Below are 72,089 nucleotides of genomic sequence, written 5' to 3'. Positions count from 1 at the left end.
TTAGAATGAGGTGGAATTACTTCTTCCCTTTTATCTGCAGCCCAGTAAACCTTCGAAAAAGGAAGACATTATCACTTTTTCCCATCTTGCATGACCGTTAAATAAAAGGGACATCATAGCTCTACACGCAGATACACACAGACCAAAAGTGACTATTACAATCTCAAAAAGAATTCCTTAGAAGTATCATTTATCATTCAATTAATCAAAAATACTTACTGAGTACTCACTGTGTGCAAGCGTTTGTGCGAGGAGGAGCACATGTGAATGAGGGAGCCTCTTCCTTTTAGATGCCCAACACGAGGAGAAAATATTTTCTCCAGGTTCTTAATCTCACATTCCTTTCAAAGAGCTGGCACTTCATATACCACTTTGCATTCTAATCCCCACTGCTGGTAACATAGATGGTGGCACATATGGACCACAGGAGAAGGCCAGGACCTAGGGAAAATATATGTTAAATTATATTTTAAATACTTCTCCAATTTCTCCAGTCAGGGACCGATTATGACCAGAAACAACACAAAAGGTATCTGTCTTACTTGGTGGAACCTTCCAGAACTGTTCCTGGGAGCAAGTACAAGGCACAGGGCAAACTGTCCTCTGTGTATTACTGCAAGGTGTAGTCACCGTAGCTGACAGTTACACTGTTAGTGCTATGCTGGATGACCTTGCCATAGCCAAGGGGCAGATTTAGTCTGGAAGGAAAGGGTGCACTTCCTGGGACAAGACTATGGTTCTATTTCCTAAAAAGACTATTTCTGCAGATTTTGTGAGATATTCTCAAGTCATGGTTGTTAAAGAGAACCAAATTTCAGGAACTGGCAATGCAGATGGGCTAACACAAGAGGGAATGCCCTGATTTCAACTGAATTCTGGTAGATGTCTTATTGATTCTGAGCTGCTTCCACACAGTATGGGTAGTCTGAGTGGCAAACGCTGTCTTCTTAATTTGAAAAGTAGTATATGCACATGGTAGAACAAATAGAAACCCCAAAATATACCCACAAATATACAGAGTTAAAAAAATCTAAAACTCGGTTCTACTACCCAGAGATAACTGCTCTTAACATTTGGTATATTTTTCCTTTGTATTTTCTAAATTGGAATCATATTGTATATTCAGTTTTGCGGCCTGCTTTTATTCATTTAGGAACATATTGAACACATTTTCCCATGTAATTAAATATTCTTTGAAAACATTATTTTAAATTACTGCCCGGTTCCCCTCTTATTGGGCATTAAGATTGTTTCCTAGTTTCCCCTCTACAGAAATAAGACTTCATTGAATATTCTTATTTGTAATATCCGTTGCCTATTACTTCTTTAGATTCTTAGAAGTGACATTACTGGCTCAAAGGGTATAATTTTTCAAGGCTTTTGATATGTTTTGTCAGATTGTTTTCTGGAAAGATTGTACTATTTTATACTCCCATCTATCTGCAGGCCTTTTAGGGTACTGTTTGATGACTAATGCTGGGTTCAAGAGCTCTGAGCCCAGACAAAAAAATCACACGATTCACTAAAACTTGGGTTGTTCTGGTTTTTAGTATAGACAGAGCTCTTTCCTTTTTCAGAATGAATTGGACTTTACAATGTTGTGTAGAAGAGAGTTTTGACTCTCATGGTCCCAATTGTATGGATAATTGTACATTTTGTATTTCTACTACCAGTTAGAAGTGATAAACATGTAAAATTTTAAACACACACACATATGCATACTTTAAGCAGAAAAGTTTTACATCTAAAGATATATTCTTTGTATGTTTTTCTTAGTCTGAGTAGGATGAAAATACCTTCTATACATCCACACTCACTACTTCTGTATGTATTTGTTGACATATATTAAAACTTGGCATAAAGCTCATCCATATATTATGGATGAGCCACCATACTAATATTTTGTACCTGGTTTCAACTCAACATATTAAGAATGTTCTTCTAATTTTGACAAGTTATTTTTAAACTAATTTTTAATGACTGCATAGTATGTTGCTTGAGATCATGCCACAATCTATTCAAATAACCACCAATGTGGTTTGAGAGTCTATTCTCAATTGTAGGCCATTACTGAAGATTTCATCTATTCTCAATTTTAGGATATTATACACACACTTGTAAATAATCATTCCATACACCTTTAGTTATTTTATTAAATTCCCAGAAGCACAATTTCTAGGTCAAAGATCATTTATAGTTTAAAGTTTTTGAGAACTATTAAAAGACAACCAGAAACAAATAGAAAGTTTATACCAAACTATCTTTCTGTGGGCAATGATAAGAGTACATAAAAAATTTGTAATATAGAATTTTAAAATTTATTTCTTGTTTTATCTTTTTGTAGCTTGTCTCTATTAGTTTTCTATTGCTACTCTAACAAATTATTATAAATATAAGGGCTTTAGACAATACATATTTATTATCTTAGGTCAGAAGTCTCATGTGGGTCTTACTGGGCTAAAACCAAGGTGTCTGCAGGCTATATTCTTTTCTGTAGGCTCTCCATTTCCTTGCCCTTTTCACCTTCTGGAGGTCACCTGCATTCCTTGGCTTGTGGCCCCTTTCCTCTATCCTTAAAGTTTGCAAAGGCAAGTCAAGTCCTTCCATTGCATCACTCTGATCTTTTCTGTCTCCCTTTTTACTTTAAGAACGCTTGTGATTACTTTGGACCCACCTGAGTAATCCAAGATACTCTCCCCAGTTCAACATGTGGAACTTAATCGCATCTCTGAAGTCCTTTTTGCCATGTAAGGTAACAAATTCCCAGTTAGGGGGATGAGAGTGTGGACGTTTTGGGGAACCATTATTTTGTTAACCATGTTGTCCTTGTTCCTTTTATTACTCATATTCCTGATGGAACTTCAATTTCTTTTTCCTTGTAGATTCTAATGTGGATCCAAATATAGACATCTTGCTTCAGATACTAGTATTTATTAATTTAGGTATCAACCCTTAATGTGGTTCTCCCTTGATCATTTGCTAAGCAGCATGGTATTTTAAGATGGACAAAGACCATTATTTTATTTGTTCCTTAACTTTCAAGCTTCTTCCCTCCAAGGGTACATTTTTCATTCCAAAGCCACAGGAACTGGTGTCACTTTTTCTCTGTACTGATAACACAGGATTAAAATTGTTGCACCAAATAGTCTTTTATTTTTCCCTCTCCTTCTAATTTATCACAAGCAGATATTCTACCAGAAGTTGGGAAAAAAGATTTCCAGCTGATGGGCAGCACCTCTACCTTGTGGAAGATTCATTGCTCTGCACATTTTGAATCTGCTGACAAGAAACTTGGAGCAGAAGTAATCAGAGCCCTCGCAAGATTGATTTTTGTCCCCTGCTGGCATATGGCATAGAGGGTGGAAAGGCGCTCATCTCTCAAACTAATCTTAACTATTTAGAAGCCATTATTGCAGGATTACAAATCATCAGAATACCCCCTTTTTTTTCGAACAACGTTATTTATTAGCAAGACCTTCAAATTAGTCTTGTGTCTTGGCTTTACACTACTCTTAAAATCAACCCTGATGTAAGTTTTGTCTAAAAAGCGTTGCACTTAGCACTATCACTTTAATTGCACACACGTTAAACCAAATTCCATTTCCAGTTCACATTTTAAAAATAATTCAAACCAAAATGCAAATTGATTCTTGTCTTCAGTTTGTAAGAAATGCTTAAAGTCAACTTGTCATGAAGGAGAAATTGAATCTATTACCTGTACTCTTCCAGGAAGGAAGATGTATGGAAAGGAGAATAGCGAGATTTATCTGATGTTTGGCTGATATATGGGTATATAAAATCTTAAGTAATACTGATAATGTCACACAATATTGCAACATATATTTTCAGTTGAACATTATAAGACAATAAGGCATAAATGGAAATTAAAGGGAAAAATCTGAATGGTTGTCAGGGAACACTTTTTCATTCAGAGAATCATAAACATATGGAATGGTGTGTCAGGCAAAGTTTCCAAGATGAGAATATTAGAGTAATTACAAAATGGATTTATATTCTGAGGATTGAAGTGCACACAATGAGAAAGAGCTTTGAGTCAAATGATTTTTAACCACCACTCCCCCCAAAAGCACTTCATGAAAATGCATTCACAAGTATTATTTAAAACTATGAGCTATCAGAAAGACAGAAGTGTTTAATGCCTTAAGAAATATCTATTTCAAAAAACAAAAAGAAAAGAAAAAGAAGGTAAGAAAAAAGAAAGGAGAGATAAAACAAAGATTGGAAGGGGAAGAACCAAGTGGTGTGAGGGAAGACTTAATAGAAATCTATTTAAATGAAATGGATGTATTAATTCAACTTCACAAATCCTGATTAAAGACTGGAAACTTGGTCAAAGTCACCTTAAAGATTTTTTGAGACTTGGTGGGTGATATTTTTTTTTTTAGCATAGTTGCCTTAGGTGTTTCACAAGTCTTGTATCAAGAATTATTATTCTTTATATCTGAATCCATTCATCCCCATCTTCTGCCTCCTTATTCAAAACAAATATTCTATGATCACAAAACACTAGACTTTTATAAACATATCACAGACTGCTCCCCCTTCAACTTATTGCTATGGATCCACTAAGCAGAGATTCTGTATTTAATGTTGCAGCCAGGGGCTCTAAGAATTTGGATGGTTGGATGAAACATAGGTGCCTCAGAGTAACTAAGCCGAAAATGCTGACCTGCCTGGGTTTGCTGTGGAGGAAAGAATTCAAAAGACTTAGGGAGAAACCTTAGAGAGGATTTGTCATTTAAGACCAACATATCTGCCCTGGGAAGAATAAAAGACACACCTTCTACCACAGCTGGGAGAAATAAATTTGTAAGGAGAGTACCAGTATCCTTTTTTTTTTAATGTTTATTTATTTTTGAGAGAGAGTGAGAGAGAAAGCACAAGTGAAGGAAGGGCAGACAGAGTGGGGAACAGAGGATCTGAAGCAGGCTCTGTGCTGACAGCAGTGAGCCCCATGCAGGGCTCAAACTCATGAACCCAGAGATCATGACCTAAGCTGAAGTCCAAAGCTCAACCGACTGAGCCACCCAAGCACCCCATATCCTTAAAGAGCTCTGTGATCACTCTTCTTTGTAGGCCATACCTTACAGTGGGAGCTATGGCCACTGACTGGGAAACGTAAAAGCGACAAGAGTGATTGCAGCTGCTGTTCAAAATGTGATGTCACTGTTTGAGTAAATCAACATATCCTTTGATACCTAGCTAGTATGCAGCTGTTGATCTGGCCATTGTTCCCTCCCCTTCCCCAGTACCTGTTAGTAAAGGCTGCCAGAAACTGTTTTCTTTCAGCTGGCAAGTCCAACAATACTCCTTCACTGTCCTACCTCAAGCATAAAACCTCTCCAGCCCTCTGTCACAATTTAGTCTACAGGCATCCTGATCACCTCTCCCTTCTGCGGTCCATTATATTGATGACGTTATGCTGATTAGACCTAGTGAGCAAGAAGTAGCAACTACTCTAGACTTGTCAGGCATTTGTGTATCAGAGGGTGAGGAATAAATCCAACAAGAATTCAGGGACCTTCTAGATTCCACATATAAGGGATTCTACCATGATGTGCCCTTTAGATATCTTACAATTTTATTTGCCAATTATACCTCAATAAAGCTGAACAACAACAACAAACAGCAAGAGCCCTCTACCTGAATTTCTAGAGGTCCAGTGGTATGGGCTATGTTGAGATATCTCCTCTAAGGTGAAGGATAAATTGTTGCATCTGGCTCCTCCCACAACCAAAGAAGAGGCACAATGCCTAGTGGGTCTGTTTGGATTTTGGAGGCAATATATCCCTCCTAAGGATGTGCTACTCTGACCATTTATGGGTGAGTGATATGAAAAACTACTTGTGTTGAGTACAGCCGAGAGCAAGAGAAGGCTCTGCAACAGGTCTAGGCTGTTGCGCAAGCTGCTCTTCCACTTGTGTCTTATGGTCCAGCAGATCCAATGGTGCTTGAAGTGGCAGTGGCAGACAGGGTGAGGTGAATTTCTGTAAGTGCAGGCTCTTAGGATTCTGAAGCAAACCTCTGAGAGTCTCTGTAGGAAACTACTCTTCTTTTGAGAAACAAAATGTTTCACCATAGCCACCACGTTATGCTGTTCATCATGACTTATTTGATGCACCAGGCCACCAAGTTGAGCATGCACAGCGGCACTCCATCATCAAATGGAAGTGGCAGATAAACATTGGGCCTGAGCATATCCTAGATAAATAACAAGTCATTTACATGATGGAGCTTAAATGGCTATGCCCACTCCTGCCACACCACCTTCTTTCCCCCAGTATGCACCTATAGCTCCATAGAGAGTTCTGTATGACAGTTGACAGAGGAAGAGAAGACTCAAGCCTGGTTTATAGAATGAAATGCAGGCAACATTTGGAAGTAAACAGTTGCAACACTACAGCCACTTTCTGGGACATCCCTGAAGGACAGTGGTGAAGGGAAATCTTCCCAGTGGGAGGAAGAACTTCAAGCAGTGCCCTGGTTGTTCACTTTGTTTGGAAGGAGAAATGTCCAGATACACAATTATGTACTAATTCATAGGCTGTGACTAATGGTTCAACTGGATGGTCAGGCACTTAAAAGAAACATATTGTAAAATTGGTGACAAGGATGCCTGGGTAAGAGGTATGTGGATAAACTTCTCTGAATTGGAGAAAAAAAACTGAATACACCTGTGAATGCTGAACAAAGAGTAAACATCTAAATAATAAAGTGGATGGAATGACTTATCATGTGGAGAGCAGTCAGGCCCTTTCCCCAGTCACCCCTATCATCACCCAGTAGGCACATAAACAAGGTGGCCATGGTGGCACAGATGGAGTCAGACATGGCTCAGCAACATAGACTTCCACTCACCTGGGCTGACCTGGCTATTGCTACTACTGAGTGCCCAATCTTCCAGCAACACCAGACCAACACAAAGTCCCTAATATGGTACTATTCCCCTGGGTAATCAGCCAGCTACCTGTGACAGACTGATTATATTGGACTATTTCCATCATGGAAGAGGCAGAATTTTGTTCTTACTGGAACACTTTGGATGTAGCTCTGTCTTCCCAGCACACACTATTTCTGCCATCTGTGGATTTGCTAAATGTCTTACCTACCATCACAGTATTACACACAGCATTGCTTCTGATCAAGAAATTCATGTCATAGCAAAATAAGAACATGAATGGGCCTATGCTTGTGGAATTCACTTGTCTTTCCATGTTTCCTCACAATGCTGAAGCAGCTGGTTTGATAGAGTGGTGGAATCGCCTTTTGAAGACTTAGTTACAGTTCCAGCTACAGTTCATGCCAGTAGCCTTGCAGGACAGAGGTAAGGTACTCCAGAAGGCTATATATGCCCTGAATCAGTATCAAATATATCGTGTTATTTCTCTAACAGCCAGGATTCATGGGTCTAGGACCCAAGGCATGGAAATCAGAGTGGCATTACTCACTATTACCTCTTGTGATCCACTAGCAGAATTTTTGCTTCCTATATCTGCAACCTTACACTTTGTTGGTTTTGAGGTCTTAGTTCCAAAGGGAGAACCGTTTCCCCTAGAAGACACAATAATGATTCCATTGAACTGGAAGTTAAGATTGTTATCTAACTATTCTGGATTCCTCATGACTCCAGATCAACAGGCAAAGAAGGGAGATATGGTGTTGACCAACTGGGCTGATTGATACTGACTACCAATGGGAAATTGGACTGGAACTCCACAATGGAGGTAAGGAATAACATGTCTAGAATATAGAGATCCCTTATGGCATTTCATAGGATTACCATGCTCTGTGATGGAAAGCCAATAGAAAACTACAACAATCCAGTTCAGTAAGGAGAACTAATGAGACCCTTCAGGAATAAAGATTTGGCCCACTCCAACAGGTAAAACAAAAACAAAAACAAAAAACATAACACATGACCATTTGAGATTCTTGTTTCAGGCAAAGGTAATATGGAATGGGTAGCGGAAGATAGTTATGAATACCAGCTCGGACCATATGACTAGTTACAGAAATGAGGACTGTAACTGTCATTTTGTTATGAATGTTTGTCTTTGTGTTTGTATGTGTATATATCATTGTTTTATTCCCTTTCTAGTCCCTTTATCATGTAACATAAGATATATTTTCTTTATAACAAAGAATTTAAGGATTGTTAACTTTATATCATGGTGTTTAAGCTGTGAGATATCAAGGAGAAGAGTAAACATCAATTCAAACCTTTGCATCCTTTAATGGGAAAAGGTTAGTGTGTTTTCAGTTGTATATGGAACAGTTGTACCATTTTAGGCAGTTATTTTCTTTATTAGGAGATTAAGTATGGTTAAAAGATCTGTATGGGTATCAAATCAATAAAGGGTGGGCTTGTGATGGTTAATTTTATGTGTCAACTGGGAGGGTATTTTTGGATGAGATTAACATTTAAATTGGTGAACCGTGAGTAAAGCAGATTTTTCCCATAATGTGGGTGAGCCTCATTCAGTCAGTTGAAATTCTGAATAGAATAAAAAGACTGACCTTCCTGAGTAAGAGGTAGTACTCTAGGAGACTGCCTTTAGACGTCATCTACACCACTGGGAGATGAATGGGTAACTCTATCTGGCAAAAGAGACTTTTCGTATATATATATATATATATATATATATATGTGTGTGTGTGTGTGTGTGTGTGTGTGTGTGTATACACATATATATTTTTTTTCTATATATATATATATTTTCTATATATATATTTTCTATATATATATATATATTTTCAATATATATATATAACTTATTGACAAATTGGTTCCATACAACACCCAGTGCTCATTCCAACAAGTGCCCTCCTCAATGCCCATCACCCACTTTCTCCCTCTCCCCCACCCCCCATCAACCCAAAAGATACTCTTCATATGTGGTTACAAAACATGAGAAGATTATTTTGAATTATCTACTAAATCTAACGTAATGTAAAGGGATCATACAAAAAGGAGGAAGGTAAGTCAGTCTCCAGCCTGTTGGCCTTCAAACTGGATCATATCATCAGCTTTCCTGGGTTTCTACCACGACAGCCCAGACTGCAGAGTTTGGACTTGGCAGCTTCAATAATCACATGAATCAACTCCTTACAATAAAATTCTTTCTAAATATGTACACATCCATTGGTTTTGTTTCTCTGGAGAACCGTGACTAATACATATTCTAATATTTTACTTCATTTTTGATTTGAGTACTTGTAATAAAAATAATTGTCTTCTGACACAATGGTTTCATTTTGTATTCATTATATTTTTAAAAAGTGAGATGAAAATGCTTAAAGAATTCCTGTAGAATTAAAGCATTATTTTAAAGAAATTATATCACCTTGTGATTGATTGAGTGAAGGAATTTACATACTTTCTAAATGGAGAGTTTCTATTAAAAGTTTTGTTTTTTAATGTTGAATGGAAATATGTAAAGATAAATACAAGCCTATTTAGGAGACTTATGTGATAGAAATGGTTTCAAGATAATCAAAAGCAGAACCAAACCCATAAATACAGAGAACAAACTGATGGTTCCCAGAAGGGAGGGGATAGGGGAGTGGGAAAAACGGGTGAAGGAGAGTGGGGAATCCAGGCTTCCATTTATGGAATGAGTAAGTCATGAGAATAAAAGGCACAGCATAAGTTGTATAGTAAAAAGTATTATAATAATGGTGGATGGGGACAGATGGTAACTACACTTGTGGTGAGCACAGCATAATGTATAAACTTGTCGAATCGCTATGCTGTACACCTGAAACTAAGATAACATTGTATGTTAACTATACTGAAATTAAAAAAAAAAATTAATTAAGCAAAAATAGTTTTACGAACCAGGAAAATAGTTGCTTACTTTTTAAGGGTGAATATTTTATAGCTCTTTGTATTTGGTACTGTGTTAATCATATTTCACAAAAGCATTGGGGTCTTTGAGCTGTTCTTTTTTTTTTTAATTTTTTTAAGATCTTCATTTATTTTTGAGAGAGAGAGCATGAGCAGGGGAGGAGCAGAGAGAGAGGGAGACACAGAATCTGAAGCAGGCTCTAGGCTCTGAGCTGTCAGCACAGAGCCCGACGTGGGGATTGAACCCACGGACCGTGAGATCATGACCTGAGCTGAAGTTGGACGCTCAACCGACTGAGCCACCCAGGAGCCCCTGAGTTGTTCTTTAATAAAATAACTTTATGTGTGAGTTTAGCAGTTCTACCAACAACACTGTAAGCTTTGGAGAGGTAGAGAACTTAGCCCTCATAGCAACGAAAATAGTGGAATATTATGGTAAATATAGCATAGCATAGCATTGGCTATGTAGTGTAATACATAAATATAACAAGTGCTCACCAAATACTCTACTTGTGGTTTTACTATTGACCACTATGTCTTGCCTTTCTGGATCAATCACCTGGATAAACTGACTTAACTAAAGTAAGATTAAAAATAGAAAACCAAAATGGGCCTATGGAAAGGGATTATTGCTAGAGATAATTATTGCTAGAGATTATTGCTAGAGAGATCAACAACACAAATATAAATTGTATTCATTTTCTATAGTTGCTGTAACAAGTTACCAAATACTCAGTGGTTTAAAACAACATCAGTGATCTTTTTTTTTTTTCTTAAAATTTTTTTTTCAACGTTTATTTTTTTTTTGGGACAGAGAGAGACAGAGCATGAACGGGGGAGGGGCAGAGAGAGAGGGAGACACAGAATCAGAAACAGGCTCCAGGCTCTGAGCCATCAGCCCAGAGCCTGACGCGGGGCTCGAACTCACGGACCACGAGATCGTGACCTGGCTGAAGTCGGACGCTTAACCGACTACGCCACCCAGGCGCCCCATAACATCAGTGATCTTATTCTGTAGGTCAGAAGTCTGAAAATGGGTCTTACAGGGCTAAAATAGGTATTGGCAGGGTTGTGTTACTTCTGGAGCCTCTAGGGGAACATCCCTTCTTTGTCTTTCTCTGCTTCTGTAGCCTTGCTCCGTATCTGCATTCACTGGCTGGTGGCTCCTTTCCAACAATGGCATTTCTCTCACTTTTGTTTCCATTGTCACTTCTACTTCTCTGATTCCCTGCCTCCCTCTTATAAGGACCTTTTTGACTACCTTAGAGTCACCGAGATCATTTGGGACATTTTTCCCAGTTAAGAGCCTTAACTTACATATGAAAGGTCTCCTTTGGGGTGCCTCAGTGGTTCAGTGAGTTAAACAAGGCTCAGGTCATGATCTCACAGTTTGTGGGACTGAGCCCTACATTGGACTTTGTACTGACTACATGGAGCCTGCTTGAAATTCTCTCTTTCCTTCTCTCTCCCTAAAATAAATAAATAAACTTTAAAAAAGAGAAAAGTCCCTTTTGCCATGTAAGGTAACATATTCATATTTTTAGAGATTAAAACATCGACATTGTCTACCACATAAGTCAATATTTACTAAAAGAGTTTCGCACTCTTTTTCTTAATAATATGAAGTATGTATGTCTTTTCATTTTGCCAAATAAACTTAAAATCTAAGAAATTTGGATTAAGTATGTGTGGAAGATTCTACAATGAAATGTGTTTTGATGTTTCAACAGCAGATGTATCACCCAGGGACACTCTCCTTAGGAAACAGCAGGAATCTCCTGCCTACTCTCTCTTCTGGCTTGGAATTCATCTCTTTGCCAGCTGCCAACTTTAAACTGTAGTGAGCCTCTCAGTTTATGGTCCTTTCAAGCTAAAATCTGTTACACTGGTAGGGAAATCGTAATGTTTACATAAATCAATAATTGCAAAGTATATGATTCCATAAATTCATAGTCTACCCGAGTGTTATTAGCTGCAACATTTGCATTTAGCATGCTTAGCCTATCAAACAACACATACAATTGAACTCATTTACATACCTACCTAGGTTTATAAAAATACAACTTTTGATTCAGGAATTTTTTTTTAATTAGGAGAATTCTATATTCAAATAATTCAAATTGTGTTGTAAATACCCTGGGAGATTCTTTAGGTTTTCAACATGGTGACACTTTTGAGTGAGGCTGGAAAGCTCTTACTAGAAATTTACTCCCCTCTCCATCACAGATATGAATACAAGTTCTAATTAGAAACTGGAAGTGGACTCAAGGCTGACAGCTCCAGGTGAATCTAGGTTCTAGATTTAGAAATTTTATTTTCCTTCCTAATTTTAGTGCCCATTTCTATGTTAGTTTTAAAAGTTAACCATACTACTGTATTCTCTATACACCATCTAAGGTTTGCATGAGAAGAGTCCTTCATTCACTTATCAAGTAATTTTTAAGCACCTGTCAACTTGGGCCTGTGTGAGAAACTGGAGATTCATGGTGATTGAGAGAGACGTGGTATCTGTTCCTGCTAAACCCATAGTCTACTGGTGGAGCAGTCATTAACAATCACACAAAAACATCAATATGAATACATTTAAGTGCTGCTGCAGGAAAGTACAGATAGAACATACAGGCAATAGATTTAGCCTAGGTTAGGGGATTAAAAAATGCCCTTAAGGAACTACTTTTAGGCTGAAGTGGGGGCAAGCACATTCTATTTGAGGATACACTCTTCAATTAGGCATTTTTTTCTACTACAGCTATACGATTAAACTTTTGACTTGGATCTTTTTTCCATTTTATTTTTTTGCAGAAATATAATTTTCAATGGCTGTAATGAAACAAAGACTGCTGCCACTCCCTGACTTCAAGAAAGTTCTGTAGCGTTCATTGTTTCTCCAGGGCCTTTGTTCCTCTTGGCCTTGGAAGTGCAGTTAGAGCTTGATGGGATATTTATATTTGGACAATTTATTGTAATTTGACAATTTGCCTTCATTATCTTCATTTATCTTTCTTGAATAAATTTAAGCTCAGTTTCATATGCTTGGTTTTCAAGTGAGGCTTAACTGCATCTCTCTTTTTAGCCAAATAACAGATTTTGTGGCAGTGCATCCTGACATGGTGTGTCTGCACCGTTCCATTGGAAGATGCATTTCCAGGAGGCAGGGAGGAGAAGCAACCCAATCTATTTTCAGGCTTAAATGTGGCTTTGCTCCCTTTACTGGGATTATCTCGCTCAAGTTACTGATCAGAACTTGATAACCCTACTCCCGATGTTATGTACAAATTTCTCAGGACTATTTCAAGTAACCAAATGCATCTCCCCATAATCAAAATTGGTAAGCATTTCACTAGAAACTGCTGAGATGTGTGCTGCCATTGTATAAAGATTTAAATGGATAGACTCATGGTCAATTCTGATGCTGCCTATAAATCTCCAGAAAATGTTATATTTGCTATACTTGGGTATATTTGTGACATGATGGAAGAGAAAGCTTCAGCCTTCATTGTGAAAGGGCATTCCCCTTCTCTTAATATTGGAAGATACTGTTATTGCCTTGACACACTCTAGAGCAATATCTAGTTCAATTTCGCAATCATTTGGGGAGGCATTATGCTTACTGCTTCAGAGCTCTGGCTGGAAAGTTAGCGAGCCTGGACCCGAATCGTGACCCTGCAGTTAACATTGGCAAAACTGCTCAGCCATTCTAAGGCTCTCTCTGTTTTCTCATGTGAGAAAAATGACTTACCTATGGGTTTGTTGTGGAAATTAATTAGGTAATGCATTGAATAGTGTCTGGTACATTGTAAAACACTCAATGCTGACAATTGTTTTTATTACTGAACTTTATACTGTATGCTAAATAGTGTTGTAGATACTAGTTGTCACAAATGGGGTGGTGATGGTGCTGGAGAAGTGACATATAGTACCAAGCAGCAGCACTCATTGTATGGGGTAGGGGAGAGGTCTGGAAATGGCAAAATCTACCTGGGATGAGAAAGTGAGCAGAAGGGGGTGGAAATGCTTCTCAAATCAAGTGACTTCTGAGAAAATTCTCCAGAATAAAAAAGTATTTTTCCTGTGAAACAGAAGGGGAAGAGTTTGGAGGCAGGAAGATTATTTTTAAAAAGGTGGAAATCACCTGGGTAACCAGGGAATGGGATGGAGCATAATGGACTTGTGCAATGAAGACAGAATAGGGAAGATGCAGCCAAGGTAAACTGGGGACAAAGTATATACATATACGGTGAAAACCTTGTTCAGCACTCAAATCCAACCACATGAAATATTGCTGAGAAGGGATTTGAGCTAGTTCAAGTAGTTCAGTGACAGCATATATCACAAGGGGTAAGTCTATATATTACCATTTGTCAGAGCCATCAAGCTATCAAAATAGTCTCATTCTTAGCTATGGTAGTTTGCATACATTATTCAGTGTACCAAGGTGCAATTTTTACATGTTTTCTGAGGGTCTTAGACCAGGCATATTCTCCAAAATGTGCAGCCTTCAAACTGAAAGTAATCTCAATATATGCTGCCAAAATCATGTGAAATACTATCCCATTTTGTCAGCTGTAACAAAACTGTGAGGAAGGTCAAATTTTTCTTCCATCTTCTCATTCCTTATCAATTCATCCCAGTTTACATACTTATATTTAAAATATGTCTTAAATCTTATCATTTCTCACCATGTCCATAGCTGTCACTCTAGTCAAAATCACTAGGAGATTTAGAATATATTTTGAACCTAATGAAAATGAATTGCAGCATTTGAAAATTTGTGGGATATAGTTAGGTCAGTGTTTATAAGAAAAATTAAAGTAGTAAGTTCTTATATTAAAAAAAAGAAAGACTGGATGGTATTGGCATAAAAACAGACACATATATCAATGAAACAGAATAGAGTCCAGAAATAGACCCACATATATGTGGTCAATTAACTTACTACAAAGGAGGCAAGATTAGACAAGGGAGAAATGAAAATATCTCCAATAAATGGTGTTGGGAAAACTGGACAGCTACATGAAAAGAGTAAAACTGGACCATACACAAAAATGAACTCAAAATGGATTAAAGACTTGAATGTAAGATCTGAAACCATAAAACTCTTAGAAGGAAACAGGTGATAACTTCCTCAACATTGGTCTTAGCAATGTTTTTTAAAATTTATTTTATTAATGATTATTATTTTTTGATCTGACTCTAAATGTAAGGGTAACAAAAGCAAAAGTAAACAAATGATACTACATCAAACTAGAAAGCTTGCACAGTGAATGAAACCTCAAAAAAAAAAAACAAAAATACAACCTACTGAAAGGCAGAATACATCTGAAAGAGGCTAATATCTAAAATATATAGAGAACTCACTCAATAACAACAACAACAACAACAACAACAACAACAACAACAGTCCCCAAACAATGTGATTGAAAAATGGGGAGAGATTCTGAATGGACATTTCCCCAGAAGACACACAGATGGCTAACAGACACATAAAAATATGTTCAACATCACTAATCCTCAGGGAAATGCAAATCAAAATTACAGTGAGATGTCACATCATACCCGTTACAATGGCTGATAACAAAAAGACAAGAAATAACAAGTGTTGGAGAGGAGGTAGAGAAAAGGGAACCCTTGCACACTGTTGGTGGGAATGTAAATTGGAGCAGCCACTATGGAAAACAGTTTGGAGTTTCCTCAAAAAATTAAAAATAGAACTACCATATGATCCAACAACTCTACTCCTGAGTATCTATTCAAAGAAAGTGAAAGCACTAATTCAAAAAGATATATGCACCCTTATGTTCATTGCAGCATTATTTACAATAGCCAAGATAGGGAAACAACCTAAGTGTCGATCAAGATGTGTTTTATGTACACAATGGAACACTACTCGGTCATAAAAAGGAAGGAATCTTGGCATTTATGATAACATGGATAGACCTTGAGCGTATAATGTTAAGTGAAATAAGTCAGAGAAAGACAAGTACTATATAATTTCACTTATAAGTGGAAACTAAAAAATAAAACAAGCAAGCAAACAAAACAAAACAAAACAAGACTCAGAATCATAGATACAGAGAAATGAGATGTGATTCCAGAGGAGTATATGGTTGGGGAGGGAGAGAAAATGGATAAAGGTGATCAAGAGATATAAACTCCCAGCTATAAAATAAATAAATCAAGCGGATGTTATGTACAGCATGGGGAATACAGTCAATGATATTGTATTGACTATGTATTGTGAGTAATCAGTTTCCAATGTATACAAATGTTCAATCACTATGCCATATACATGAAATGAATAGAATATTGTATGTGAATTATAACTCAATAAAAATAAGGAAGGTCTTCAATCAATGAGCTAAAATATTCACTTTAAAAACTGTAAAAAAAAATGGGTGCCTGGGTGGCTCAGTCAGTTAAGCATCTGCCTTTGGCTCAGGTCATGATCTCACGGTTCCTGAGTTTGAGCCCTGAGTCGGGCTGTGTTGACAGCTCAGAGCCTGGATCCTGCTTCGAATTCTGTGTCTTCATCTCTCTCACATGCACTCTGTCTCTCTCAAAAAAAATAAACATTAAAAAATTTTTTTAAACTAGAAAAAGAACACAGGAAGAAGAAATAATATAGAAGCTAAAATCAGGTAAATAGAAAAACAAAAATAATAGAGATCATTGAAATAAAACCTATTTCTTTGGAAAGATCAATAGAATTGATAAATCTCTAGTGGATTGATCAGGATAAAAGAAAGACACAACTTGTCAAGATCAGGAATGAAAAAAGGGTGTTATTATAGATCTTCAAACACAAGTATACTAAGAGTATATCATGAGTAACTTTATGTCAATAAATTATACAACTTATGTGAAATGAGCAAATCCTCGAAAGATAGAAGCTACCAAAGCTCACTCAAGAATTACCTGAACAATCTTAGGTCTATTTAAACAATTGGTTTGTAGTTAAAATCTCCTCACAAAGAAAATTCCAAACCCAAGCAGTTTCATTGGTAGAGTCTGACTAACACTTAAAGATGAAATTGTACAAAAACTCCTCCGTAAAACAAAAAAAGGAAAAAGATTTTTCAATTCTGAGTCTAGCATTACCCTGACAGCAAACCAGACAAAAACATTATGAGACAAGAAAACCAGAGATCAGAATTTAGCATGAACATAGATGAAAAAAAGATGTAATAAAATGTTAGCAAATCAAATCCAATAGTATAAAAAAAGGATGATTAATAATGCCCAAGTGAGGTTTATCCCAGGAATGAACGGTGACTTAATATTCAAAAATGAATAGGAGCTGGGTAGCTCAGTCAGTTAAGTGTTTGAGTTTGACTTAGGTCATGATCCCATGGTTTGTGAGTTCAAGCCCCACATTGGGCTCTCTGCAATCTGCACAGAGCCCACTTCAGATCCTCTGTCTTCTTCTCTCTCACTGCCCCTTTCCCACTCATGCACAAACACACACACACATTCTCTCTCTCTCAAAAACAAATAAACACTAAAACAGTGAATCAGTGTAATTCACCACAATAACAGATGAAAAAAAAAGGAACCCACATGATCATCTCCACAGATGTAGAGCATTTAACAAGATCCAAAATCCATTTTTTGATGAAGATTCTGAAGGCTATTAGGAAGTGAAGGGAATATTCTCCATCTGGTTAAAGGCAACTATGAGGAAAAAAAATCCATGGCCATCTTTGTATTCAATGGTAAAATTCTTAATTCCTTCCTCCTAAAATAGGGAACAAAGCAAAGATGTCTTTTCTCAGCAATGTTGTTCATTTTACTGGAATTCCTAGCCAGTGCTATAAGGAAGTGAAAAGAAATAAAATGCGTTTCAGATTGGAAAGAAAAAAATAAAATTGTCTATATTTACAGACCATATGATCATATATATAGAAAGTATGAAGAATCTACCGAAGTCTGAAGTTAACAGGGTTGCACGGTACAAGGTTAATGCACAAAAATCAATTTTGTGTGTGTATATTAACAACAAACAACTGAAAGTCAAAAGTAAAGGAACAGCACTATTCAAAATACCATCCTAATACTATTGAAAATATTAAATAATTGGGGATAAATTTAACAAAAGTGATGTAAGCCATGTATACTGAAAACTACACAATAAAAGACCAAAACAAATGAAGAGAAATACCATGATTATAGGCCATTATCCTTCTATTACCATTAGAAGATGCAATATTAAGATGTCGGTTCCCCTTGACTTGGTCAACAAACTTAGCTTGATTCCAATAAAATCACACTTTCCTATATAATGAAAGAATCTAGAACGGCCAAAAACAATTTTGAAAAAGGAGAGCAAAGTACAAGATTTACACTACCTGATTTCAAGTACTAATATCAAGACCCAGCATTCCAGTCAGCCGTGGACTGGCATAAAGATAGAAATATAGATCAGTGGAACAGAATAGAAGCCCATAAATTGATTTTTCAAGCTGGGTGCCAAGACAATTTAATGAGAAATGATTATCTTAACTACAGATGGTATTGGGACAACAGGGTATCCATGTCCTGAGAGAGACAGAGACAGAGGCAGAGAGACAGAGAGAAAGAAAATATCTTATTACCTCAAACTATATTCGCAACTTAACCTGAAGTAGATCATAAACTTAACCAGAAGACCTAAATCTATAAAACAGTAAGTGTAAGCATGTGGAACAATTAGGGGCGCCTCGGTGGCTCAGTCAGTTGAGTGACCGACTTCGGCTCAGGTCATGATCTAACGGTTTGCGAGTTCGAGCCCCACGTCGGGCTCTGTGCTGACAGCTCAGAGCCTGGAGCCTGCTTCAGATTCCGTGTCTCCCTCTCTCCCTGCCTCTTCCCCTCTCATGCTCTGTCTCTCTCTGTCTCAGAAATAAATAAACATTAAAGAAATTTTTTAAAAAAGAATGTGGAACAATTGGAATTTTCATATATTGATTGCTGGTGAGAATACAAAATAGCACAGCCACTTTCAAAAACAGTTTGACAGTTTCTCATAAAGTTAAACATATTCTTACCATATGATCCATAAATTCCATTCCTTGGTGATAACCCCAAAGGAATGACATTTATTTGTATATAAATACTTGTGTTTGAATGTTCATAACAACTTTATTTATAATAGCCTCAAACTAGAAACAACTCAAATGTCCATCAAGCAGTACATGCACAAACAATACTTGGTATATTCATAAAATTGAATGCCATCCAGTAGTAATATTACTACTATCAGTAGTCATAAACTACTGATACACATAATAACATAGATGACTCTACTACGCTAAATTAAAAAACAAAACAAAACAAAATATACCCCATAGAGAGCAGATGAGTGTTTGCCAAGGGCTTCAGGGATGGGTGTCTAAGGGGCAAAGGAAAGCTTTTTGGTGTCGTGGTAATGTTCTACATCGTGATTGTGGTAGTGATCATATGAATATATACAGTGGTCAAAACTCACTGAATTAAAACTTATCACTTAAAATTGGTATTAAAAAATTATTTTTCTAATGTTTATTTATTTTTGAGAGAGACAGTGAGGCAGAGCATGAGCAGGGGAGGAGCAGAGAGAGAAGGAGACACAGAATCTGAAGCAGGCTCCAGGCTCCCAGCTGTCAGCACAGAACCCGACGCAGTGTTCCAACCACGAACCGTGAGAACATGACCTGAGCTGAAGTCAGACGCCCAACCAATTGAGATACCCAGGCGCCCCTAAAATTGGTATTTTTTAAATGTTTATTTTTGAGAGAGAGCAAGCATGCTTGAGTCGGGGGAGAGGCAGAGGGTGAGAGGGACAGAGGATCTGAAGTGGGCTCTGTTCTGACAGGAGTGAGCCCAATGTGGGTCTCGAACTCATGAACCATGGGATCATGACCTGAGCCAAAGTCAGAGGTTCAACCGACTGAGCCACCCAGGCACCCCTTAAAATTGGTATTTTTTATTGCATGTAAATTATACTTGATAAAGCTGACAAAAATAATAAGAAAGAAAAAAAGCCAAAATAAAAAGTCAGTACAAGGACATATTCAAGAAGCTCACTCAGACTTGAATAAAGAAACTAAATTAGCTTAGGGAGAGTAACCTGGGACTCAATGGCTGTATCTCTAGGTTACCATAAGTATGTTATTTTCTTTCTTTTCTTTTCTTTTCTTTTCTTTTCTTTTCTTTTCTTTTCTTTTCTTTTCTTTTCTTTCTTTTCTTTTCTCTTTTCTTTTTTTTCTCTTTTCCTTTCCTTTCCTTTCCTTTCCTTTCCTTTCCTTTCCTTTCCTTTCCTTTCCTTTCCTTCCCTTCCCTTCCCTTCCCTTCCCTTCCCTTCCCTCCCTTTCCTTTCCTAAGTTTATTTATTTATTTTGAGAGAGAGAGAGAGAGAGAGAGAGAGAGAGAGAGAGAGCGCGCACAAGTGGGGTAGGGGCAGAGAGAGATGGAGAGCAAGAATCCCAAGCAGTTCTACCCTGCAGTGCAGAGCCCAATTCAGTGCTCAGTCTCATGAACCATGAGATCATGACCTGAGCTGAAATTCAGGGTCAGACACTTAACAGACTGAGCCACCCAGGCGGCCCTACCATAAGCATGTTTGAAAATACCCATTATTGCTTTTCTTACGATCTTAGCACTTAGGACACCACACTGTTTCAACAACATTTGTTCAGTAAATGTTAGGTGATAGGTAGGAAAGTAAAGAATCCCAGAACTATTAGAGAAAGTACTTTCACTCTTGAGTGAAAATTCAAAAATGAAGGAGAGATTGTTGACATTTTGTTCTGTTCTTTTTTAGCTCTCATTCACCTGGCGCTTTCCTTTTCTATGTAAGCAAATAAACCAATCAAAATGATTCCTCCCTGCTACCAGTTTGGTTTACATGAACAAACATTTAAATTAGTCATTGTGGACCAGCAAGACAAATGGGTGGGCTTCACCCTGATTCTGTCACAAGTTTTGTTAAATGCCCAGTCTTACCAGGCTTTCCCAGAGCCATAACTTAAGCATAGCTGACTCTATTGTTTTTGACAGCATAAAATGTGTACAAATTGAGAGTTCATGAAGAAATATGGACTCTGGAACCTGTTTTGTTATTGAGATTTTTTTACTAGTTACTTTTTGGGAAATATATATCTTTTTGTTATGTGGTACAAATCAAATGAGGTATCAGCAAAGGTGTCTTAAAAGATTCTAAAAACTTCTTTTTTATCTACTAAATTCATAAAGTTGCATTCTTATTATTTTTTGTATTCTGGCAAGTTTCTTTTCTAGACTATGTCTTGCGTTTTCAGAATGTCATACTACAATGTTAAGTTTAAGATTATTTTTGTCAATTGAAATTCAAGAATAGAAGGTTAAAGTATTTACTTATTATTAAATGGTGACTTTTTACACAAATAAGTATTTATTATACAAAATTTGAATAAAATTCATATGGTCTACCAGTAGGCATCTGTGGTACACATTTGCTACTCTTGTTTGCCCAGAAGTGATTCCCTATTCTTCTGGTAACAGCACCCTCATTCACTTTGGGCAACTACATCTCTTTCCTGTGTGCATTCTTCATATCATTTAAGGCTCCCTGCCCTTTACTAGCCAAAATGCACATGATTGGAAGTAGGCTAGTCTGATTTTTTTTTTTCAGGGAATTGTGAGTTTTGAGGAAGGATAACATGTGGGGCTGAGTTACTTCTAGAATGGACTTTTCTTCCAGACAAGACTATCAGTCCCGGTTACTGAGAACCCTGAAGCCATTCTGGTTTCTATTCTTCCAGAGGAAAATGTCTTCAGTTTCTTCTGTACACCTGTAAACTATTCTATATATCCTTATATTACATTCCTCCTTTTTGCTTATGTCACCAGGGTCATTGAATCAGTTAATTTACCAGGTTGTTGCTTGCAACTGAAGAACCCCAAGCATTAAAATCCCATGATTATCCTGAGTGACTTCTTGTCTAAATGAAAGGTGATTCAATATATTGCTTGTCAGACTCATGACCTCTACAACTCCAAGGACCTTTGTCTCTACTCCACCTCGGCAATCCAGTTCCATTGGTACACCTGGATCTTAGCATTACCAGTATTTCCTCTTACTCCACAATTATTACTTCACGGTTTTTCTCTGCTTTCAGTTTACTTGCTTCGCTACTTCTATAGTCTTCTCTTTTAGGATGTGGAGTTTTCCATAATTCTCTGTTTTAAGAATGACACCCCACTCAGCCAGGACACATGCCTATTATCACCAAGTCCAGATCAATTCTATTTTAGAATCTCTAGTCTTCTGTTGACAGAGGGTCAGCGAGGGAATCAGGGGGACCTAGCTAGTCTCTACAATCTTCCATCTAGATTTTTACGTCTTAAGCCTCACCATGTGCTACCTTCAGAGGTACTTAGAGCCTCAAATTCCCAAGCCTTTCAAAGGCCTATAATAAGAATTGACTTTTTTCTGGTTCTCCTCCTTTCAACCATCCTTGACTTGTAGATTTAGGCTTCCAAGCCAGCTAGGGCAGTTACCACTATCTAGTCTTCAATATTTTACCATCTCTACTGTCATATTTCCTCCCTTTTTCATTTTTAAATTCACATTTTAAAAATATTTTCCTGCAATTTTAGTGGAATTTCAAAAGAAAGGAGAGATAAATAAATATATAACTTGCCATATTTAACAAATCTGTTATCCCTTTATAGACTTTCCAAGCTAGAAAACATCTTGGTGCACCTAGACCAAGTTAGCACCTACAGTTCCCTTCTTTTGTGCTTCCATCTATAAAATGAATATACTATCTGCAACGTTTACTACATAGGATTACTTAAATGTTAAAAAGGTGAAGTGCTTAAAGTATTGTGCAAAAATAAAATATTTTTATAAACTTTAGACAAATAAAGTCTTACACAATTATGAAATATTATTTTAGTTATTATTTATCATTTCATCCCTAAATTGTTACTGAGCATCTGATAGTAACATATACAACAGTTTATAGATATTCAGCTCCTACCATCTGCTAGATACTGTGCTAAAGCCAGGAGTCTGAAGATAAGGAATAAAAAAATGGCCTCTATGCTCAGATATATCACACTGAGGTAAAGAAATAAGCACATACCATTCTTTATATTTGCTATAATATTTATTATATTTTAATAGTTTATGATATATAATATATAACTCTACATTGTATTATCATTTAGTATAGATAACAATAGTATCATAATATGTTACATACATTCTAATAGACTTATAATTTAGACAAGAGTAATATGCATGAAAGAAAAAGAAAGTGTCGAGTCAGAGAGAGGGTCTCACAAAGCTGGTCATATTTGATCTATGTCTTGGAAGAATAAAAAACTATGCATAGCTGGAAAACTTACATAGCTTATATATATATATACATACACACACATATATAATATATGCTTATTATGTATATGTTTGTATATATACATATATATTATATATACATTATATATTATATATATATATATATATATATATATATATACACATTTATTAGGAAACATTAACTTACATGATTATAGAGGCTTAGAAGTTCCACAATCTATCATCTGCAAGCTGAAGGCCCAAGAAATCTGGTGGTGTAGTTCTAGTCCAAACCTAAAGATCTGAGAACCAGGGAAGCCAAGGGTATGAATCTGAGTCTGAAGGGCTGTGAACCAGGAATTTGGATGTTTCAAGGCAAAAGAAGATAGATGCCCCAGTTTTGAGCAGAGAGAGCAAATTAGTTCTTTCTCCACTTTTTTGTTCTATTTGAGCTCTCAACAGATTGGATGATGGTCATTCACACTGGCAGTCTTCACTCTATTGATTCAAATGCTAACCTCTTCCAGAAACAGCTTCACAGACACTCCCAGAAATAATGCTTTACCAGCTCTCTGGACATCCCTTAGCCCAGTCAAGTTTATATATAAAAGGAATCATCCTAGCTACATTGTAGAGTATGTGAGAAAGGTGGCAGGGAGTGAGGATCCAAAAAATGAGTGTAAGAGCCCACAGTGTGAAGTGTTTATATATCTGTGACAGATAAGAGGCAATCTTCTTTTATAAAATCCTCTAAGAATTTGAGATTTGTTTCACATTTAATGACATTTGAAATTTGCTTCTTAAATGTAACATGAGAATTATCTAAAGTTGTTCTGAGTTCAACATCTGTTCTATCTTTAGTGGACAGTTGATCCTTGGCCTCATTTAGCACAAAGAGCAAGGAGAAAAAGAAACCTCTGCAATACCAAAATGTAGCTTATAAATTATTACATGAAAAAAAGTCAATATTCCCTTCATTACTCTGTTGACGGCTTTAATACTTAATCTGTTACCCTCAATGTGAATTATGATTGCCACTATCTTCTGACGCTTCCTAATGTTCCACATTCCCAATGCTCGAGGAAATCCAGAGACTAACAAAGATCCACACAAGGACCTGATGGTTAGAACACGATTAGAATGACAAATATGGAATTAAACAGACACTTCTTGGTCATAATCAAAATAATAGCCAAAAGGCTATTATTGGGCTGTAGTTTTTTCAAGATACACTAAATGAATTCTTAGGTATTTACCAGATGTAACATGCTAGAATGTAATATGTATTATATTATTTAAAATCTGCAGATAGTTTGTGAGATCAAGCCCTATGTAGGGCTCTGTGCTATCAGCACAGGCTCTGTGCTACCTAGGATTCTCTCTTTCTCTCTCTCTCTCTCTCTCTCTGCAACCCCCCCCCCAATAAATAAATAAACATTTAAAAAATCTGCAGATAATTACTGAATGGGAGAAGATATTTGCAAATTATATATCCAAAAAAAGATTAATATTCAAAATATATTAAAAAAACTTATATAATTCAATAGCAACAATAAAAAAATCCTATTAAAAAATAGGCAGAGGACCTGAATAGACATCTTTCCAAAGAAGACATACCGACGGCCAAGTGACATATGAAAAGATGCTCAACTCCACTCATCATCAGGGAAAGGAAAATCAAAATCACAATGAGATATCACCTCAAACCTGTCAGAAAGGCCAGTATCAAAAAGACAAGAAATATGAAGTGTGGCGAGGATGTGGAGAAAAAGGAACCCTCATGCACTGTTGGGAATGTAAATTGATGCAGCCACTGTGGAAAACAGTACGGGGATTTCTCACAAAATTGAAAATAGAAATACCATATGATCCAATAATTCTATTACTGGATATTTACCCAAAGAAAACAAAAATACTAATTCAGAAGGATATATGCACTCCTATGTTTATTACAGCATTATTTACAATAGCCAAAATATGGAAGCAAACAAGTATCCATTGACACATGAATGGATAAAGAAGATATGATATACATATATATATGGAATTATATTCATATATTATATATATAATTCCACATGTATCTCTTATCTTATTTATGTGCATATATAAGCATATAATGTATGCATATATATAATATATATAATATTAAATATTATATAATAGAATATATATTCTATTATAAAATTATATAACAGAATAATACACAGCCATAATAAAGGATGGGATTTTTGCCATTTGTGATGATATGGATGGACCTAGAGGGTATTATCCAAAGTGAAATAAGTCAGAGAAAGACAAATAGCACATGATTTCACTTACATGTGGAAACTAAAAAAACAAAACAAATAAATAAACAAGAGCAGAAACAGATCCATAAATATAGAGAGCAAACTGATGATTGCCAGAGAGGAGGAGGATGAAGGGAGAGACAAAATGGGTGAAGGGGAGCAGGAGGTACAGGCTTCCAGTTATGGAAGAATAAGTCACAGAGGTAAAAGGTATACCATAGGGAATACCTTTTATAAATGGTATTATAATAGTGTTTTCTGGTGACAGATGGTAGCTACACTTGTGAGCACAGCATAATGTACTGAGTTGTTGAATCACTGTATTGTACACCTGACACCAATGTAACATTGTGTGTCGACTATAATTCAATTTTTAAAAATCTGCAGATAACTAACAGGTGAATAATTTAATTCCACCAAAATTGAATTATGTCTAGAGACCAGTGTTCGTAACATAACACATTCATATTTTCATAAGGAGAGATTTGAGTAAAGAATAAGACATTTCACCAGTGTACCCTGAGAAGACACAACACATAAAATGTTAATAATAAATATTTATCTACCATAAGTTTAATGGTTTACCCTGGAGATTTTTAATTAGCTATAGTAGTTCATAGGTTAGAATGCCATTTCTTCTAAAGTGCATTAGGACTTTGTGATTATAATGGCTTCTATCATATTAGGTCACTTCCTCTGAGGCCCTGTAAAGAGCCAGATGTTCTCCTTTTCACCAAGATGACTGTTTTCTTGTGTGTAAATTCTCTGGAACCGATATACAGCCATCAACATAAAATGCTATTATCTGGATTTCCTCACTAGTCTATGACAGATATAAACCATTTGGAAATGCTGTTACAACATCACATTTCAGGAGCATGTTACATGCCAAATTAAAAGGATAATCTTTTGCTCCACCATAAAAGTAGACCACACTTGATTTCCCTAGAATTTGATAGCTACTGTTTACATGGCAATCTATTCTACACCTATATATCAAGTATTTTTCCTACTGGGCAAGATATGGTGATACTGACAAATAGTATATTTGATATTCTATTTTGAAATGACAAAAAAGATGCATTTTGGAATATTTTGATGTAGGGATTATGATTTATACTCAAATCCCAGAAGACAAATGAAATAATTAAATATACCCATTCTATGTAATTGATACTATATAGGACTTGATCATTTCATATCAAAACTATATTTTAGTAATAGTCTTAAGCAATACACATATTACAGATATTATTCCTCATACAGCATCTAAATTCTCATAATAATACTCTGTTCTGGCAATTTCTATTATCAAAAGAATCAGGATGCTGGGGTGGAGGGGAATGGTCATTCTTTACAATAAATGATAAAAGATATTGTGGTATTTTTAATCCAAATATAAACATCTACTTTTAAAAAAATTGGGAGCTTGAACTCAATGATACTACAAATTTGTATTCCAGAAGACTGAGAGAGACAATGGATTACTTCTGTTTCCAGAGCATGGAAGATAATCAACACTTATTGATATGGAGATCTGACTAATAATCTGATACAGCAGTGAGCTGATATGACATTAAAACCATGGAAGGCTAAACTTGTTTAAGATTTAATGTGAGGCATAGCTGGCCTAAGAAGGATTTTACCACAAAATCTTACATAGTAAACTTGTTCCCAGAGTGTTCTGAACACTAATAGCAACAACAAAAATTCCTAATTTAGAAGAAACATAATCTTAATCCACATACTTTACCAAAAATGCAAATATTAAATCAGAAATCAGAAAGACAGTTGATAAACCAATCCTCCTCTCCTATTTGGCTTTCCCACCTACTTCAGTAAACTAGATGAGGAATTTATAGTTGAGCCTGCAGGGAGAATAAATGACTGGCTTAAATAAGACAGAATGGTTTGTGGCAAAGAACATGGCTGGCTGGATTCAAATCCTAGCTTCATCATTGGCTAGCTATGCAACTTTGAATCAATCCCTTAACCTTTTTGTGCCTCAGGTGGCTCCTCTGAAAAATGGGAATAATATTAGCACCTGCTCATAACACTGTTTTGTTGTTTAAGTTTGCTAATGTGTGTAATGCATTTAGCACAGTGCTCAGTAGGTGTTAGTTATTCTAAATTCTAGCTTTGCAATAAATTAGTGGTGTGCCCTTAGACACTTTTGTGACATATCATGATTTGTACTTCACAGTTATTTATTGTCTGTAGTCTAGTTTCTCCACTGGACATAACAATGCAGGATTTCAGGAAACAAATCTGTTTTAATAATGATGATTAAATAGTTATTAATCAATTAATACATTAATTAATAATTAATATGTGGCATCTGGCATCTCTTAGGTGCTAAGAATGTTTTTTCTTATAACAGAGTGTGGGAATTATTATAATTACAGTTCCTGATAGGGTTGTTAAGAGGATTAGATGAGAGAATGAAAGTAAAGCACTTAGCATCATGTTGTGAACTGAAAACAGCAAGTACTTAAATGTTTGTGTTTGTTATTGTTGCTATCACCATAAGACTAAAACCTAGACAGTGGGAGAATTGCAACTGAACTAAGGTTTCCTAGCTCCCCACTGAATACCTTGTCAAGGATATTCATATATGCATACATATATATTGCATATATATGTGCGTGTGTGTGTATATATATATATATATATATATATATGCATACATGAGTCAGAAAAACTCATTCTTAATTATTAGGAAGTCTATGTCACTAGGCTCTTCTGCAATTGAAGAGTTACCTGGCAACAAAGTGTGAGGAAGAGATTGTAAACTAAGGGATGGAGGGCTAATCAAATCCTTCCCAGGTGGGCTTTGCTTGATCTGGTTAGCATTATAATAACAACACAAACAAATTGACTAGGTGACCAACGTTTTAAGTAAGGAGATTTTACAAAAGAGGTCTGAATTTTTTTAATAATTAGGAGGTAGGCACTCAAGGCTGGAACCCCCACCTGATACCGATGCAATGGGAGCTCAGAGGTAAGCTCCTACTTTCTATGGGACACTTGTCCTTCAATTTACATATAGCCCCTAGAGGCACTGGAGTTTGGAATCCTGATTGGGGATTAATGTGATTTAGGGCATCTGGATGTCTTTGTAGTAATCATTTTGACCTACGTAAGCAATACCTTCTTTTTTCTTGCAGGAAAGACTTATTTCTAGAAATAGTTAACTTTTTCATCATTCCTCACCTTGCTCATGTTTTATACAGCATCTGATAGCGAGTGTCAAGAGAAATTTAAAATTATAGTTCATTTACTCTGGTTAAACATAAGGAAGGAAAAGCAATTACCAGAATAAAATGATGGAATTAAAGATTCTTCTTGCAACCTAGTTAGGTATTTAGTGTTTGATGAGTGTTGGAAAAGATAAATACATTTTTCAAGGAGGACTGTATCAATCTGCAATCATGAATGAAAGACTCTGAACATGATTTAGATATCAAACATATGGTTTGCAAACAAAATCAATCTTTCTCTAGGCGGTAAGAGTTAGTTGACAATATACCGTACCTCTTTTTTGTTTCTAAATTGGAAAATGCTTTTTTAGTGGTGAATAAATTTCCTGTACCGACAACAGATTTTTTTTTTTTTTGCTAAGGAATATGCTACAAGATAGATTGTGCTTTAGAAGAGACCATGCAGATGGTCTATAGAAAATCTTACAAATATAATCCCATACAAACAGATAAATGCATTCTTCACATGAGGATAAGATGTTAATTAGTTTAGTTTAATTACAGATTTGCTACATGCTAGAAGTGTAAATTTAATGGATTGGTGATTCAATTTGATAGATTATAAAAAATAAGAGCATGTTACTGGCTGTTTTGCTGACTAACTTAACATGGATGTCCTGTGCATCAGTTATTCTACTCTGGTTAAAAATCTGCCTCATTCATAAAGGGGTCTATCTAATGATCAAACATATCAAACTCATGCTAACATACACTATGTACATCAATCTTTCTCTAAAACTAATCATATAGCCATTTCACAATTCACCCATAAGAAGTAGTTTCAAAGCAAGAAAGGGTTTTCTCTGCAACAATATGAAACTCAGGAATGTTGCTGTAATTTTGTCCTCAAAAAAAAAGGAAGGGATATGATTTTAGGAGTGGATTGTGGTTGTTCTGCATTTCGGATGCAGGCAGAAAAACAGGGAAGAGATACTCATCACTTTAGGAAGAGACTGAAAAGGAAACTTCTGAATCAAGAACATCTTAAGGTACTGAAATGTGTTACTTAGGACACTGTAGAAACTCTAAGATTATGAAACATACTAGTGTGGAGATTAGAGCAGACTAGATTTAGGGTTATATTTCAAAGTGATTATAGCTCAAAAGTTCTGTCTACCCTACTGAGTTTTCATGGTTGAAATTCACACTAATCAATGCTGACTTCCTCCTGGTCTACTTACTTCTCTCTGATTCTAACAAGCATGCCTAACAATTCCACATCAACAAAGATTTCACCAATTATAAAAACAAATAGAAAAGTGAGCAAGTTCAGTGCTGATAAATTATTCGTGTTACTTTATTTAGTCAAGTCCCATTTTCATGGCTAGTCACTCATAATTTTATGAAAGTCTGTTATTGAATTATTTTATGAAAGAAAACTAAAAGCTTATGATTAAAAGAAATAACATTACCTTAGATAGACATGAGTACATTTTTCATCTGTATTAACTGAGAAAGTTATCAGCTGTATTAATTATTCACCTGTATTAACACAAGAGCAAAGTGGATCAAAACTATTTCTGAAAGCAAAAGCTAAGAAAACCTGATGACCTTACTTCAATTTTTATGAAAGCTTTTACCAGTGTGTGTCCTTGAACTATAAAAGAGATTTATGTTTATTATTGGTGACTGTGAATGGGAAAGACTTATTTTAGTTAAGTTTAAATTATTTGCCATTGAAGCATTTTATATTTGTCAAAACATCACATGAATAGAAGAACCCAACCCTATTGCCCTACATTCTTCTTTTGCTTGATGTAGATCAATTTTATAAGATTACTTAATTTTATTAGCCTGCTGATAAGCAATAACTGGGTTCCCCTCTTGTCACTTGTGAAACTTCATTCATACCATGTTAAAATATCATTAAATTTTTTTCTAAACATCACTGATGTTTTACATGTGGAGATATATATATATATATATATATATATATATATATATATATATATGTATTTGAGTGGGGCAAGGGGCAGAGGGAGAGAGAGAATCTTTAGCAGGCTTCACACTCAGCACAGAGCCTGACACAGGGCTTGGTCCCACAACCCTGGGATCATGACCTGAGCTGAAATCAAGAGTTGGACACTCAGCCAACTGAGCCACCCAGGTGCCCATGTGCAGATATATTTTGAAAAGACTTATGGATGTCCCTGTTCTTTAAACAGTAATTTTAAAATTTTCTTTCAATACATAAATCTAAGGAGGTTGTGTCTTTAGTTTTCGTTTATGACAGAAAGTATCTGATATTTCCAATGATTAAAAAGCTAATAATAGTAAAAAAATCAAGTAAACATACTTACAAAATCCACCCTTCTTGCATTTAACAGAAGTACATAGCAAACTTAGCCAAGTTAGAATGATATATTTTAAAATATTTTTTCATAAATATTCTAGGATGTATACCAGTGGTCTAGCAAAATAAATATTATCTATAGAGTAGGGGGGATTCATAAAATCTTTTAGAGATCAACTAAAATCCAATGTGAAAGCATATGAGAATAGTGCTTTTTCTACTCAAAGCCTGAAGGAAATGAGGCAGATATAAATATGAACTACTAGGCATAAAAGGATTTTGTTAAGGAAGACAAACATGGGTGCCAGATGCTGAACTTACATTATTCATTTCCTCATCACAACAATCTGATATAGGAGGTATTATGTTGCAAATTTTTTTAAATTGACGGATATTGACATACAACATTGTATTAGTTTCAGGTGTACAACATAATGATTCGACATTTGTAAACACAGCAAAAGGATCACCACAATAAGTCCAGTCACCATCCATCATCTTAACAAAATTACAAAATTTTTTTTTCTTGTGATGAGAACTTTCAGGACCTGTTCTCCCAGCAAATATGCACTGCAATATCATTAGCTGTAGTCACGTGCTGCACGCCATATCCCTATGACTTATTCATTTCACAAGTGGAGGTTTGTACCTCCTGACCCCCTTCACCCATTTCTCCTACCCCAGCCATCTCCCTGCTGGCAACCAACTGTGTTCTCTGTATCCATGAGTTTTGTTTTGTTATGTTTGTTTGTTTGGCTTTTCAGATTCCACATATAGGTGAGATTATATAATACTTGTCTTTCTCTGAGTTATTTCACTTAGCACAAAACCCTCAAATCCATCCATGTTGTCACAAATCTAAGATTTCGTTATTTTTCGTGTCTGAGTAGTATTCCATTGTAAATATATACACCACATCATGTTTATCCATTTATTTATTAATTGACACTTAGGTTGTTTCTGTATCTTGGCTATTGTAAATAATGCTACAATGAACATAGAGATGCATATATCTTTTCGAATTAGTGTTTTTATTTTCTTCAGATAAATACCCAGTAGTATGATTACTGGATCACATGGTAGTTCTATTTTTAATTTTTTTGAAGAATCTCTGTATTGTATTCCACTGTGGCTGCACCAATTTACATTCCACCAACTGTGCATGAGGGTTCCTTTTCCTCCACATCCTCATCAACACTTGTTATTTCCTGTCTTTTTGATACTAGCCATTCTGACAGGTGTGAGCTGCTACCTCATTGTGGTTAATTTTCCTTTTCCTGATAATTAGTGATGTTGAGCATCTTTTCATGTGCCTATTGGCCATTCTGGAAAAATGTCTATTCAGATCTTCTGCCAGTTTTTTAATCACATTGCTTTTTTTCCTTGTTATTGAGTTGTATGAGTTCTTTACATATGTTGGACATTAACCCCTTATTGGATATATGATTTGCAAATATTTTCTCCCATTTGGCAGGTTGCCTTTTCATTTTTTATTTTTTTAAAGTAATTAATTATTAAAATTTTTAATTCCAGTATAGTTAGCATACAGTGTTACATTAGTTTCAGTTTAGAAAGTCTCCTTATTTCCTACACTTATTGCTTATATTCAGATATTTTGGAATTGGTCTAGTGAAAAAGCTTGTACAGTGACATAATTTACTAGTATTCATTTATGCATGTAGTTCCTGTGTTGTTTCTCTCCCTTAGCAAATTCTCTCACCCTTACCATCAAAAAGGAGATAGGCTACTCTCTTAGTTTCCTTAGCTAGAGGATTTCTATACAGGCCCAGGATGAAAGAGGTTTCTGGGTCTCTTGAAGTCTCTGGAAGCCAAATGAGCCTGGGAAACAAAAGGCTGACTGTAGGAACCAGCTCAGAGATCACACGTTAGACCAGTTCCTGCCTTTAGCTCTGAAAAAAGGCTTTTATACCCTTCACTCCACTGTCTTGAATTCAGAAAAACCACACTTCTTTCCGTATACCCAGGCACCATTTTGGAGGTATTTACTGAGAGGGAAAGTAAAAAGAGGGACAGAGTATGAATTATTTTTTTTATCACTCCCATAACAAGTTACCATAAATGTAGCAATTTAAAACAACACAAATGTATTATCTCATGGCTCTAAAGTGAAAGATCTGACACAAAGCTCACTGGACTTAAGCTAGTGTCGTCAGAGGTATGTTTCTTTTCTGGAGGCTCTAGAGAGTACCCATTTTCTTGCTCATTCAAGTTACAAGCAAAATTCAGTGTTTTGCATTTGTAGGACTGAGGTCTCCATTTCCTTTCTGGCTATAAGCTGAGAGTTGTTCCGAGATTCTAGATGCTGACAACATTCCTTGGCTTGTGGGACCTTCCTCCATCTCCAAAACTTCAACGGCTGGTTGAGTCTGTGTCATGTTTTAAATCTTTCCTCCCTCTTTTTTCATCATATCTCTTCCTCTTCTTACTTACTTACAAGGGCCTACTTTTAAGGGCCTATATTATTACCTTTGACTCATCTGGATATTAGAGTTTAATCTTCCTTCCTCAAGATCTGTAACCCTGATTTTGTCTGGGAATGTTCCTTTTACCATATAACATAACATAGTTACGGGCTCCGAAAATTAGGGCATGGACAACTTTGAGAACTACTATTCTGCCTACGACCAGGGTATTTACCTTAACATAGCTTAAATTATTGCACAGGAGTATGGTTATTATATTCTAGTAAGTTGCTTTTTCCTTATGTTGGAGGAGGAAAAGTTGCTTTTTCCTTATGGTGATGAGGAAAATTAATTATCTCTGACAAATACAAAATGATAAAGTCCACTTTCTCTGTGTATTTGAATGTACATGTAAATTGTTATTCCATTACTTAAAACACAGAAATAGTTTTTAAACAGATTTTTCTTGCCGACTATGGGCCTCCTAATTCTATGCTCTATTTACTACTGCTGAAAAACAATTCTAATTGAAAAGGGTATGTTGACTTTAAAAATAAGTACATAATATAAATGATTACTTTTCATAGTACCATATATATAGGCATTCTTATTCTATAAATATTATTACTATGAGACCAATCCATGCCCCTCCTGCCTTAAGCAAGACAGGGGTCTTTCAGAAGTTCTGGACAATGTTTTGAAAAATGCTACTATAGACTGATACATAACATAGCAAATCCTGAAGGGACACTTTTTATATGATGGTGGTAATTTCAAGTCTTCCAAAGCTGGATGAGGTTCTAGGGTGGTTCTGTTGATTGCTGGCCGGAAGAATAGTTGGCTCCATAGAATTCCCTTTGACCCTGACATTTCGTATTAGTCATCAATATTCTGTCACTTAGACATCTGTTTGAACATTTCAAACAACGCAGTTTCCAGACTAAGGGATCCTGTCTTGTATTCTTTAGACTAAATCCAAGAGTATTGTCATATCTTACTAAGACTTGATCATAATATCCCATTTCAAATTAAAAGAAATAAGTTCATTAGTGATGTGATGGATGGAGATCACTTCAATGACAAGTATCCAATAGGCTCAGAAAATGAGACCTTGTTTGAACATCCACCCAATAACCAGGAATTAATGGGTAAGTGATATTAGTAGAAACCTGGGGAATCTTAATCGGTGAAGATTTTTTCATCTGGGCATCACAGTTCTTTCTCTGTGTGTACTTCTCCTTTGGGCTCATTTCACTTTCCTTATTGTTGTTTTACAATTGTGTGCTATATAGGAAACTGGTCAGAATTTATAAACATTATTGGGGATGTTTATCTGGGGGGGCTCAGTTTGTTAAGCATCTGACTCTTTTTATTTATTTATTTTTTAATTTTTAAAATAATCTTGGGTTTTAAATGATTGAACAAAGCAATATGCCTTCATTTTTTAAGCTTTGGTAAAACAAAGGTCATTCTCTTTTTAATAATCTATTTTGTACACGATGAGAGCAAGGAAGTTATTATTATATTAATATAAGCTGGCTAATTATGGCAAATTCCAGTTAAAATGGTCTTTCTTCTTCTAATTAAAACCTGTAAAATCAAGCCCAAATATTTTTGTTTTATTAAACAAAACAAATTAAACTAAAAACTTTTAAATTATATTTATTTATTTTTTAATATAATTTATTGTCAAATTGGTTTCCATACAACACCCAGTGCTCATCCCAACAAATGCCCTCCTCAATGGCCATCACCCACTTTCCCCTACCCCTGACCCCCATCAACCCTCAGTTTGTTCTCAGTGTCCAAGAGTCTCTTATGGTTTGCCTCCCTCCCTCTCTGTAAATTTTTTCCCCTTCCACTCCCACATGGTCTTCTGTTAAGTTTTTCAAGATCCACCTATGAGTGAAAACATATGGTATCTGTCTTTCTCTGACTGACTTATTTCATTTAGCATAATACCATCTGGTTCCATCCATGTTGCTGCAAATGGCCAGATTTCATTCTTTCTCCTTGCCAAGTAGTAGTTCATTGTATATATAAACCACGTCTTCTTTATCCATTCATCAGTTGATGGAAATTTAGACTCTTTCCATAATTTGGCTATTGTTGAAAGTGCCACTATAAACATTGGGGTACATGTGCCCCTATGCATCAGCAGTCCTGTATCCCTTGGGTAAATTCCTAACAGTGCTATGATTGGGTCATAGGGTAGTTCTATTTTTAATTTTTTTGAGGAACCTCCACACTGTTTTCTAGAGCAGCTGCACCAGTTCATTCCCATCAACAGTGCAAGAGGGTTCCCATTTCTCCTCGCCAGCATCTATAGTCTCCTGAGTTGTTCATTTTAGCCACTCTGACCAGCATGAGGTGGTATCTCAGCGTGGTTTTGATTTGTACTTCCCTGATGAGGACCGATGTTGAACATCTTTTCATGTGTCTGTTGGCCATCGGGATGTCTTCTTTGGAAAAGTGTCTATTCATGTATTCAGCCCATTTCTTCACTGGATTATTTGCTTTTCAGGTATGGAGTTTGGTGAGTTCTTTATAGGTTTTGGATATGAGCCCTTTATCCAATATGTCATTTGCAAATATCTTTTCCCAATTCCACCGTTTGCCTTTTAGTTTTGTTGATTGTTTCCTTTGCAGTGCAGAAGCTTTTTATCTTGATGAGGTCCCAATAGTTCATTTTTGCTTTTAATTTTGGAGATGTGTCAAGCAAGAAATTGCTGCAGCTGAGGTCAAAGAGGTTTTTCCTTTCTTTCTCCTCTAGGGTTTTGATGGTTTCCTGTCTCACATTCAGGTCCTTTATCCATTTTGAGTTTATTTTTGTGTATGGTGTAAGAAAGTGGTCTAGCTTCATTCTTCAAGCATCTGACTCTTGATTTCAGCTCAGGTCATGATCTCATGGTTTTTAGGATCCAGCCCCAAGTTGGGCTCTGAGCTAACAGCCCACAACTTGCTTGGAATTCTCTCTCTCTTTCTCCCCCTCTCTCTCTGCCCTTCCCCCACATGTTCTCTCTCTCTCAAAAAACACATTTAAAAAAGAATTTATAAACATTATTAAGCACTATACTTATTTTTCTATTTTTATCTCTTTTTTAGAAATTTTAAACTTCCAGGTAGTTGAAATACAGTGTAAATATTAATTTAAGGTGTAAAATACAGTCATTCAACACTTCTGTACAATACCTGGTGCTCATCACAGCAAGTGCACTCCTTAATCTCCATTGCCTATTTTGCCCATCCCCTCACCTACCTCCCCTCTGCTAACCATTAATTTGTTCTCTGTATTTAACAGTCTGTTTCTTGGTTTGCCTCCCTCTCTGTTTTTGTTTTGTTTCCTTTGCTTGTTTGTTTTGTTTCTTAAATTCCACATATGAGTAAAATCATATGGTATTTGTCTTTCTCTGACTAACATATTTTGCTTGACATAATACTCTCTAGCTCCATCCATGTCATTGCAAATGGCAAGATTTCATTATTTTTTATGGCTAAGTAATATTCCATTGCATAGATATACCACAACTTCATCACTTGCAAATATTTTCTCCCATTCTATATGTTGCCTTTTAGTTTGTTGATTATTTCCTTTGCTATGCTGAAGCTTTTTATTTTAATGAAATCCCAATAGTTCATTTTTGCTTTTACTTCCCTTGCTTCAGGGGACATATCTACGAAGAAGTTGCTACAGCTGATGTCAAAGAAGTTACTGCCTGTGTTCTCCTCTAGGATTTGGTATACAGCAAAAGTGGTCCTAAGAGGGAAGTATATGGCAATACAGGCTTACCTTAAGAAGCAGGAAAAATCTCAAATAAACAACCTAACTTTACTCTTAAAGGGGCTAGGGAAAGAACAACAAATGAAGCCTAAAGCCAGCAGAAGGAAGGAAATAGTAATGATTAGAGCAGAAATAAACAATATAGAAACTAAATAAAACAAACCAGCAAACAAAATAATAGAACAGATCAATGAAACCAGGAGCTGATTCTTTGAGGAAAAAAAAACAAAATTGATAAGCCTCTAACCAGACTTATCAAAAAGAGAAAGAACTCAAATAAACAAAATCATAAATGAGAAATGAGAAAAAAAACAACCAACACCACAGAAATACAATTACAAGAAAATTTTATGAAAAACTATATACCAACAAATTGGACAACCTGGAAGAAATGAATAAATTCCTACAAACATATAAATTACCAAAACTGAAACAGGAAGAAGCAGAGAACCTGAACAGACTGATAACCAGCAAATAAATTGAATCAGTAATCAAAAAACTCCCAAAAAGCAAAAGTCCAGGGTCAGATGGCTTCAGAAGCGATTTCCACCAAACATTTTAAGAAGAGTTAATACCTATTCTTCTCAAACCATTCCAAAAAATAGAAAAAGAAGGAAAACTTCCAAATTCATTCTATGAGACCAGCATTACCCTGATACCAAAACCAGATAAAGATTCCACTAAAAAGAGAACTATAGGCCAATCCTTGATGAACATGCATGCAAAAATTCTCAATAAAATATTATCAAACTGAGTCCACCAATACATTAAAAAAATCACTCACTAAAATCAACTGGGATTTATTCCTGGCTTCCAAGGGTGGTTCAATATTCACAAATCAAGCAATGTGTTATGCCACATTAATATAGGAAAGGATAAGAACCTTGATCATATGATCATCGTTTCAGTAGATGCAGAAAAAGCATTTTACAAAGTACAATATCCATTCATGATAAAAATCCTCAACAAATAGGTTTAGAAGGAACATACCTCAACATAATAAAGGCCATATATAAAAAACCCACAGCTTACCATCATCTACAATGGGGAAAAACTGAGAGCTTTTCCTCTATGGTCAGGAAGAAGACAGGGATATCCACTCTTACCAGTTATTGAACATTTTGTATGCTTTTATGTGTCAGAATCATACTTAAATTTCTGTGCAAAGAAAATAGACTGAACTCAGTTAAGGGAAGAGGGTAAGGTAGGAGGAAGTATTCAGGGTAAATAGCCAACCTCTGAAATAACCAAACTCTGAATAATCAAAACTCTGAAAGCTTTAATTACAAGCATTTTGAGAACAATGGAGCTGAAACCATGAACTTGAGTTTATAAACCAACTCTGTTATATAAATGAGGGGCATGACCTGGTGAGTATGAGTAAAGGTGAGGCAAAGGGGGAGTGGTGGTGGCTAAGAGCCAGAAGAAACCTTCTCACCTCAGTCAAATACCCCCAGGTTCAGAGATTTTCTTCACCCTTACAATACAGCTCTCAGAATGGGAAACACTGCCTTAATTCACAATTTCAATAACACAGGAGGTCGTTATACAAATTTTCCTATAGGGTCAATACCTCAGAGGTTGACTTCAAACTATAAAGCATTTTAAACTCCTTTTGCAGGCTTAAAGTGCTCTATACCTACATATGTTATGTTATATATACTTGACTACACAGGCACAATTTGTATATAATTCCATTCCCAAAAGGCATATAGGAGGCCATGCATCTTATACTCAATTGCCACCAAAGAGCACAAAGATGAACGTTTAAGCCCAGACACTGAAACATCCCCCTAAAATTTCAAAGCATGACTTGTGGTCTCAGCCCCCTGACTCCCATTCTCTGTAATGGAAGTCAGGTGGCAAAACCCTAATGCAAACTCTTTGGAAATCCAGAAGACAGTATAATGATGTTCTTTGTTTTTGCTATGGAAACATTTATATGGGACACAGGTTCAACTGTCCATGAAATGATGCACTAATCTCCAGAGTTCACATTGTAATTTGGAGTATATTTTCTTCTCCATGTGCATGCAATTGTGAAGGTAATTGCCACCCTGAAGGTAAAGAATGCTGAGTGTCCCCCCACATAACACACAGCTACATTCTAAACTGTCTCAGAGCCAGATATTCCCTTTGTGCGTCCAAAGAAAAAGTCCAGGGAACTAGTTTGCATCTTCACTTTTTGTATGTGATCTTTCTAGAGAACCCCTGTTCTTTTCCTGATAAGCTTTGTAGGTTTGCATAAACTAGTTTGTTGTGAATAAACAATTCAGTTTCTGGCCTGAACAGTAGCATTGATTTAATATGATAAACCGAGAAACAGGTGTCGTACTTCTCAAATTTATAAATTCTATAGGGATAAATTCCTTATAAGTTATACATGGATTCCACCTTAAAAATAAAAGGGTAGGCTTGAGATGCACTAGAGATTTATCAAATACAATGCCAGCCCCACAACTGTTCTTAGATTAGACTGAGACCACAGGTCAAAGGGCCCTACATTACATTTAGGAAGTAAAAGCACTATCTTAATTTGTGTTAACTATTTTTAGAAACTAAAATTATTTAATTTTGGGTAATGTAATGGGAAAAAAAGAGCTACCTATGTTTTCAATGATGCCATCATATGATTACATTACTTAATTGTAACAAAAAAACCCTCTAATAATACTTTTTTAAAATTATTTTATCTAATTATCACATGAGAAATCCACTTAACTGTTTTGTACAACCTCACACTTAGGAACACATAGTTTTATGTCTATTTTATGTTGTAAAACATCACTCATTCCCTCTTCTGAACTCGACTAGGCCCTCCTTAAGGGATATAAAAGAAGTACAAGAAACAATTCTCTTCTCTTATAGCATCCAGCAGAGTATAGTTCATTATAGGAGCTCAGTGAAGCCTTGTACATGTATTGATTGATTGCCAGCATTCTGTTTTGTGACTCTTTTTAATATTTTAGATGCTGAAAGGTCATTATCATAATCATCATAAACATCATTTATCTCTTCATGACACCATTCTGGGTGCTACTTAAAATTTAGCAGTAAGTTCTAAAAATGCAAGAATAAGGAATGGACATCGACTGACATACTCATCAAGAAAGATGGCACATGGTGTTGAAGGATTCACCTAGACATTTTAAATTAATTTTGTTGAATTTATATATAACTCAGTTCTTTCCAAAAATAATTTGAAGCATTGGGTAGTATAGACATTTAAACCAGAGAAAGAGACAAACCATAAGAGACTCTTAAATACAGAAAACAAACTGAAGGCTGCTGGAGGGGAGATGGGCAGGGGGATAGGCTAAATGGGTGAAGGGCATTAAGGAGGGCACTTGCCTGGATGAGCACTGGGTGTTCTGTGTTAGTGATGAATCACTGGGTTCTACTCCTGAAACCAATACTACACTGTATGTTCAACTAAGCTGAATTTAAATAAATTAAAAAATAATTTGAAGGATTTTTATGGCAAAAGGATGATAAGGTTATAATATAAAAATAAGATATCTGAACTAATGTAAGAAGTGGTAACGTGACGAGAGAGTGGAAGTTTGGCTGTAAGTTTCTCTGAAGTCCAGGCAAGAAGAGAGATACTCTAGGCCAGCAATTTTTCAACCTCACCCTGATGTTCTGGACTGAACAATATTATGTTGTAGGGGACTGTGCTATAAATTTCTGGATGTCTCTTATCCACTAGATGCCTGTAGTAACTCCCTCCTGCCCCTTTTATGACAACAAAAATGTCTTCAGATATTGCCCCCCATTTGAGAGTCACTGCCCTAGGTGACTTAGCTTTCTTGGTAAGGACGGAGAAGTCATAGCCCAGTCCTTTGGATGTTGGAGTATAAGAGAGAGACACTGCTATTTCCTGGCAATAATTTCTAAAGCTAATTTTAATAAAGTTGGGTGATTTGATCTACAGTGTTCTCAATAACAAGAGCTAATATTGTTACTATGAGCCAGCTGCTGAAATAGACACCATACCATACGCACATGACCTCAGTTACTCCTATGAGATAAGTAAGTATTGTGATCCTCACTTTATAGCTAAATAAACAGGATCAGAGAGATGAAGCAATTCACCCAAGGTCATAAAGTAAGTGGCAGAGCTAGGACCCAAACTCAAGCTGTCTGATTTTAGAGCTACCACTCCAAGTTATCAATGACAGTCTTATAGAAAGGTGAAGCAACGTTACATCACGGATGTTTGCCTAGCTTTTCTGTAAAAGTAAAGGACATGAAATCAAAGCACAAACTAGGAAAAATGATTTAACAACTCCTCCAGAGGCTATGAAGCATCCACGGTCTGCAGAAGCAGCACAGTGACAGCTGTCTGTGTTGTATATTGGTCACAATTGTTGATGACGTTGAGTCAGAGTAACAGGAAGATTGCTATGTGAACCTTCACATGATGTCTGAGTAGTGATGGGACTTCTTACTTGAAATATCCTGGCACTTAATTTTCCTTTCTTCATAGAGTTCACTAATATGTTTTATCAGACAGCAGAACGAGAGGGAAGTTGGAAAAAAACTTGGAATTATATGATCCAGGGCGAATTGTAATGGTGCAACCTACAGCTGTATTACTTTGAACAACTAGTTAACCTCTCTAATCCTTATCTGAAAATGAGTGTTGAGTATTATAAACATCATATATATAGTAAAGATGTATGGTATTTATTTATTTGTAGGAATGTTATGAGAGTTGCACACTTAGGTAATTATAAAATACTTATTAAAATGTTAACTTGTGAAAATGCTTGTAACATTACTAACATTCTTTTTTATAAATGTTATTTGCTATATTTGCTCTGGGAAACATTGGGAACTTAATATAATGAAAAAGGAAGCATTGTAATACTGGAGAATTCCAATGTCATTTTCCCCCCAAGAAAACATATATCACCCAATACTCTAGTTCCTCAGGTAGAAACAAGCTTTTGAGTTTTGTTGATTTATTAAATATCATCCCTGGTAGCAAATTTCCTTTGGCACTACTTTGTCAGATTATGAACTCTTCTCCCAAAAGACCCACAAGATATACTTTCTCTCTTTTTGTTCTTAATTATTAGGCTCTTGAACAGAATCAAACTATGACTCGATGATTAGAAAGATTTATGCTGTCTTGCAGAATTCCAAATACATGTCTAATTTTTGACTGATTGGTAATTAGTTCCCTTCCTTAGCAATTAATTTTTTTGTAATTTAGTGGATTATGAAATCCATTCAAAGGATCTTATCAAGCCTTCAGTTCTAAACTGAATCAAGCATAAACATATATATTTTGGAGCATATTTTAAAAATACATATCTGTAATTTCACAATGGTAAGTATTTAACCCAGATCAGGAAGTATTTATTAGTACCTACATAAGCAATGTAGGAATGTAAGATATACATAAAACTCAACTTAGCGGAACAAACAATTGCTAGGGTGGACAAGATACATGTGACAGGCTTGGAACATGCCATAGGAATTCAGAGACAGGGAGCAAGAATAAATACTGTGAGAGATAGAGTTGGTAATAAATATACATTTTCACAAATTTTAAGCAGTACACATACATGCACAATTATGCAATATTTGTACCACACATACAACACACATGTGCTCAATCTTATATATTTTTGTTGTTCTTTTATCAAAAAATGAGACTATTTTATACATTTATTTTTCATGGGTATACTTTTATACCAGTGTATCTAGATCTTTTTCATTATTTTAAAAATGTGAATGATACTATATAACATGGACATGCCATATTTCAAATATTCTCCATTGATGCCCATTTAAATGGGTTTTCAAATTTCCTCTCCTATGAAGAATGCTGCAGAGAACATTCCTGCTTTCTGATGCAAGCAATTCTGTAGGACACAGTTCTGAAGTAGAATCCCTGGGTCAAATGGTATGCATATTTAAAAACCATTCCTGCAATTACCAAATTCATCTCTTACAAGTTTCCCCCATTTATAGTCTTAAGGAGATGGAGTTCTTTCCCCCCACACTTGGGTTATATCAGTCTTTTTAATTTTTTGCCAATCTAATAGGTAAAAATGATACCTATTTAAAGAATGAGATTTTTAAACTTTGAATGACAGGTAAGAAATTAAAGCCAGAAAAATTCCTTTAGGAAACTATTATTCTAATATGACAAAGTTAATCAAGACAGTGAGGAGATAGACTATTTTGAAGCAGAGCATTCAAAATAGACTTGATACAAGTTAGGAATAAGAGTGTGAGAGAATGACATGCCCATGAAAATAAAGCAAAAACTTGCCAATGTTTGAACAGAAAAGCACTCTTAAAAATTAATCTCCCTGAAAAAGGGATTCATAGGTCTTTTGCCCAATCTTGTCCTTCTCCTTAGGGTTTTCCCTGTTCTGATTCCTACTTTTACCACCATACTTTTTCTTTAGGGAGATACTTTGCATTTGGGGCTCAAAGGTTATACCCAAATAGAATTACCATCAGTTGGTCAAGTTAGGAGGGGATAGGAACAGTTCATTTGAGAGGAAATGCAGAGCTGAATTAAGAGATTCTGAGTGGGAATGAAGAGGAGGGGAGGGATCCTAGAAGCCTCTGAGGATGTGTAATAAAAATGACTTGTTGGCTATTGAGTATGCTAGGAATTCCATCTTAGCAAAGGTTGCTAGACTAAGTGGCCAGAACAGTCTTATTGAGATGAAAAATACAGTAGGAAGAGGGTGTCTTTAAAGGAAGATAATTCAATTTGAGGCATGTTCAGTTTGAGATGCTGCTAGTGCTGGAACATCCACAAGATGATATTTTGGAAATTCTGGTCTACATTTCAGGAATTCAATCATACTGAGGTAATGTCTGAAGTTATTTACCTGGATATAGACATCAAGAGGAAGAGAACGTGGCTAAGGAAGTATCTCCCATTAATCAGTAGGCAGAGAAGGAAGAGCATAGTGAGAAAGATCATCAGGTGGAGGGAGTCCCAGGAAAAGCAAGAAGATGAATTCTTTTTTTCTCAGCTTTATTGGGATATCATTGATAACTAAATATTGTCTGTATTTCAGGTACATAACTTAATGCTTTTTTAATTGAAATATAGTTGACATACAATGTTATATTAGTTTTAGGTATACAACATGGTGATTCAACAATTATATACATTATGAAATGCTCATAATGATATACAACTTAATGTTTTGATATGTGCATACCTTTTGAAATGATTACTACAGTTAAGCTAATTAACATATCCATCACCTCACAGTTACTATGTAACTATGTTTCTTTCGTGTGTGTGTGTGTGTGTGTGTGTGTGTGTGTGTGTGTGTGTGTGATGAATCCAGCAAGGTATGAGGGCTCCAATTTGTCCACATTCTTGCTTAGTATACTTTATTATCTATATTTTTATTATAGCTATCTTAGTGGGTGTGAGGTAGTATCTCATCGTTTGTTTGATTTACTAGTTTTTTTTCCTTTGTAGAAAGGCCAATTAAAATTGCCTATTAAAATTCTTTGTCCACTTCTAAATTGGATTATGATTTTATTGTTGAGTTGTAAGTATTCTTTATATATTCTAGATGGAAGTCCCTCATCAGATAAATGATTTGTGAATATTTTCTCCCATCCTGTGGATTGTTTTTCACTTTCTTCATGATGTCTTTTGAAGAACAAAAGTTTTTAATTTTATAAAGTCTATTTTATCTATTTTTCTTTTTTCCTTTGGTTTTTGTTTTGTTTTGTTTTCATATCTAAGTGGCTGTTGCCAAATCTAAAGTTGTGAATATTGACTCCATTATTTTCTTCTTAGAGTTTTATAGTTTTTAGCTTTTACATTTAGATATATGATCTACTTTAAGTTAATTTTATTTTTTTGTTAAAAATTTTTTTATGTTTATTTATTTTGAGAGATGAGAGAGAGACAGAGCATGAGTTGGGGAGGGGCAGAGACAGAGAGGGAGACACAGAATCTGAAACAGGTTCCAGGCCCTAAGGTGTCAGCACAGAGCCCGACACGGGACTCGAACTTGGGAATGGTGAGCTGAACCTGACGCTTAACTGACTGAGTCTCCCAGACACCCCAAGTTAATTTCTGAGTATGGCCTGAGTAAGAAGTCCAACTTCATTGTCTATAGATACTCAAATGTCCCAGCACCATCTGTTGAAAAGAGTATTTTATCCCATTGTCTTGGCTCCCAATTAGGTTTTGATATTCTATGTATTTTTTTCCAGCCTATTTTTCTGTTCATTTAGTTATGGTGTCATTTCTGAATAGAAACAATATGTATGGGGCGCCTGGGTGGCTCAGTTGGCTGAGTGTCCAAGTTTGGCTCAGGTCATGATCTCACAGTTCATGAGTTTGAGCACCACATTGGGCTCTGTGCTATTGGCACGGAGCCTGCTTTGGATCCTCTGTCTCCCTCTCTCCACACCTTGCTGTCTCTCTCTCTCTCTAAAAAAATGAATAAACATCGAAAAAAGAGAAATCTTTGAAGGAAATGTTTCTTTTAAGAAAAAAAGAAACTAGGGGTGCTTGGGTGGCTCAGTCGCTTAGGCATCTGACTCTTGATTTTAGCTCAGGTCATGATCTCACAGTTTGTGGGATGGAGCCCCTCATCAGGCTCTGCACTGACATCACTGAGCCCTCTTAGGATTCTCTCTCTCCCTCTCTCTTTGCCCTTTCCCCACTTGCTGTCTCTCTCTAAAAATAAATAAATATTAAAAAATTAAAAAAAGAAACTTAGTATTTATGTTATCAACACCATTAATATTCTACTTTATGATATCTGTTTGCTTAAGAAGTTCTTCCCATTTCCCAGTTTCCAAATATATGTTTCTATAACTTCACCTGTTAGCTTTATAATTTTATTTTTCACATTAGGTCTTTATTCTATCTGAAATATGCCTTATGGGTGGTGTAAGTTATATACCCACCATTATTTTCTCCATGTGGCAAGATGACTTTTCTTGTTCTGAGACTCAGACCAAGAGATATGACTTTTCTTGTTCAAATTTCTAATCAAAAGCTGGGTAAATTTAGAAACTTGTGCCAAATTCAAGTAATAGAGAGCACATAGATTTTTCAGGACAAGGTAGATAAACGAACTCTTACAATGGTGACTCACTGAGAAAGTTTTCTTTTAAGGATGCTTAGTTAAGAGAAATAGTTTAGATCAAAGATAGTTTGGACACTGGTGTTCCTTTTCTTGAATTACAAAGTATTACTATAATGATTGAATACTAATTTGCCCAATATTATTGAAGGCGTCCCTCAAGCCCATAGTTCCTGGCCTTTAGAGGAGCATAGAATAGTCCCAGGTCTTTTTATTATGTTTTATTTTGCCACAGATTTTCCCCACCATGCACTAGACGGGCTATGCTGATGTCATGCCACATACCCAGCAAGGTAATTACAATCCACAGAAGGAACTTAAAAGTACATCGATGTGTCTTTAGTGTATACTTTGGAACCATTACAGTCTATCTTATTAAGTAGTTAAAAAATTTTAAGATAATACATCATAATCTATTAGATATATTTAGATCTGGTTTAATCTTCTGGACACTTGATAATTCTTCAAAATAAAAACTGTAACAAAAATACAACTCTGAAATCCTTAAAATTTAGCAGTAAGAAATACTTTCATGTGACAACTAATTTTGATAGCAAAATATTTCTTGTATCTACATGTAATTGTTTCAGGTGTAGATGAAATAGCATCTTTAAACAAGTGAGTTAAAAGGAGAAAGAATTTAATTGCTTAGGTTGTTAAATTTATAAGACAGGAAAAACTTTCCAGAACTGTGTAAAAAATAGAGCCATGAGAAAATCTTGCTTAAGAAAAAATGTGCTAATTCCTTAAGCTCCCAGTTTGATGACACTAATATAAACTCTAATATAAAACTTTTTATTAGGGTAACAGAAGAGCCAGCATGTTTCAACTTCTTAGAGATTTACTCATGTGGATTTTCACCCTCAAGAATCCAAATTGTGTAAGATTTTCCAATGTATGGAACATCACTTATATTTTTTCTCTTTGTAATTTTTAGATACTTCCTGTGTACTGTGTAGTTCCCCTTACTTTTTTTTGAATAACATCAGTTTTTAACACTGAAGACTCAGACCAAGGAGACTATACTGCAGAGGATTTAAGTGAATCCTTTTAAGTGTATCTTTGAATGAATCCTACGAATCTTACAAATTGACAGAATAATGGCAGGTGGATGGATTTTTGAACTTACAAACCTAAACAGTATGCATAAAATAAAGGAGTCTTGGTAATGAGCCATCACAAACAATTCCCAAGTGTACGTATCTCAATGTTATCTATGGCCAAGGGCTAAAATACTTTGTCTATCTGTACGAAACTCACTAAAGACAAAAATGAAAACTTTGTTAGAGTCGTCTATTTTTCTCACCTTGAATTTGGTGTGAGTTTTAGATGAATCAAGAAAAAATAATTACTATTAGGAAAAAGGACTAAAGTAAAAGAAATAATGGATATGAGTATGAAGAATATTAGGAATCTTCATCTTAAAAAGTAAAAGTTAACTATCATCCTGATTTAAATCTATAAAGTGTGAATATTATTATTAAAGGTCATGGACATAGTTGCCAAGTTTCATCTTATTAGAATTAAACACTTTGTGGAGCTTGTGTCAGAAAAATTTACGACAAGATTCAGAAGAACTACTTACACAGCAGCAATAAAGATAGGATACTCAATACTCCAAGGATCTGTATACTTAACTAACAGAAAATTATTTAGCATAGTTTAAAGATGTCAGAAAAGATGCCAGTAAGAGTAAAGTAATCCAGCCATTTGGCCAGCATGACTTTCTTGGCCCCTTCTCCTCCTTGCATAAGGTTGGCATTTATGTTTGATGCTAACAGAGAGCCTCAGATATAAAGCACTTGGCAAGTAAATGACTCCTGTACTCTTCTTTAAAGTCTACTCCAAGAGACATTTCAAATGACAGGGATATTTCAAGATGCAAAACTCAGTAATGGGAAAACTGCACTGTTCAAAAGGAAAAAAAACTGTCAATGAATATTAAAGCCATGAAATAATAAAATTTAGACTAAATATCTCATAAGACGATTATGATGAAATTAGTGAAATTTCTAATTATTACTTTAAAGAGAAGTATAAGGTAAACCAATAATAAGGAACTAGATACAATAAATCTGAGAAATGCCAAAATAACCACAGAATGAGAAGGTAGAAGGAAAAAACAACTTATACCAATATTGTTAATGTCTTTAGTGGCCCAAAGAAAGAGCTAATGGAAATTGCTCAACTCTTTAACAATGCGAAAAGGGGCGCCTGGGTGACTCAGTCAGTTAAGCGTCCAACTTTGGCTCAGGTCATGATCTCATGGGTTTGTAGGTTTGAACCCTGCATCAGGCTCTGGGCTGACAGCTCAGAGCCTAGAGCCTGCTTCAGATTTTGTGTCTCCCTCTCTTTTGGCCCTCCCTTATTCATGCTCTGGCTCTGTCTCTCTCTCTCTCTAAAAAATAAACAAACATTAAAAAAATAATAATTAGAATGAAACAGCTTAAAGTGTGGCTTAGAAAATCAAAAGATTTGGAGGATAAAAATCAATGAAAATACAATTTATATAGTGCACAATAAAAACCAAAAGAAGCACTTCTATAATGTCAGGAAACATGACCAAAAAAAGATAAACATAGACTTATTGCAGTAAAATAAACAGGTAAAACGCTATCTAAAAAAGTTCAACTGTGTACATCCTATAAGAGGTTTCCTTTACACACAATGACTAAAGAGACTAAAAAAGAAAGCTGGTTGTAATATCAGAAAAGTGGAATTCAAGACAGAAAGTAAGGGGAAAAAGGGTCAATATTTAATGATAAGCGATATGCACAATGTATGCCATGAAACATTATGTGAAAAATAAATGTATAAAGTGTAATTTTTAAAAGAAATACATAAGATTGACAGGAGCATACTAGCTCTAGAGAATTTTCAAAAGTTGATTATGACTAACCCTAAGAAAACTTTCATTAAATCTCACAGGGCAGAAAATTTAGAAGGAACATTTCTGTAGCAAAGCAATACAACTACATGATATAACTTTAGAACATCACATTAAAATCAGTTAAAAATTTAAAAACAAAAACATTTTACTAAATAATTCTACTACCAAATAGGAAAGGCGAGCTAACTATAATTATGGAATATTGAAAAACCATAGCAAGATTACAAATTAGAAAAACATGATATATAGTTAAAGCTGTACTCAGAGTCAAATTCATAGCTTCACACATCTTAATTTTTCCAGCTTTATTAACATATGCTCAACAAATAAAAAAATTGTATATATGTAAGTATACAATGCAGTGCTTTGATAAAAGTATACCTTGTGCAATGATTACCACATTTAAGCTAATTAACATATCCATAATCTCATGACACATTTAAAAAATCATTTTATTTTATTTTCACATTGATAAGTGCACTCTTTAATCCCCATCTCCTATTTTACCCATCTACCCATCCACCTCCCCTCTGATAACCATCAGTTTATTCCCTATAGTTAAGAGTCTATTTCTTGGTTTGTCTCTCTTTTCCTTTGTTTTTTTTTTTTAATTTAATTTTTTTTAATTTACATCCAAATTAGTTAGCATATAGTGCAACATGATTTCAGGAGTAGATTCCTTAATGTCCCTTACCTATTTAGCCCATCCCCATTCCAAACTTCTCCCATAACCCTCAGTTTGTTCTCCATATTTATGAAGCTCTTCTGTTTTGTCCCCCTCCCTGTTTTTATATTATTTTTGTTTCCCTTCCCTTATGTTCATCTGTTTTGTCTCTTAAAGTCCTCATATGAGTGAAGTCATATGATATTTATCTTTCTCTGACTAAGTTCACTTAGCATAATACCCTCCAGTTCCACCCATGTAGTTGCAAATGGAAAGATTTCATTCTTTTTGATTGCCGAGTAATACTCCATTGTATATATATCCCACATCTTCTTTATCCATTCATCCATCTATGGACATTTGGGCTCTTTCCATACTTAGGGTATTGTTGAAAGTGCTGCTATAAACATTGGGGTGCATATGTCCCTTCAAAACAGCACACCTGTATCCCTTGGATAAATACCTAGTAGTGCAATTCCTGGCCTGTAGAGTACTTGTATTTTTAATTTTTTGAGGAACCTCCATACTGTTTTCCAGAGTGGCTGCACCAGCTTGCCTTCCCACCAATAATGCAAAAGAGATCCTCTTTCTCTGCATCCTCGCCAACATCTGTTGTTGCCTGAGTTGTTAATGTTAGTCATTTTGACAGGTGTAAGATGGTATCTCATTGTGGTTTTGATTTGTATTTCTCCAATGAGGAGTGATATTGAGCATCTTTTCATGTGTCAGTTGGCCATCTGGATGCCTTCTTTGGAGACGTGTCTATTCATGTTTTTTGCCCATTTCTTCACTGAATTATTTGTTTTTTGGGTATTGAGTTTGATAAGTTCTTTATAGATTTTGGACACTAACCCTTTATCTGATATGTCCTTTGCAAATATCTTCTCCCATTCCGTTGATTGCCTTTTAGTTTTGCGGATTGTTTCCTTTGCTGTGCAGAAGCTTTTTTTTTTTTTGATGAGGTCCCAATAGTTCATTTTTGCTTTTTTTCATTTTGCTTTTATTCATCTCTTGATACAGTATTTATTTCAAAGTCTAGATTGTCTAAGTATGGCTACTCCGGCTTTCTTTTGTTGACCATTAGCATGATAGATGGTTCTCCATCCCCTTACTTTCAATCTGAAAGTGGGTCTCATGTAAACAGCATAAGGATGGATCCTGTCTTCTTATCCATTCTGTTACCCTATGTCTTTTGATTGGACCATTGAGTCCAATGACATTTACAGTGAGTACTGAAAGATATGAATTTATTGCCATTATGATGCTTGTAGAGTTGGAGTTTCTGGTGGTGTTCTCTGGTCCTTTCTAATCTTTGTTGCTTTTCGTAAATATATACACACACACACACACACACATATATATGTATTTATAAATTTATATTTATTTTTATAAATTTTATAAAGAAATAAAGAAATAAATATATATATATTCCCCCCCCCCCCCATCTTTTCTCCCCTCAGAGAGTCTCTCTTAAAATTTCTTACAGGGTTGGTTTAGTGGTCACAAACTCCTTTGTTTTTCTGGGAAACTTTTTATCTCTCCTTCTATTTTGAATGACAGCCTTGCTGGATAAAGAATTCTTGGCTGCATATTTTTCTGATTCAGCACATTGACTATATCCCACCACTCTTTTCTGGCCTGCCAAGTTTCTGTGGATAGGTTTGCTGCAAACCTGATCTGTCTTCCCTTGTAGGTTAGGGACTTTTTTTCCCTTGTTGCTTTCATGATTCTCTCCTTGCCTGAGTGTTTTGTGAATTTGACTATGATATGCCTTGTTGATGGTCTGTTTTTGTTGAATCTAATAGGGATCCTCTGTGCTTCCTGGATTTTGATGTCTGTGTCTTTCCCCAGGTTAGGAAAGTTTTCCACTATGATTTGCTCACATAACCCTTCTACCCCTATTTCTCTCTCTTCCTCTTCTGGGACCCCTATGATTCTGATATTGTTCCTTTTTAATGAGTCACTGATTTCTCTAATCTTAAATCGTGCTCTTTTGCCTTAATCTCCCTCTTTTTTTCTGCTTCATTATTCCCCATAATTTTGTCCTCTGTATTGCTGATTCTCTGTTCTGCCTCATCCATCCTTGCTGCCATGGAATCCATTTGAGATTGCAGCTCAGTTATAGCATTTTTTATTTCATCCTGACTACCTTTTACTTCTTTTATCTCCACAGAAAGGGATTCTAATCTATTTTCAACTCCAGCTAGTATTCTTATCATGATTCTAAATTCTGATTCAGATATCTTGCTTGTATCTGTGTTGGTTAAGTCTCTGGCTGTCGTGTCTTCCTGCTCTTTCTTTTGGCGTGAATTCCTTTGTTTTGTCATTTTGAAGAGAGAAAAGGAATTAGTGGGGTAGAAAAAATTAAAATTAAGAAATATTAAAACTAAAAAATATTTAAAAAAAACAATTAGAAACAAAATCAAATAAATTATGCTATATCCCAGGTGTGTTTTAGTCTGGGTGTTGAAAGTGGCTCGATAGATTAGAGGAAAAAAGGGGAAAAAAGAAAGAAAAGGAAATCGTTTGAAAATTTGAAGAAATGAATACACTGAAGTAGACTAAAATGAAATGATGGAAGTAAAATAGAATTTGAAAAAATTTACACAAAGTAAAAAATGTAGTAGGAAAAAAAATGTTTTTAATAATAATTGAAAATAAAAGTGAATTTTTTTCTTTCTGTATTGAAGAAAAAGAAAAGAAATGAAAAAGAGAAAAAGAAAGAAAGAAAGAAAGGATGGAAGAAAGAAAGGAAATTGAATGGTTGGACTGGCTAACAGACAGAAATATGACTGAAATTACTTCGTTTTCCTCTAGAAGTCAAACTAGGAAGTGCTTTATAGTCCATTAACTATACAGGTGGTGAGACTTGTGTTCTTGAAGAGTGAAGTGGGCCCAGTTGGGCAGGGCTTAGTGTAACTGCTCCATCCTCCACTAGATGGCGCTGCTATCCTACTGGGGTAGATTGTTGTGGCACTTGTAGGTGGCTATGTGCATGCACAGGAGCGGTGAAAATGCTGTTACCCAGCTACCCAGTCTCTAGTATCAGAACTCTGTTCTCCCTAATCAGCAATCACACACCAGTCCTTTCTCTTCAGCTTCCATCCACTCCCCACTTCCACACTGTCTGCGACCAAGCCCCAGGCAGCACCTCCCTTCTGAGTTTTGTCTCAGATGCAGCTGCCTTCCCCAGTCCCCCACTTCTGAGGGACTGTGGCTTTGACCCACTCCGCCCCTTTGTGGAGGGTCTCATCGAACAATGGCTGGGTGCCAACCACACCCAAGAACACTTGTGGGACCATGCTGCTGCCAATGCCCAGAGACTGCGGCCAGGTGTCAGCCCCTCCCCAGCAAAAGTTCACGACACAGTGTAGCAGCAGCGCCTCAGGGATTATAGAAAATCACAGCACACATCTGGCACCAGGCTTCGCCCCCAAGGACTTTGTTCCAGCACCAGTGAATGTGGCCATTCTCTGGGATCTGCTGGGCCCCAGTGGCCTCACAGCCTCTACCAAATGTCTTTCCAGCAGTGGGACCGCTTCTCCCTGTGTGGCCCGAGAACCTCCCAGACCCCACTCTGGTCCTGGGGATTCACCCTTCCCACCAGAGCACCGCCAGGTATTGAGCTGCGGAGTTTCAGACTTTGTGCTCCCTCTGTTTACAGTCTTAATGGAATTTAAACCCTCTCCTTTCTCTTTTTTCCCTTTTTAGTTCAGTCCCTGCAGCTGTTTACAATTTTCCATTTTCTCTCCAGCTGCTTTTGGGGAGGGGTGCTTTTCCCATATTCTCCCCCCCATCTCCATCCTCTCTCTGCCCACAAAAGCAGCTCCCTGCCCTCCATGGCTTCTCTTTGCTCAAGTTCACCTTTCCACTCTGTGTACCTGCTGAATTCTGTGGTTCAGGTTGTACAGATTGTTGTGTTAATCCTCAGATCAGTTTTCTAGGTGTGCAGGATGGTTTAATGTTGGTCTGGCTCTATTTCTTGGACGCGGAACACAGAAAAACTTACATGCTGTTCCGCCATCTTGGCTCTTCCCCCTTTGTTTTGTTTCTTAAATTCCACATATGAGTGAGATTATATGGTATTCATCTTTCTCTGACTTATTTCACTTAGCATTACACTCTCTAGCTGTATCCATGTCATTGAAAATTCAAGATTTCATTCTTTTTAAAGACCAAATAATATTCCATTGTATCTATATATATGTATACACACACATATATGTATGTGTATACTGCATCTTCTTTTTTTAAAAATTTTTCTTAATGTTTATTTTTCAGAGAGAGAGACAGAGCATGAGCAGGGGAGGGGCAGAGAGAGGGAGACACAGAATCCAAAGCAGGCTCCAGACTCCAAGCTGTCAGCACAAAGCCTGACGTGGGGCTCAAACCCATGAACTGCGAGATCATGACCTGAGCCAAAGTTAGGCACTTAACCAACTGAGCCACCCAGGTGCCCCTATACTGCATCTTCTTTATCCATTCATCAGTCAATGGATATTTGGGCTCTTTCCATAATTTGGCTATTGTTGATATTGCTGCTATAAACTTTGGGATGCATGTATCCCTTTGAATTGATGTTTCTGTGTTTTGTGGGTTAATACCTAGTAAAGTGATTCTTGGATCATAATGAAGCTCTATTTTTAATTTCTTGAGGAACCTCCATGCTATTTTCCACAGTGGCTACACCAGTTTGCATTCCCACCAACAGTGCAAGAGGGTTCCTTTTTCTGCACATTCTTGACAATACCTATTGTTTCTTATGTTGTTTATTTTAGCCAGGCTGACTGGTGAAGTGATATTGTAGTTTTGATTTACATTTACTTAACAATGGGTGATGTAGAGCATCTTTTTATGTGTCTATTGGCCATCTGTATGTCTTCTTTATAAAAATGTCTATTCATGTCTTTTATTTTTTAATTTGATTATTTATTTTTGGAGTATCGAGAGTTGTCAGTATGCTTTATTAAGTGAGAAAAGGTAAAAATTGAGCAAATTTTGCAATTTAAGATGTTTGAAAAATAAATGTAAAGTAAAACTAAGGAAATTGAAGTCAAAAAATGTGAAGACAAAACCAAATGCAATGCGTTAGAAAAAAGATATTTGCATTGAGAGGTGATTTTTTTTGAATGAAGTACTTTAATTAGACAAACCTCTAGAACCATGCTTTTTGAATGGTGCTTTGAAAAAATAAGGAGTTACTCATCAAAAAAGCTTTCCAAATGCTGCATCTAGATTTACAATGTAAATCAACATTAAAGAAAACTAGGAGTTAAAAACCTCTAACTTGTTTAATTCTCCATTTCACCCCTCTCTGACCATAGATCTTTTCCCTAATTTTTTTATATCTGATTCTCACTATTCCATGGAACCTACTTTGGGAAATAATTCTCTGTATAACCTAACCAAGTAGGAGGAGGATACATACAAATAGAGATTAGAAATTTAAAAATACTGATTTTGCTGGGGCGCCTGGGTGGCTCAGTCGGTTGAGCATCCAACTTCAGTTCAGGTAATGATTTCGCAGTCTGTGGGTTTGAGCCTTTCATCAGGCTCTGTGCTGAGAGCTCAGAGCCTGGAGCCTGCTTCTGATTCTGTGTCTTCCTCTTTCTGCATCTCCCCTGCTCTCATTCTGTCTTTCTCTCTCTCTTCCAAAAATAAATAAACATTAGAAAATTAAAAAAAATACAGATTTTGCTGAAATTAAAAAATGTGTTATTCTTTGAAATAATATATGTGAGTCAGTCTTAAAACCTGCCACACATACAGCTGAAAATCATAATTAAATGAGCTATTTAAAGAAAGCAAATAGTATTAAAGGTGATTAATGGAAAATCTTGTAAAGTTGCCAGTCATCATGGAAGAAAACGAACATATGTTGTGAAAATATTAACTGATATAAGCACAAATCCAGTTCCACAAGTGAGTTCACTAAAACTTTCAAAAAACAGATATTTCTATGCCATATAAAATATTTTCTCAATAGGTAATGTGAAACAAAGGGATAAAATAGTGTCAATTTATTGTTTTAAAAACTAATTTAACCCTGAAAACAAAGTCTGACAAAAATTTCTATCAGCCATTATGACATGAATATGGATTGAGAAATTTAATTTTTTCAAAAAATTTTTTATAGTTTTTATTTATTTTTGAGAGAGACAGAGTGTGAGTAGGGGAGGGGCAGAAAGAGAGGGAGACACAGAATCCAAAGCAGTCTACAGGCTCTGAGCTGTCAGCACAGAGCCTGACACAGGGCTTGAACTCACATGCCAGGAGATCATGACCTGAGCTGAAGTCATACACCCAACCAATTGACCCATCCCTGGATTCAGAAATTAAAATACAAGAGGACTTTTCAAAAGAACACACTACTTCTGTAATATTAATAAGAGTTCCATGAAAGATCTGTAAATACTAGGTTAGAGAATACCACATAGTAATGTAAAATTATTGATAATTTTAAAATGCTAAAATTCAGTGTGAACCTTAAAGTGGAGAAAACAGTTTGCATTGTAAATGAATCTACTTGACTGTGCATTTTTTTTTTGGATAGACACACTGTAGGACCATTAACTGATGAAATATCAGTGCCGGAAGTCCTGCTCTAGAGGCTTTACCATTAATGACAGGTCTAAGCCAAGAATACCCATAAACACCACTTACAAAAATATATTTTAGAAGATTAAAAAATGTAATAAAAAAGGGGGGAAAGCATAGCTTTTGCAGAAACTCACTTCTTCCTGATTCTCAAGTGTCTGTTCATAAACACTGTTTTTAACCACCAATATAGTAAGGAATCAAAGCTTTTCCTTCATCATAATCATCATTGTCGTCATTTTCGTCATCATCATCATCATCAAAGTATAATACACAATATTATCACTTCCTAGGAAACAAATGAATAAACTGAGGAACTATAAGAAATAGTAAGAGAATTCAGTAAACAGCACAATTATAAAATGAATAGAAATTATAGATTTTCTTTTTTTTTTTCAACGTTTTTTTATTTATTTTTGGGACAGAGAGAGAGCATGAACGGGGGAGGGGCAGAGAGAGAGGGAGACACAGAATCGGAAACAGGCTCCAGGCTCTGAGCCATCAGCCCAGAGCCCGACGCGGGGCTCGAACCCACGGACCGCGAGATCGTGACCTGGCTGAAGTCGGACGCTTAACCGACTGCGCCACCCAGGCGCCCCTAGATTTTCTACATACCATAAATAAAATATGATAAGCAAAAATCCCATTCATAATAGCACAAAAATGTAAACAACTGAGAATAAAGTTAATAATAATCAGAAACTGCATAAATAAGACTTCAAATTTTCAATAAATAATGTAAAAAAATGAATAAATGCATAATGAGACTGAAAATTATATAGATGTCAATTTTTCTCAAAATACTATGTACACTTAACGCTTCCCCAATACTATACACATGTAATGCTTCCCCATGCTTCCCAGTGTCACACTGTAATTAATTTTGCAAGTTGACAAAGAGTATTAAATTGAATGTGAAAAAATAACACAGTACTTGAAGTCCTAGCCGGAGCAATTAGGTAAGAAAAAGAAATTAAAGGCATCCAAATCAGAAAGATAAAGAAAAACTGTTTCTATTTGCAGATGATATGATATTATATATAGAAAACTCTAAAGACTCCAAAAAAACTGTTAAAAACTAACAAATGAATTCCACAAAGTTGCATAATACAAAATAAATATACAAAAACTAGTTGCATTTCCATACACTAGCAAAGAACTACCAGAAAGAGAATTTTTTTTAAAAATCCCATTTACAATTGGATCAAAAAGACTAAAATACTTAGGAAAAAAATTAACAAAAAGGTGAAAGATTTGTACACTGAAAAATGTAAGACATTGGTGAAAGAAACTGAAAAAGACACAATAAATGGAAATACATTCTGTGCTCATGGATTGGAAAAATTAATATTTTTTAAATGTTCATACTATTCAAAGTGATCTACAGATTCAATGCAATACCTATCAAAATTCCAATGGCATTTTTCACAGAACTGGAAAAAAATTCTTAAAATTTGCATGGAACCACAAAAGATCATACTTAGCAATCTTAAGAGAAGAACAGAGCTGGAAGCATCACACTTTCTAATTTGAAACTATATTATAGAGCTACAGTAATTAAATGGAACAATGGATTCATGGAACATAAGAGAGCCCAGAATAAACACAGGCATGTTTGGTTAATTAATCTATGAAAAAAGAGCCCAGAATATATGATGGGGAAAGGACAGCCTCTTCAATAAATGGTGCTGGAAAAGCTGGGAAGTCTTGTGCAAAAATATGACATCTATTTTATACCTTATAAAAATGAACTCAAAATGGATTAAAGATTTGTATGTAAGACCTGAAACCATAAAGTTCCTAGAAGAAAACACAGCGAGTGAGTTCCTTGACATTGGTCTTCGCAAAGATTTTTTTGGATTTAACATCATAAGCTTGGGCAACAAATGCAAAAATAAACAAATGTGACTACATCAAACTAAAGACCCTCAGTACAGCAAAGGATACCACCCACAAAATGAAAAGGAATTCCACAGAATGGGAGAAAATATTTGCAAATCCCATAGCTAACAAGGATTAATATGGGGATTCTTGGGCAGTTCAGCGGGTTAAGCGTCTGACTTCAACTCAGGTCATGATCTCACAGCTCGTGAGTTTGAGCCCCCCATTGGGCTCTGCGCTAACAGCTCAGAGCCTTGGACCTGCTTCAGATTCTGTGTCTGGGGCTCTTTCTGCTCCTCCCTGCTCATGCTCTGTCTCTCTCTCTCAAAAATAAACATTAAAAAAAGGATTAATAAGCAAAATATATAATAAACTCATAAACTCAATACTAAAAATAAAAACAACAACAACAACAAAAACCCAACCAAACAAAAAACGTAAGTAACCTAATTTAAAAATAGGCAAAGGACCTGAATAGACATTTTTCCAAAGAAAACATACAATAGCTAACATACATGAAAAGATGCTCAACATCACTAATCATAAAGAAAATGCAAATCAAAACTATAAGGAGATAGCACCTCAAATATGTTATCAAAAAAGCAAGAATTAAGTACTCACGAGGATGTGAAGAAAGGTAAACTCTTGGACACTACTGATGGGAATGTAAACTGGTATAGCAACTATGGAAAACAATATGGAGGCTACTCAAAAAAATAAAAAATAGAACTACCACTCGACCCAGCAATCCCACTTTTAGGTATACATCCTAATGAAACAAACCATTATCTTGAAGAGATACCTGCACCTCCATGTTCACTGCAGCATTATTCATAATAGGCAAGGTATGGAAACAACCTAAGGGTCCATGGATGGCTGACTGGATATAGAGAATGTAGTATATGTGTACAGTGGAATATCACTCAACTTAAACAAGAAGGAAATCCTATCACTTGTGTCAAAACATATAAACCTAGAGGGCATTATGCTAAATGAAATAAGTCAGAGAAAGACAAATATTACATGAGATCACTTATACATGGTATCTGAAAAAAAGTTAAACACATAGAAACAGTAAAAAAGTAGTTGCTAGGGGCTAGGGAGTGGGATAGCTAGGAATAGGGATTGGTGATTAAAGGGTACAGACTTTCAATTATATGATGAATGAGATCTGAAGATCTAATGTATAACATGGTGACTATAAATGATGACACTGTTCTGTGTAGCTGATCTGCGAAGAGTGTAGAACTTAAATGTTCTCACAAAAAGAGGTAAATATGTGAGGTGATAGCTGTATGTTAATTAACTTGATGGGGAGAATCCTTCCATCATGTTGTACACTTTACCTATCTTACAACTTTGTCAGTTATACCTTAATAAAGCTGTAAAAAGAAGACATACAAATGGCAAGCAACACATGAAGAGATGCTCAACAACTGTCATTAAAGAAATGCTAATCAAAACAGTGTGATACCACTACACATCTATTATAATGGTTAAAATCCAACACAACACAACACAACACAATAAAAACAATGTGACAACACCCACTGCTGGTAAAGAGGTGGAGAAAGAAAAACTCTTATTCACTGCTGGTGAAAACGCAAAATGACACAGTCCCTTTGGAAAACAGTTCAGCAGTTAATCATGAAGTTAAATGCTGCCTTACTATATGACTCGATAACCACATTCTTAGATATTTACTCAGTTGATTTGCAAACTTATATTCCCACAAAAACCTGCACAGGAATGTTTACAGAAGCTTTATTCATAAACGCCCCAAACTGGAAGCAACTGAGATGGTTGGGTAATTAATAGATTGGTTAATAGATTGGTTGGGTAAAAGAACTGAAGTACATCCATAAAATGGGATACTATTCAATGATAAAAAGGTATGAAATATCAAGTCTCACCAAAAAAACTTGTGAATCTTAGTCAACCCTGGTTGACTCAGTTGATTTAAGCACCCAACTCCTGATTTTGGCTCAGGTCATGATCTCACGGTTCATGAATTCAAGTGCCTCATCAGTCTCTGCACTAACAACAAGGAGCCAGCTTAGGATTCTCTCTTTCCCTCTCTCTCTGCCCCTTCCCAACTTGCGTGTGCTCTCTGTCTCTCTCTCAAGACAAACATTAAAAAACCCAAAACTTAATGAATCTTAAATGCTAAATGAAAGAAGCCAGTCTGAAAATCTAAATACTGTTGTATTGTATTTATATGACATTCTCAACAAGACAAAATTGTAGAGAGAATAACCTATGGTTGCTCAAGGTTTAGGGAAGGGGGAGTACTGAATAGGTAAAGCACAGATTTTGGGGGGGCGGTGCTGAAACTAATTTGTATGATACTGTCATGGTGGATACATGAACTATGCACTTGTTGAAGCTCATAGAGCTTTACAGTACAAAGAGTGAACTTTACAGTTCAAAGTATGAAAATTTTTAAAAAATTGTTTAAGAGATCAGAGAATGCCAGAATGAAATGTAGAATGTGATAAAAGAATCTAACAGTATCACATGTGTGGAATAACTTCACTGACAAGGGATGAGGAAAAATATACTAATTTATATAACATAACAAATCTTGAGTTAATGAAGTTTTATTATGATTAATAAGCTTTCATTGATCAATAATAGGACACAAACGCCCAAATTTTAAATGTTTACTTATTTAGTTTTGAGAAAGGGGGAAAGAGAGAGCATGGTGGGGAGAGGCAGAGAGACAGGAAGAGGGAGACAGAATCCCAAGCAGGCTCCTTGCTGTCAGCACAGAACAGGATGTGGGCCTTGGACCCACAAACCATGAGATCATGACCTGAGCCGAAATCAAGAGTCAGACACTTAACTAACTGAGCCACCCAGGTTCCCCGCAAATGCCCATATTTTTAGAAAGCAGAATACATAAACTTCTGTCCAATAAAACAAATTGCTAATTAACTTGCTTAAAGCAATTCAAAATTACGTATTAAAAAAAGAAGTAAAAGTTAAAATGAAAATGTTCTCTCCACCTTTCCCTTTCAAACTGACAATGAGAATGTCCAGTACTCAAATTGAACGCCCACCTTGAAACAGAATTTCTAACCATTTTGTTCTCTATCGTTACTCCAACTCAAACCAACAATTCAGTACACTTAAAAAAGGGCAATTTATTTAAAATTATTGCTTACCATCACTCAGAAAGGTAATGCTATCTGTAATGTGCAGAGAGGGGTTGAGAAGCAAATGCAAAGCTGATCTTTTTGTCTCTGTTCTATTGTGTACAGTGTAGATTCACTTCTTTATGTGGGAGATTCTAAATATTCAGAAAGTCAGATACACCCATATTTAAATACAAGTTCTAAATTTCACCCCCCTAACAAATAGAATAATGCTTACAATTTCTTGTGGGTCTTTTTTTTCTGCTGTAAGTCTCCATCAGGGTAAACAATCCTGAGTAGAACTAATATATCTTTTTAACTCGGTTGAATTTATAAAATGACTTTAAATATAGTTTCAGTTTTTTTCTTAAAAGAAGGAAAAAGATGATGACTTTTTAGTCAAAGACATAAAGCAGCAATGATCTGACAGAACACTAAGATTTTTCCCACTGATATTAAGAGAAAAGAAAAAAAAACTATCAGTATAATGACACATTACACTTTGAACTGGGCTTCTCAGGGGCATGACTAATTGTCCTTTGGGACGATAAAAATAAGAGTCAAGAAAATTCAAAGGGGAGCAGTGTTTTGTAAGTAAAACAAAACAGGATAAGACACAACACCATGCAGATCTATCTAAACTGGTCCTGTGGGAAGGGAGAATCTGAAAGAAACTCTTAAATAATTATCATTATTTACCCACCTGATTCGAGAAGCAATACACACACACACACACACACACACACCCCAACAGATTTTCATCACCAGCATGCCTCTATTCTTGTACATATTTACTAGCTCTTAGAAATAAAATGTTACTCTATTTGCTCTCCAGTTCTTTCATTTCTATCCTGTTTATTGCCATTTTAGTGTATTACAGTCTATGATACTCACCAGTCACCTTACTCCATGCAGATGGATAGTAGATACACACCCTGGGTAGTAGTGAATTCCCTGGGACATCTTAGACTGGAGAGGCAACTTGCAAATATTTATGAAAGCAAGAGGAAAACTGGAGAATCTACTTATGTTTTAAATCAGATTAAACACATTTTTATTGGACTGCTGCTTATTATAGTTTTAAAAACTGATTTTGTAAGTGCTCTCAGACTATGCAAAATAAGCCATGTAAGAGCATTTGCATGGAATGTCCTGTAAGAATAATTATAACACCAAATTATAAAGATATTGTCAATGCACAATATTAAAGTGGAAAATCCCAGATCTTCATTTTTTCCCTGAGTTATTTCATTTAGAGTATAAAACAGAAAAATCAAATTATCTATCTAAATATGCAAACAATAGCATTCCCCTCGAAATCATGGTTATTAAAGCCACACACCACTCCCTAGAGGATTACGATTTAGCAACTGCACACAAATTAGGCCTGCCTGTAGGACTCACATCTAGGATGTGACTAGATTCTTTGAGACAATATCCACAATGCTGCCCAATTCCCTACCCTCACAGAGCTTTCATTCTAGCCGTGGGGGATCAACAAGCAGTCAATAAGCAATTACCTAAGGGGAGGATCAAGTGTTAGGAGAAAAATGAACCAAGGTTAAGGGATAGTACTCCTTATCCCCAATCACTTCCAACACTGAGCAATTTCCTTCTACATGACTCAGTCCCAAATGTAAAAGTCTTTCCTATTTTTGATAAACTCAACAGCTTTTCCCAGACACTATGTTTAGAAATGAATGTGTAATACCATTTACCAAGCACAAACTCCTTCTTGTATAACATCAAAGAGCATCAATGTGTGATAGATAAAGAGTATTTTTGCAAGTGGTGGGAAGGGAGATCAAATTAATCACTGTGAAGTTCTTTTGCTAAAGTAGTTTTAGCTACTAGGATTGAAGGGCTTGGGGGGTGACTTGGTGAAGCAGAGTTGGCAAAATGTCTTGCCCACCTGGCTTATCCTTCTAGGAGAAACAGAAAATAAGACTGTTTTGTCATTTAGCAATCAGTGCTCTGAGATCATTGATCATGTTATAATTTCTAGGTAAGTTCTACTCTGCACTAATTATGTCACTCAAATGAAAATAATTTTGTGTACAGCAGGAAAGGTGTAGAAGATAAACACTTGGGTTTCAACTTGACTTCATGATTCCATATAGACATACCATGAACCTTTGCAGTTATTCATAATAGGAAAACAATCCCCATAGTCCCACCGTATATATAAGTCATCAGATGGAAAAATTAGTGTCTATCTAAACAGATGCTTCTCTTTCTAGCCAATGTGACAAAGCAAAACAAGACCTGCATGGTTCACATATGCCGTGTGTTTGAAATAAATGAAGAGTCTACAGTACATTGTAACTTCTCTCTCCCTTTCTTAAATTAAAAATAATAAATAAATCCAATGACCTTATTAAGGGGCACTTTAAATTTCTTTGACTCTGCCCTTCCATACCCTTTTCTCATTTGGTGAAGGGACTAGGTGGAATTAATTCTTCCTTTGTACATTTGTGGCTTTCCAATTTTGCTCACAGAGTTTGAGTTCTTAATTATATTTGAATTATAACTAAATCCTCTTGGCTGAAACTTCCCTTTAAACAGTCTTTTTCATTTCATTCCAACCTCTGCACAAGTGAGATGGCATTTGAAAAATACCATTTTTTTTTCATGAGGCCCTTTTCTCTAACACCTAGAAAGGCTTCTGCTTCTTGGAATACAAACCTACCTACAATATCTGTCTAAGATTCTTGTCCCACCTGTCCAAACTTTTCTACCATAATCACGTAATATGAGCATGTATTCCAGTCTGGGCAGTTAGCTCCTCATGCAATAATCATGCAACTCTCATTTTTAGCTATGTGAATTTGTTTAAGATACTGATAGTGCTGGGGCGCCTGGGTGGCTCAGTCGGTTAAGTGTCTGACTTCAGCTCAGGTCATGATATCGCAGTTCGTGAGTTCAAGCCCCTTGTCGGGCTCTGTGATGACAGCTCAGAGCCTGGAGCCTGCTTCAGATTCTGTGTCTCCCTCTCTCTCTGCCCTCCCCCACTCACACTCTGTCTTTCTCTCTCTCTCAAAAATAAATAAACATTAAAGAAATTTAAAAAAAAAGATATTCATAGTGCTTGGAATGCCTTTTCCTTTTCTTCAATCCATCATCTAATCCGTACCCATATTTGAAGACCTTAAATTTCATTCATTGTCTCCCATGGATGTAAGGAAGTGACACCCAAATTGGCTGTCAGTTGAATCTTGAAAAAGAATCCAATTGAACCAGTACAGAGACATTCCTATGGCAAAATGCTTTTTCCAGGTCCTTGATAAAGAGGAAGTAGAAATTCCTAAGAGAACTCCATTTTATGCTATTTGTAGTTTGTTGTGTGTAAGTAAAAGAAAGTTAATTGCCTAGAAATAAGTTTGTAGCTCTTATTCCAGAGTGTAGATTCAGATTCAGCCATTTTCAAATCATTCTTTGGTTTTCTCCATGAAATCATCAGTTGAAGAACCTTTCTGGGTATTTTGATAGATAAATATCCAGATCGGGTGCACTTTATTACCTGACCCTACAACTAAGATTCAGGTGTCCAGTGGATAAGCAGTAATACTAGTATACCGCTGCATTAACAAGCCTAATTTATGGTGGGGTATACCACAAATTAAAACTGGACACAATAATGATGGCCTATGAGCAAAGGAGCACTGATACAAGACTGCACTATGACCCAGGAATGTAACGGGAGAGAAGCAATCTCTCTCCCTCTCCATTTCTCTCCCTCTTGCTCTTTCTCTACCTCTCACTTTGATGTGCATTTCCACTACATGTTTTACAAGCATTACTTTAGATCTGGGGAAGACAAGTCATAATATCATATTATTTCATTATAGTAATATTGTGGCACTACACATACATCACACTAATAAAATGAATACTAAAAACATGAAATTTGACTTGAAATTCATGACACAATGGAATAGCTTGGGAGCAATTCAAAAACAATGACAGTAACTTCTGTCTTCTTTCCCTATATGCTATTATTTTTGGTAAGTGGAATCCATATTCCCACACAAACTAGAATTGCTAAACTCTTAATAGCATCCCCATGGTTTTTCTTCTTACCACGATGCCTTCACTGATTTCATCATAGTTCAAGCATAATAAGGAATCATCATTTGTCCTCAGGAGCATGAACTGATTGAGGCTATTTCTACATTCACAGCAGCCTGGCTCTGAAATAACTCTTCTGTCAATCTACCTACCAGCTTTCTGCCGGCAGCACAACTGCTATACATAAACTCTCCCTATGCTGGATAATTACCACAAAGCATCCAATTCTTTTCCTAATAAACTTTAAATTCCATAATTCTATTAATTTGTTACTCAAAAAAAGCTGTTTTCTGCTTCTAAAACACATTTAGCTAGCCCTAGGTAACATTTTGCAGAAGATTATTCTAGATGTTGCTCATCTATAATCCATGAATTTTTTTTTCTGATTTAATGAGTTACTATATATCTGTATGAATTCATTTTTTTTTCAGTTACAGGTAACACAAACCGCCAAATAATCAAGGCTGAAACCAAAGGACTTATTCTTCTTTTTCCAGCTCTTGATAAAGAGAAAGTAGAAATTACCAAGAGAACTCCATTTTATGCTATTTGTAATTTGTTGTGTGTAAGTAAAAGAAAGTTAATTGAGGTAGGTAGACCAGAGGTGCTATGATGACTCTATATTTTTATCTGCCATTTAGCACGTGGTTTGTATAATGAAGTCTACCTTAGGGATCAAGATGGCTGGTGCCTGGAGAATTTCAGGCAGCAAGAAAAAGGAATAAGGAGCCTGAAGAAGTACATCTTCCACCTGAGTTAGCCTTCCCGGCATTTCTCTATATTACTTCGCTTGCTTCTCACTGGCAAGGGACAAATGGAAGTGCAGTCTTCAAGCTGTGTGCCTCACTCCTCTGAAAATAATGAGGGATCTGTTAACAAAAAAGAGGAGAACAGATATAGAATAGGCAACCATTAATTTCTCTCATAACATTTTTACCTTTTTAAGTTCCTGCCAGTTGAGACTGCATATTATAATGGAATGATCACAGCCTTTGGAGTCAGAGGATCTTGCTTAAAGTCTTGTTTGTACCTGCCTTTTATGAGGTGCATCACCTTTGGCATGTCACTATCTCTGAATGTCTTATCTCTAAAATGGAGATTATAATAATATTTATTATTTCACAAGATTAACATGAAAGAGAATATGATGTGTATGATGATGCTTTACGAATAGTTCATTTTACATGGGTTATAATTATGTTGCTAATTTTTATGTATGACTTTGTAAGTATTTGTTTTAGCTAAGAGAACTCTGAAAGGAAAAAAAATCAATACAATTATTCTCTACTCCTGTGGTCTCTAAGGTTGCTTACGCTTATTTCAGACAATGCAGGAAGAAAATATGCATGCTTTGGTGCATACTGAGTAAAAATAAAAACTTATCTAGAGTAGTGAGCCACAGAAAATTGTTAGTTTAGCAGAGTAGGCAGGGAGTGTGAGGGCCTGAATGCCAACTTTCTCCACTTGACAACCTTATCTCAAACCGGCACTAATGAATAAGTAGGTTCATGTATAGCTCTTATAGCAGAGACTGCTGATTGCCTACCCAACATTAATCTCCCTAATTCATCTTCCTAAAAACCTTGATTTTATTCCAGTATTGTCTTCTGATGATACAATTGAATAACTATATTTATTAGAACAATATGGAGACTTATTCATATTTCTCATCAACTGGTTACATTTGCCAAATATTTTCTCCACCTATTTTTTTTTAAAGGCAAATGGTTAAGGAAATTTTCTAGTATAATTAGTATGATAAAATGATAAATTGCCAAACAGCGGTTTATCTTCCCAAGAGGAGCCACTAAAAATTAATGCCTGTGCATATAATTCATTTGATTTCATTTATAGGACCATGAAGTTCAGAGAACTATATACTTTTGAAGTGGAAAAAAGTTATTTTCTTAAAAAATTTCCTTCAGTATCTTCCGTCTCAGTTTGTTAAATAAGTACCCATATTATGTTGACTTATGTGACCTGCTATACCTCTTCCCTAAAATGCTTTCTGTCACAGACAAAATGCTAATACCCATAATATGTAAAACTTATAGAAATCCATAATAAAAATAGCAAAGGCCTAAATAGATAAAAAGATGAAGAAGATAGGCAGATATAGGTATATAGGTTAAAAGTATAGGTATAGGTTAAAAGTGTTTCAAGAAAAAGGGAATAGTCAATCATATTTCAAATTCTGCTGAGAGGTCACATGAAATGTGGAGTGAAAAAGAGCCACTGAACTAGAAGCACGGACACTGTTACTCTCTTGGATGAGTGTGACTTTGGTGGAAATATGAGGCAGCAGTCTTCCTGAGACAGGAAGCTGAGGTAGCTGAGGAAATACAGACTAGGAAGATAGACAATGCTTCTAAAAACGTCTGTGAATGGGGTGCCTAGCTCAGGTCATGATCTCATGACTTGTGAGTTCTAGTCCTTCATCGGGCTCTTTGTTGTCAGTGCAGAACTCGCTTCAGATCCTCTGTCTCCCTCTGTCACTACCTGTCTCCCGCTCCTACTCTATCTCAAAAATAAACCAAACATGAAAAAAAAAAGGTCTGTGAAGATGGCAGAAGAGAAACATCAACACACGAGAGACACTCGCTCCAGAGCACAAGTTTAGAGTTGTACCTTATATAATGGAATGGAATGGAGATTTCATAAAATTAATAGCTGTGATGTAGAAAGAATGGCTGCAGATACACGTACATTTTTATACTGGGTAGTGGGAAACTAATTTGAGGAAAAAATTCACTTTAGGGACTGTGAAAACAAAAGTGAAGAGGAGATACCACTGAGTACTAAAATATTAGTTTTTAGGAAACCAAGGAAAATATTTAAACTTTTCTTCCATTCTCAATATGATTAAAGATTATTTGGCCCCTACAAAACAGAAACAGAACATCCTATGGAGAGAAGAATCCGATACACACAGCAACAGGATAAAATAAGAAGTGAGAAAAGGGAAAGCCTAAGGAGACTAAAACATACAATAGAAAAATTCAAGTCTGTTCCAGAGTTAATAAACAGCCGATTAGAATTATTGCTGTGGAAGCTCATACAGCAATGTGGGGGAAAAAAGAAAGAAAATGCTGACATTCTTTCCCAAAATATAGAAGAAAAGAACAAAGGGATGAAAATAGTAAGGAAGAAAAGAATGCACATGAGAGATGGTCAGAGGGGAAGTCAGCACTCAGGTGTTCCTGAAGAGGAAGCATAAGGATTCGAATAACAATAATCAAAGAGTATGACTGAAGACACTTTCCTGTGCTTAGAATATTTGAATATATTGCTTACATAGGCATATATAAACAACTAATGTCTCAGAAATAATCAACGGAATTATATATTTAAATAGAAATATATGTATTGAAAAATATTTGAACACAAAGATTAGAAAAAACCCATGCAAGTATTTTTCAGGCAGAATAAATAAATTTCCTACCAAAATATACAAGTGTGACTAGTATCAGATTTCTACCTTGCAAAGTAAAGCTGAAGATTTGAGTGGGAAATGTTATATCCTAAGGATTTTGTCCAGCCAGATTTTCCGTTTATGTGTGCTAGTATATAGAAAACAACAACAACAACAACAACAACAACAACAACAACAACAACTTCTCAAATACATGAGCCTAAGAAAACATAGTATCCTTATACTCTTGGGGAAAAAAGTAGTAACTTCTAAAGGAATAACAATCAAACTAGCACCAGACTTCTCATCAGCAACACTGAATTGCAGAAGATAATTCCACACTGCATTCAGAGTTCTGAAGGAAAATGATTTCATACCTAGAATTCCATAGTTAGCTGAAGTATCAATCAAATATGAGGGCAAGAACTCAGAAAACTGACATCAATTTTCTTGTGAAAGAAGAAATGTAAGAAAGAGGGGAACTAACATAGGAAACTCAGGGGTAACCAAATTCCAGTTCAAAAAAAGCAGTAAGCTGATAATGAAAATATGCAAAAGGGTAGTTTAGCTTTCCATGGGGAGTTGGTATAGTAAGAAGCTGAGGAAAAGAGAATTTCCAGAAAGCCAACAACAACAACAGTTCAAGGAAAGCCATTAGAAAGATAATTTTTTTAATGTCCTTTAGATTTTTCACTCAGAAATTTGTTGGTTATTTTATATTTTGGTATCCTGAACAAATACATGTCAGTGGGGAACAGGTTGTAGATTGAAAATATGTCTTGTATGTAAATCCAACAATTTGTTCATCAATCCCTACGAGCCCTTCTAGCACTGAAAAAAAAAAGGTTAAAATGGGATTTATTTATTACTAAGGAACATGTTTCCTTTCTGAAATAATTTAACTAACTTACCTAAGAATAACAGTATCTCTAAGTTCTGATTTCTTGACATTTCAATTTCAGATGCCTCAGAATTCTGCTCCCTCGGTGTGGCAAGCACACTTGTAAAATATCCTGCTCCTACTAAAAAGATGTTTGGTTTCAACTATCTGAGTGGCCAAATTTAACAACTTCTCTGTAGACCTAGGAAAGTCAGAGGCACAGAAAATCCAAGGAGGAGCCAGAAGACTCACTAAAACTTTGATTTCACCTTCTGATTCGTGCATGAAATATACATATGCAAATATTGCCAAAAGTAGTGTTTATGAGCAAGTGTCCTGTGATATCTATTAGCTGTAAATAGGTGATATTTCCAAATAAAGAGGGTCGAAGTTGGAATATTTGGCCAGGAGAAAAAGCACTTTAGAATTTGAACATGAGCATGCAGGTATATGCATACACATGCACACACACATAAGTACACACACAAAAAAATCAGTGCTATTTTGTATCTCAGCTGACTCTCATAATATTAGAACCTGACAATCATATTGAAAAATCATTAACCTAATGTTTCTTTTCTTTTCAGCAACAAAACAAGTGGCACAATTCCATAATGACTTTATTTTCCGATTTACTAGGTCATGCATGTTATTTGAAAAAAGTACAATGAAAAAAATTTTAACACCACGAGATTGAATCTCATTTGAAAATCTTGTATGGCTAAAATGAAAATGTTGTTTCAAGCAGGATGTAGGGAGAAGATAAAAAGGTAAGCAGAAAATAAGTATGATATTTAGTTATCCTTCAAATACTAAGACTTTGCTGCTTTATGCTATTCATACGAAGCACTTTATACATAGAAAGCTAATTGCATGATTTTAATTATCCTCTGATATTGGCTATTGGCTGTCTTGTGAATAGAGTTCATAAAGTAAATCCATAAATAAAGCTTCCTTTCTCTGCCCCCTACCCTTTACTTTTCTGTTGTCCTTTATCAGAGCACCCACTTCACATTAAACACACACACACACACACACACACACACACACACACTCAGAAGAATCAAAAGCAGTACAACCCAAACGCTCCTCGATCCATCCCAACCGGGCCAGATTTTAACTTCATTAAATTGCTGTCATATGGTGGCTGCTGACATACATCAGGCTTGGAGAGCTTCACTCATCAGGTATTCTCTAAGATTGTTAATAAGAACAGCAACTCTCATTAGGGGTTCCCCAAAAGCAGCTAATTAAGGGACAAAGGTTGCTCAGATTGTGACAATTACACCTGTAAGGTCCCTGTAGAAACACCCAAATCTCTAACAAACCTATGTTTGGTTGCTTAGTACAAGAAATAAAGAGCTCGTCCATTAAAAAAAAAATGAGAGGCAGAAACTGTCAACCATTTGAAAAGCTTTACGAAAATGATCATCCAATTAGTGGCTATGATCAAATCAGGCATGAACTCTCTCTGGATGGCTCCATAATTTTCCTTCTTGCATGGTGTAATTTCATATAGCTCAAATGAACTCGTGAGAGGTAATTCAGTTCCAAACAGTTTTCTCATCACTGCTAATTATACTAATACATTGAAATGCCTCCTACAAAATGCATGAGCCCTTTAAGCCACCTCATTAATGTGATATAATTTTTGCCAGAATATATATCAAACCTATTATCACCACAGGTTTTCTTCGGCATTTTTTTTTTCAAAATGTCTATCAAAAGCTTAAAAAGTAGATTTCTTTGGGCTGGTCGTCTCATAATTAACTGTTTCTTTGAACTACCGTTGTCTATTGTAGTATTTTTCAACGGCACTAACAATCTTCAGTATGATATCCCCCAGACCCACCAGTTTCTTTTTCCTCTCGGAGTATTTGATTCCTTAAATCTTTTTCCCCGTTGTAGCTGATTCTTTAAATGGCAAATGGTGCATGCAATAATGTGCAAAAATGAGTTATACAAACTGAAAGCAGGGGTGTAAAAAGAAGCATCATCTGAAACTAAAATAAAGACAGATTTTATGGTATTTATGTCAGTTAATTTAACTGCTGGTAGGGGCTTTTGTTGAAACATGAGTTAGTTCCAGTGTTTAACCTTGCAGTATTAATTTATGCTTTATGGCCTGAGTACTTTATCATTCCCTCCTTGGGAAGACAGTTATCTCATTAGCCAGAATTTAATGAAATGCAAGGATACACTTCTTAATTTCAAAGATTACTATAACACAAATCAGGTGTAAA

This window comes from Prionailurus bengalensis, chromosome B3 (assembly GCF_016509475.1).
Source record: "Prionailurus bengalensis isolate Pbe53 chromosome B3, Fcat_Pben_1.1_paternal_pri, whole genome shotgun sequence".
NCBI classification, from domain to species: Eukaryota; Metazoa; Chordata; class Mammalia; order Carnivora; family Felidae; genus Prionailurus; species Prionailurus bengalensis.
Note: the sequence above shows the minus strand (reverse complement) of the source record.